Below are 70293 nucleotides of genomic sequence, written 5' to 3'. Positions count from 1 at the left end.
GATACTTCAATCAGCAGAACTGAATCAACTCATAACTAACCCTCCCTGTAACTAACTCTGCAACAACTCTAACAAAACTGTTATTCACTGTTCTAAGTTCTAACTAACTACCTGTGCCGATTAATCTAATTTTATTTTAATTTTTTTTATTTATGTTATTGTTAACGTGTGATTAGTAACTAATTACTATTGAAAGAGTTCAGTGCTCAAAATCTACAGAGGGAAGTGGAGAATACAACAATATCTTAAGGGTTGATTAAAGCAGTTAACAAATGCCAAAGTTTTCATGCCATGACATCATTATTTCCACTTAAGCACAGAAACATCAAAGGTGGTGTATATATTCATAAAACCCTAAAATAATTAGTGGTCAACTTTCAATTGCACCAATAAGAATGACCATGATGCATAGTAATCTCTCTATTCATACCCAAATTCCATATAGTTTCAGACAATATCAACTATCAACATTAATTGATGCACCTACGTGTTAATATGTAGCAGACTCAACTATCAACTATCACAGCAACAGAAGAATTATTTATATATATATATGCTACGACTTTAAACCTTAAAGCAGGAATAATTATGACTGCTACATACACCTAAGAATGCAGTATAATGTGCATAAGCTTTGTGAAAAGTAGTTGAAACTATAGCTTTGTCAACAATGTATATAAATAAATCAATCAAATAGTTGGTTATGGTCAATTGAGGCGAAGTGGAAGATTTGTTCCTTTCAGTTCTATACTATGCTAAAACAATGCAGATACCTTGAGAAATGAGAAAATAGTATCACTAAGACTAATGGCAATGATAAATTAGACAAATAGGGAATAAAATCTTGGTGGGTGTATGTTTTGTTTCATGTAGGAATTTTAGAACTTGAATCTCTCCATGTTTTTTTTTTCCCTAGTAATAGCAATACTATAGTCTATCAAAAATAAATTTTATTAACCTAGTTTATCTAAATTAAGTCCAAAGATCCTCTCTTTTTCTGACCTTTAAGGTGCACAATATTGTTTAGTGCTTATTATTTGAATATTTAGTGATATTGAACATGCCTAATTCCATCCACTAAAATGCTTAGGAAGTAGGAACATACCGGCTGTGTACAAAGCTAAAGTAATCAAAGAAACTAAGAAAATAAATATTGTGTGTAGAGGGAGAGTTGACTGAGAACACTTTGCAATCAGTTGAGTGGAAGCTTTAGAAACATTGGTATGATTAGGGAAGTAGGCATTGAATTTGGCACCCCATGACATCCTACATTCATGAATCAAAATTCATATTTTTTTGTAAAATGTGCCAAGCACTTAACAAGTTTGTTATCATGAGATGCAAGAATTTGATCCTCCATATATATTAAGAAAATGAATATTTTAGCAGCCAAACAAAAATGACATGGCTTTTTCAAATAAACAAAGTGGGTATCCACTATCCACAAAGCCCCTAAGTAAGGCCACAAATCCTAATGATTCTTAAGAAGTGGTTGGCTACCCCTCTCTTTTTGGTAATGTGACTTTTCTTGTTATTATTATTATTACTATTATCTTTTTTTTTTTATCAATATTGTTCAAAGTTTGAAGGAGAGTCTTAAAACAACAGTTGAGTTGTCTCCGTGTAATTTTAAGATTATATGTTTAAATCATGGAATCAACCACCGAGATAATTATTAGGGTAGGCTGCCTACATTACACCCTTTGAAGTGTGGTCATTTTCCATATCCTATGTTAACGCAAGATGCTTGTACATCGAACAACCTTTTAAACTCAAAATCACAAGAATGAAATCTAATGTGACCTTATACTAACTCTATACAATACTTTTTTACTTCTTTCTTTTGAGGGCAATGGACTTTGCTTACTTCTAACATTGGACATCATTCCAAGGGAACCAATAATGTTGTAGGAAAGAATATTCTATTTCACTGGCCAATGATGTCTTGGCAGAAATGTTTGATACTATGAGTATGAGATAAGAATCCTTGGCATCTAAAAGGACCAAGGGGAAGTTCCTTTTGACAACACAGCTTAGAACAGCAACTTTTCCTTCTACCATTGATGCTGCCTTGTGCAAATGGTTCTAACATATAATCATGAATAGCTTATCCTTAAGTTATGCATAGTTGCATATCTTACTATTTTTCAGATATTACCATAATCTTGGACTTATTATGTTTATGATAAGGGATTAGAAGCAAACAAAACAAGGCTTATTAGATATTAACATCAGTCAAGTCATAATCAGAATCAGGAACTGATAAACTAGAATCACGGCAACACAAAAACCAAAATCTTAAAGCTCATTTAAGTCTTTTCCTATGTCCTTTCTCAGCTTTTTATAACTTTAAATGGTTGAAGGAAAGAGACATGGTAAAAAAGCTATACCCTATTACCCTCCAAACATAACCTCCAGCCAACCAACTAAAGATAGCAGATCCCCCTTTGGGAGAAAATCTAGTAATTTTTTTTTAATATTTACCTATGTATCATTGTCCTTCCTCATTGATTTGAGAATATATTCACAGAACAACTATGAATGACTACCACTCTTGTCATCTTCTCACCCCGGACTATCAATACTAGTTGATGATCTTATTCAAATCAATTATGAAGTTCAACTTGGCTCTTTAAAAAAAACAAAATATCTACATGGCCTCCATTTTAAGGACTTGTGCATGCTTCATAATTATATCTTTCTATCTTACCATTAAGCAAAATACAAATAAATTACTTCATTCCCTAATGATAATTGTTTTTTACTTTTTCTTTATACATCTATAAAGAAAAAAAAGTATTTACATACATTAATTTATAAATAGACCCAAAAAAAAAACGAACATCACTAGGGAATTGAGATTGTAATTATTAGAATTTGATATTGATACCAATAAGTGTGGTAGACCCTAGATAATGGTTGTAAACATGGTGGGGAGGCATTCTATTGTAGATAATGTAAATCTTTTACGCCAAAACTCTGTCCCTTTTCTTGTTTCCTCATTCAAGATTTACCAATTATGTCTATTGTTGTGTATTATGTTCTGACAAAACATGACTGATGAGACTGAGAAGGAAACGTAAGATTTCCATGCTGCTATATCTTATTTTCACTTCATTCTGCAGCTACTATAAATAGCCTATCTGATTTTAATTTAGAGGAGGGGGCGGGGCAGGGCGGGGCGAAGAAAAACAAAATGAATTTAAAATCTTAACTCATGTCAGATAACTGCAACATGTTACTGCTTTTTAAAACCATGATTTCTGTCCATCCACTATGTATTACTTTGGCAGGTTTGAGCCTCATGGCAATCACTGTCACTGGGGGAACTTGTGTGTGTCTCCTCAACTTGACAAGCTGACATACAGAGAAGCTCCATAAAAATGTTATGCCTGCTAGTTTTTAGTGATTTCAGCTTTGCCACTTCATCCCATAAACCTTTCTTAATTACTTTACACTGCTGTCTTCAGACAGTAGTGCTTTAAAGACTTTATGCTTCTAGTGCTTATTGGTGAATATGGACCTTAAAAACCTACCATTATGTGAAGGAAAAAAAAGCCTAGAATAACGGCAACTGATAATCAACATGACATATGTCAAGCCGAGGTACATGATAACCACTACTGTATAAATTCTCTGAAAACAGTATCAAATTCTATCGAGGTACAATGTGAAATTAGTCCAGGTGATACGTGCTTTAGTCTTTTAACCGAAAGTTTCAACTTCAAGTCATAGGAATTGAAAGAAATTCCTCATATGGAGACCACTTAACCATTTATGTGACCACATTTAGGTCAGGTAGGGTTAACTGGATGTAAATATATATAACAAGAACCTTGATGTCAGTAGTTCAATCGAAAAAAGGTTGGTTTTTCCCAAGGTTAACCGGTAAATGGCCAAGGGGGCCTCTTTTCTTGTTTGAAAGGTCATGTTGACAAGCCCATTTGTGTCTGCTTCTCTCCATGACTCCATTGACTAGACTCACTAACACAGCCACTGATTGGTGGATTAATATTATTATGGATTACTCTACCTTTTAATTGGTTTCTAAAGACCCTTTTTTGTGACTTGTATACAGATAAACTAATAGGGTTCAAGACAAGACTTATTTATACAGAAAGGATCATTATCATGGATATCTATCTTCCAATTTTGTGTTAATCAATCAAGTACTGGTGAGTGATTGTAAGACAGCATTCACATGTGTGAACTGTTACTGTATATGACCAAATGGTATATCTAATATCACCCATCCATTGCTGTCCCCACACAGCACAATTTTTCTTCTTCGTACATTAAGCAAATCGATTCCAAGCCCATCAATCACTTATGTGTAAGACTGTGTGTGTGTGTCTATATATATATTTGAATATGCAAGGGGTCAACTAGTCCCAAAGACCCAAACTAGCACTAGCATATAAGTAAAGCTACTTGTATCAGTCACTTGTTTGACAATGTTAACAACTTCTGCAGGGAACTTTTAAGCTAGAGTTTTTAGCAAAGCGCAAAACATAAAATAAAATGGAAGCAGTCAAGGTCTCAATTGATCAAGATGAGAGAAGAGACACATGCAGAGTTGCTTACATAATCCATTTCTTGCTTGGTGCTGGCAACTTGCTTCCTTGGAATGCTTTAATCACTGCAGTGGATTATTTTGCGTACCTCTATCCAACCAAACACATAGAGAAGGTTTTCTCAGTGGCTTACATGATTTCATCAGTTCTAGTACTTCTCATGATGATGAGCTGGGGAGGTTGGAGCAGAACAACGTTGAGGTTGCGAATGAACGTCGGGTATTCAATGTTTGTTATGTCTCTCATGGTACCTCCTGTCATTGACTGGGCCTCCAGCAGCACCAAGTTAGAAGACAGACCAAGCGGCGCCTATGGTTTGACCGTTGCAGCAGTGGTGATTTGTGGTTTAGCAGATGGCTTGGTGGGTGGAAGCTTGATAGGATCGGCCGGCAAGCTCCCAAAACAGTATATGCAAGCTGTTTTCGCCGGAACTGCATCATCAGGTGTTTTTCTATATCTGAATGTTAAGTGATCTAATGAGATTAAGAGATCCTCTTGTCTATAAAAATTCTACATAATATGAAGCATAAATGAAGTAAAGCAACTCTGAATAAAACCATAGTGCGTACTTTATTCTTTTAGGGATATACAAGCTTTTGAATTTAAAGGTATTAAAAACTAGTAGATTCCAGAGTCTAGTTTTCTTGGTTTTTAATTGTGCAGTGTATGTGTATCCTAGTTATGCGACAACATATTGTTTGTGTGTGTGCATGCATAACACTGCCTAGCATATTCCTTCATATCTAGGTAACCATTTCCTTCTACAAAAAACCATGCTACAACTAAGGACACAACCATTTTTCTTATATATATATATAGATAGAGCAACAACTAAAGCTGTAGCTAAGGTACAAATGAATCTCAAATATGATATCTATATAGGGAAAATCCAGTTACATAGTTGACGCTTAAACAACTAATCAGAGTCTTTTCTTGGGGGACAGGTATTATAATTTCAGTGTTGAGGATAATAACAAAAGCATCACTTCCACAAACACCAAAGGGACTACAAATAAGTGCTCACTTGTACTTTATGGTTGCTACTGTTTTCCTACTATGCTGCATAATCTTCAGCAATTTGCAGTACAAGTTACCAGTCATGCAGGAGTATTATCAGAGCCTTCAACACGACAACACCTTATGCTCTGGGACAAGATTTTGGGCAGTTGCGGGGAAAATCAAGGGGCCAGCTTTTGCAATTCTCATAATCTACGTAGTGACTCTGTCTATCTTCCCAGGATTCATTGCAGAGGATCTGGAATCCAAGCTTCTAATGGATTGGTATCCTATTTTACTGATAACAGTTTATAATCTTGCTGATCTTATTGGGAAGTCATTAACTGCCTTCTATGTCATACAATCTATCACAAGGGCAATATGGACCTCCATAATAAGGCTACTATTCTATCCACTCTTTATCCTTTGTCTTCATGGACCAAAGTGGCTGAAATCAGAAGTGCCAATGATAGCTCTTACCTTTCTGCTTGGTGTTACTAATGGTTACCTCACCAGTGTCCTTATGATTCAAACACCCAAGTCAGTGCCCTTCTCAGAATCAGAGTTATCTGCTATTGTGATGATAGTGTTCCTTGGATTTGGTTTGGTTGGTGGTTCAGTCCTAGGCTGGTTCTGGATCTTATAAAGGTCTTTGTTCCATTGTGTAATAAAATGATCCTAAAGGTGTGTTTGTGAGTTGTGTCTTGGAAGGAAAGGGAGGGAAGGGAGCTCTATGAGTAAATGGACTCTACTTTTCTCATCAAGCCGTTCACATTCCTCCCTTCTATTCCAAGATCTAAACTTGCAAATACACCTTAGGGCAATGCACACTGGGCAATAAAGGAATAGCTCTGCAGCATCAAGCATCAAACTTCACCATTCCAGAATATGAGAAACCGTAGAGACCATTAGGAGATATCTAGGCAAGTAATATGTAATATATGGTATCCGCAGACAGTAAATGACATTAAAAATCTGTGTTTGGCTATTTACTAGAGCAAAATGCATCTTAGTCTCCGAAATTATTGGTCGTTAAAAGATTAATCTCTCACAGGAAAATCTCATAAGCATTAGTCCCTAAAGTAGCTTTAGGTTTTAAAAAACTACTCCGTACTCAAAGTTTTTTGAATTATTAAGATGTGAACCATTCAGTTATTAAAAGGTAGTTTCACTTCGTATTTGGCTAGTTGCAAACATATCTTTATATACCTACGGATTTTGATTTCTGTTTACAAATAAATGACCGCCAATAGGTGCACGTGTGAATGATATAACTCCAAAAATGTTTTGCTACCATTATTACAATATTTCCACCATACAAGGTTGCTAGAAGAGAGATCTGAAATGCACATGAATCAAATGGGAGAAAGAGATATCCCTCTCTTCTAACTTTCTCTCTCTTGTCTCTCATCTTTCATTCTCCTATACATGAATGTACATTTGAATAATGGCAACTATTTTCATGGACCAAAATTTTACAAGGTAAAAGGTAACATAAGCAAATGTTAGAAACTTGTATGAAAGCCAGCACCAGAACATGAAGCTTAAGCAGCTGTGGCTAGAGGAGAAGGAGGGTGGAATACCTCCATGGAAGAAACTAGGAGAATTTTGAGAGGAATCTTCTTCCCCTAGCTCACCCGCTTCCGTGGCATCCCAAAGAAAATTAGCATAGGATGCTAGAACATAACTAAAATAACAAGTTAAACAATAATTAGTTTATTATAGTTTCTACAATTACATTTTACAGAAAACAGAATTTCTGATCTAGACCTACCCCATCCCAACTAAAATCTTCTAATCTGGCTAAAGCATACCAGCGTGTTCTCGAAATTAAGTTAATTGCAATTTGCACCCTTGAACTTTACAATCAAATGATGTAAGGTTTGATTATTTGAAGAAAGTAAATCAAGATACATACCAGAAGAATCTCAAACAAAATTATAATCCAAGAATAAAATTGTGAATGGTTCTTACCAATCATCTGGAGCAGCTTTAACGGCTTGATCATAGTAACACTCAGCACGAGGAGCATCCTTGTGGCTCTCCCATATCAAATCTGCATACATGGATAACACCTTCCCATCATTCTGGTCAGCCAAAATTGCTCTTGCACAATACTCTTCTGCTCTAACATAATCTCCACAAACCTGCCATCACCATAAATTAGATCAATGCACAATCGTAACTGAACATGTTTCAATCTTTTGAGCATAGACTTAAAAGAAAAAAAATAATAATAACATCAATGGAAGATCTTCATTGACGTACCTCTTTCAAGTACCTTGCGTAGTTGCTAAGAAAAAGTGGATTCCCGGGATTAGCTGCGATCATGGCTCGGTAATATTCGTCAGTCGGATCATTGTCGTAATTGGAATCCCAGAATCCCCAACCACCGCGACCGCCACCAATGCCAATACCACCTCCTCCAACACCACCACCACAACCTGCACCGTCGCCTTCTGTCAACTCGGAGAACGAAAACAATGCGGGGCCCAACGACGTCGTTCTGGAAGGAGGACGAACCCAAGGCATGTGTACGGAGGAGGAGAGATCAGAATCAGAGAGAACACGCGGCAATGCGACTCCTTTGGGCGAGGACGATGCGGACAATGTGATGGATCGAGTTATTCGTGGAATCTGGTGAATGATTTCGGGTTCGGCAGAAGAGTGATTGGAATGGGGAAGCCATGAATTGAGCGTGGACGAAGATGATGAGCTTCGAAGAAGCATAGTTGTTGTGCTTGTCATGAAAGAAGAACAAGAAAGAACGAACGGAAGGAAGGAAGAAACGAAGAAAGAATGAAAAGTTCGTTGTGTTTTTCTCTCTCTGGAGCCCTAAAAATCGCGGCTTTGTTCGGAGCAGAATGAAAAAAGGCGCGAGTTTGAACCACACTCTTCGGTTCACCTGACTCGGTCACCTTCGTATTTGGTACACCCGTTAATTTGGTTTTTTTGAGTTTTCTTTATTTTTTATTTTTATTTTTAAGAGTTAAATTTCAAAGCGGTCTCTTTTAGATTCACGGATTGTACCGATTTAATTCCTAACTTATATATACTGTTTATGTCCCAAGTTTGTAAAAACTGCACTAAATTAGTCCCTCACAGCCAATTTATCTGTGCCAACAATAACATAGCATTGAGATGACAAATTTTGTCCAAAAGCTTTTTAGTTTTTTTCATATCTACTACTAACTAGAAAATTGCTGAGCTCCAATTTTCAAGAGACTGTGCAGAAAAAATAAATGGTATGTCGAGGTTTGGCAAGTCCATCTTCGCAGTCTTACCTACTTGAATTTGGAGAAGTGCTGGTTCTTTTAGCTTGTCATTCTCTTTCTCAAGAAGGAGAATCTTGGTGACAGGGTTGCAGAACAAGTAGACAAACTGGATAGAAGGATTGGCGGGATCAGGATAAAATGAATGGAGGGGCATGGAGGAGTCGACAATGGCGACGACGGGGATGTGAAGATTGTGAGCCTCGTTGATGACGGAGGATTTGGAATCGGTGTCGAGGATGAAGATGCCGTGGGGGGCTGAGTGGGGCTGAAGAGCTTCTTGTTGCAAGAGCCGAAGAGCGGAACTTCTTGGGGCTGTAGCGGTTGGTGAGGAAGCCGCCGGTGTGTCAGAGGGAGTTGGTGGATGGGGAGTAGGAGCCGACACGGGTGGTTATAAGGTGGATGATATCGTCGAAGAGAAGGTTAGTGAAACGCCATCGTTTTAGGGAGGTTTCATTTTAGCCCAAAAGTGAAACCACAGCGTGGGACTATCGGTGGTAGATAAATTGGCTGGAGATATAGTGAGGGACTAATTTTCATTCTTTACAAATTCGGAGGGATAAAACAGTGTAATTGGTAAGTTATGAACTAAATCAGTGTTATTTATAATTTTTAAAGACTACTTTAAAATTTAACTCTTACTTTTATATCATCTCAAATTACGACATTATCCTTCATATTTTAATACCACTTTACTTACTATTCGACAATATTTTTTAGCAACATTAGGTTAATATTTCTTTAACCATATATATTATATCAAACAAACTAATTCAAATTTTGGGATAGAAAATACAATAATTATACTCAAAATGAATTGTACATAGCATTTCACTATACTAGAGTAATAAAATTTTAATAGACACAGTAATTAAAATGAAAACAACATGCATATTAATTAATTGTTGATCAAATATTGCCAGACAAACATTTTGAAGGTAAATGAGTTTCTGTGTCCTTTAAAATAGACTTAAACTTTCAGTTTAGTGGTGGCGAAGATGAGTTAGATCGAAGTAGTACAAATGAATACTGTGACACATCTTTTTCGAGTGGAGATGACGACCAAAATACCGTTGGAAATGGCTCCGAAACAGGTGAATTAAGTGACGAAGTCCACAGAGATTTTGTTGGGGGCATAAAGAAGTTTGGCAACTGAAATTGATCAACTGATTTTTAATGGTATTCTTATAAGTAGTGAAAAATTTCATAATTATGGTGTCGAAAGATTCAGCAGTGATATGGGTGTTTTATTTAAACTTTAAAGTATTTGGGGTATAGTGTTTGAGACCAGAAGATTTTTTTTCCAAAATCAAATGTCTTGCCCGGGAAAGAGATGGTTGAAGAAAAATGGGATCAGGCATCTGATTGTAACCAAGGCAGAAAAGGTTGTAAAGAATAGAATGTTCTCAAATTGAAACTTTTTTACTTTGCTTTATGATGATTTATAATTTTTGAAAAAAAATTCTCATACTTTTTATATGTTAAGATATTTTTTTATTGATTATTTGAACCACTATTTCATATAAATTATGTGTCTTATCAATTATATTTTATTTAAAATAATTAATTTATATAAATTATAACACTTTTAAATAAAAATATAAAAAAATTATATCATATAGTAATATGTGTATAACTAAATTCTTTAAACAATATAAAAAAATAAAACAAAAAATAGTTTTATAGAATTAGGGTGGTTCGATTTATAATGTAGACTCATCTTAAAAAATCAAATTGAGGTAATTCGATTTATTATTATAAATCGAATTGGATTGTTTCGATTTTAATTTCTATGACCAAAATTTTAAATTTTTAAAAGCCAAGTACTATCTCTTCTATACTACTAAATTAAATTGACTTAATTCATTTTACACAAATTTAAACTTTTGAGCATAAACAGAATTTGTATAATTCGATTTATGTATATATGTGCAAATTGAGCTTAGCTTATTCAATTTATAAAAAATCAAATAGGACAGACGTGTAATCAAACTCCAATAAAAAATATGTGTAATTTTATTTGAATTCCAATCATTTATTAAGAATTAAGATAAATTACCTTTTATATTTCATATGCACGTAATTTTTTTTAAAACATGTTATTTTTATGATGGATTTAGAATTTTGCTTCAAAGTTATTAAAAAATTCTTAATAAAATTAAAATAAACTTCATAACAAAAAAAAATCTGAAGAAAGATACAATGCTAGATATATTATTTTATCTTTATCAAGTATCAATGTCTCATTTTATTTCTGTTCATACCATGACCCAATGATAAGGATCAGGTCTAAACGAAAGACCCAATCTAAAGGATTGAGTCTCGCCCTACACCGACCTTCACCCTACGAAGTCGGTTCTTACCACGACTTGCTCTAAAGAAGTCCGGGACGAAGATTAGCTGACAGATAAACACTCATTCAAATGAGTAACTGCTCATAAAATCTCTCTACCCACTTCTAGGAGCCATATCTCAACTTCCCTAAGATAAAATGACGGTTATCCACCTTAAATGGCGGAACTACTTCAATGGTGGTTATAGGTTCACCACTATAAATACACTGACACTTCTCAGGTATCACTAAGCCCAATACTCTCTAGACCTGTTTTGCTCCCTTGCTGACTTTGGCATCGGAGTGTCTTTGCAGGTACCACCCCTCATTCTCTTCCACACAAGTCGGACGGAGGCCTTGGATCATAAACCCACTCGAAGGCTTCCTCTTTCAGACGATTGGGCCAACCAAACTAATCCAATCCGATAATCTCCGGTTACCCATCGTAACATTGGCGCCGTTGCCGGGGACCCGAGAGATCAACCAGTAATGACAGACGTATCACCTGAAGATGGTCATGTAGCGTCAGATTCCGAACTAATGGGGCTAGTCCATGGCCACCAAGGTCGCTTGGAACAGCTGGAACAAGAGCGAGAGCGACAAAGGGAGACAGAGAAGAACCTAAGAGAGGAGATGGAATGACGAAAAGAGTTAGGGGAAAAACTCTTAAGGTTAGAATCCTCCCTCAAAGGTCGGAACTCCCGTGGCGATCGAGAAGAGTCACCCCTAGGAGGGGAGGACCCATTTAGTGAGGACATAATACGGGCAAAAGTTCCAAGAAACTTCAAAAGCCCTGATATGGACCTCTATGATGGAACCACAGATCCGAAGCATCATTTAAGCAATTTCAAAAGTCGGATGTATCTGGCTGATGCTTCTGATGCGACGCGCTGCAAAGCCTTCCCGACCACCCTATCGAAAGCGGCAATGAAGTGGTTCGATAGCCTCCCTCCAAGATCAGTCACCAGCTTTGAGGACCTCTCGAGAAAGTTTTTAATGAGGTTCTCCATTCAGAAGGATAAAGTAAAACATGCACCGAGCCTCCTGGGAATAAAGCAGGAGGTCGGAGAACCTCTACGGGACTATATGGAAAGGTTCAACAAAGCATGCTTAGAGATTCAAGACCTGCCCACCGAGGCGGTCATTATGGGGCTAGTCAATGGGCTTAGAGAAGGTCCTTTCTCGCAGTCCATATCAAAAAGGCACCCCATCTCCTTAAGTGATGTACAAGAAAGAGTTGAAAAGTACATCAACATGGAGGAAAATGTCAGACTGAGAGAGTCGAGTTGGCGACCTGGGCACCTTCCCTCAATAAAAGAGAGGGAGAGGGAGCCCAAGAAGAAAGAAGACCTCAGTCTCGACAGACCAAGGAAATATCACTCTTGTACTCCTCTAAAGGTTTTCATAGTGGATGTATACAGAGAAATTTGCAATACTGAAAGGCTGCCGCTCCCCAGGCCCATTAAAAATAAAAGAGGGGGGAGCCGCAGCGATTACTGTGAGTACCATAAAATATATGATCACTCGATGAACGATTGTTACGACCTAAAAAATGTGATAGAAAAGCTAGCCAGAGAAGGCCGACTTGATAGATATCTCATGGAAAGGTCGGACAATCATGGGAAGAGAAAGCGAGATGACACGGATAGAAGAGACCCACCACCGCAGACTCCGGAGAGACATATACATATGATCTCAGGCAGATTCGCGGGAGGGGGACTCACCAAGTCCTCTCGCAAGAGACACCTCAAGCGAGTCTACCAGGTCGGTGTAGAACCTATGCACAATTACTCAAGAGGGGGAGGGGTGAATTGAGTATTGCAACAACAATGAATCCTTTTGCAAAAGTTAAAGAGAATATACAAAAGTGTTATTGTACTAGTATTTTTCCAAGAGCTTAACTCAATTGCTAAGCATTTATAAGGAGCTTTTACTTTCCAATAGACACCAACTCAAATAAATTGATCAAGCTTTTCACCAATCGGACTTAAGCTATTCCTTAAGTACTTACGAAGCTACTTTTCGATCACAATTTATTTGCTCAAAGGTAAAAGGCAATAATATTGAAGAGATGAGTTTGAAGAGATGCAAACGCTATTTAGAGTGGTTCGGCACAATCCTTGTCCTACGTCCACTTTCTTTCTCAATCGCTATTGAGAAGTTCCACTATTGCCAAGCTTCAAGGTGCTCGCGCAAAATCTTTTACAATCCGAGTCCTTAGTTTCTAACACCTCACGGTATATGATCACCACTCGTATACTAACCCACTCCACTTAGAGATACCTTCTCTAAGATTTGCCTTGAGTACTTAGTATACTTCTTTGGTATCCTCACCGACTATAGTGTTTATAACTCTTGACTCAACCTTGGAGATCACACTCCAATTTACAAAGTGTTACAAGAAAACAATTCTCAAAGAATTGTTGAGATGAAATGAGTACTCTCTAGAAGAGTGTATGATTACAAGTTTAGCACTATTGAACCAATTGATATTGCTCTCTCAAATTGTGTATTATAACACCTTAAAAATGTGTAGAATGAAAGAATATGAACAAGATAGTTTGCAAATACTCACATGTGTGAAATAAGGCTTCAATCCATCTATTTATAGACTTCCCAAACCTTAGAAACGTTGGGGAGTTAATGGGATGGAGCCGTTTTGTCAAAACTAGCCGTTTTTTATGTTTTTGAATCATTTGCATCGATGCATAACACTTTGCATCGATGCAAATGTGTCTTTGAAGCTGAAATTTGAATTTTCAGCTAGGTTGCATCGATGCAAACATCTTTGCATCGATGCAACAAGTCGTCGCATGCTTTGCATCGATGCAAGATGAGTGTGCATCGATGCAAACCTTAAAGAATGGCTTAAAATCACTTCAAAATGCTTAGGATTGATCTCAAACTTGTTGGAGTCAATTCCTATGCTTTTGTACCTTTGAAAACAAGTTTTTAAACCATTTGGCTAGCATCGAATTGCAAGATGTGCATCAAAACATTTTGTGAGTGTGTGTTGAGAGATTTAGCAATTGGTTCTTAACAAGAAGTTACCTAAGTCCTAAGACACTATACTTGTCTTCAAATGTTGTGGACTTGAGTTTCTTGTTGTTGTTGTGTTGCTTTCAACTCTTCATTCCTCAACGTTGAATGTTGGTTGATCTTTCAACATGCTTGTTCATTCAAGTTGTTTGTTGGTTTGTCTTTCATGTCTTTTGTTGGTTTGTCATTCATGTCTTTTGTTGGTTTGTCATTCATCAAAACCTACGAATACAAACTTCGCATACAAGCAACATGATTTACAATTTCCCCCTTTTTGATAATGACAAACCAATTTTGAGGCTATGCATTTATAAATGATTTTGAAAGCAACAATAATGCACTTTGTTTTATAGAAAACTTTGGAGAAGACTTCTTTCAAAAATTTTGCAGGAGTTCCCCCTAAATATGTGCATTTGTTCCCTTAAAGGGCGTTTTTCAAAGAAAACGATTTAGATATCAAAAGTTTTTTTTGCTTAGCGGAAGTCTTTTTGAAATAATTGTTTCGCAAACTTATTTTTTTTTTAAATCCTCAAACTTCTTCTTTTTCAAAAGTTCAAAACTTCAAATATCCTCAAACTTTTCTTCCCCCTTTTGACATTATCAAAAAGAAAGGAGTTTGAAATGTGTCATAGAAGCATGCATAAAACAATGAATTTTTTAAGTTCAATATCTCTATTAATCTCAAGGATGAGATATTCCCCCTTTCAAAAAGAATTTGATTTCCTCTTTTTATATATAACAAGCATGCATAATTCCCCCTAAAGAAGTGAAATATATTAAAGCATGCACATTAACTTAAAATAGGGGTACCAAGCCTATTTTGAGTTATTCACCAAATAAGCATACAAGCATTAATCATTAAACAAAATTATGAAGGAAATATCAATTAAACCATTATAAACTTCAATTTGTTGATCCTCCATTGTTTATAATCTTCAAATTTTTCAATCTACCTCAAGATCAACTCATAAACCTACAAAACAATGGCTAATTGGATATCTCCAATGCTTAAGTTAGTAAGAGATACAAAAATAGTAATATCAATGCAATGAATTCAAACAAATCATATTAGATTAGAATCCAAGATACCAAGTTCATTTCGGATGTTAAAAAAACTTTCTTTACATAAAGGTTTAGTGAAGATGTCCGCTAGTTGTTTACTAGTTTCGACAAATTCAATAACCACATCACCCTTTTCAACATGGTCTCTTATGAAGTGATGTCTAATCTCAATATGCTTGGTTCTTGAATGTTGAACCGGATTCTTGGTTAAATTTATTGCACTAGTATTATCACATTTGATAGGAATGTGATCAAGCATGAGTCCATAGTCCACAAGTTGTTGTTTCATCCATAAAATTTGGGCGCAACAACTACCGGCGGCTACATACTCGGCTTCGGCGGTAGACAAGGCTACACTTACTTGTTTCTTACTATGCCATGAAACAAGAGAGTTTCCTAGCAAGTGACAAGTGCCGCTAGTGCTTTTCCTATCCAATTTGCAACCGGCAAAATCGGAATCGGAATAACCAATCAAATCACAAGTGGATCCTTTCGGATACCACAATCCAACATTTAATGTTCCTATGAGATACTTCATAATCCTTTTCACCACACTTAAGTGAGATTCCTTAGGATTAGCTTGGTATCTCGCACACATGCATACACTAAACATGATATCTGGCCTACTTGCCGTTAGATAAAGCAATGATCCTATCATGCCTCTATACTTCTTTACATCTATGTTTTTACCTTGTTCATCTTTGTCAAGGTAGCAAGTAGTTCTCATTGGTGTGTCCATTGCCTTAGCATTGTCCATTCCAAATCTTTTGAGCAATTCCTTGCAATATTTGGTTTGGCCAACGAAAGTTCCTTCTTTTCCTTGTTTGATTTGAAGACTAAGGAAGAAGTTGAGTTCGCCCATCATGGACATTTCAAATTCACTTTGCATGAGGTTTGAGAAAAACTTGCAAAGTGATTCGTTAGTTGAACCAAATATTATGTCATCGACGTAAACTTGTACCAAAAGGATATTTTTGTTTTCAATCATGATAAATAAAGTTGTATCAACCTTCCCTCTTCTAAAACCCTTTTCTATTAAAAACTTGCTCAAACGTTCATACCAAGCTCTTGGAGCTTGTTTAAGACCATAAAGAGCTTTCTTGAGTTTAAAAACATGATTAGGATTTTCATAATCCTCAAAACCGGGAGGTTGTTCAACATATACTTCTTCTTGAATGAAACCATTAAGAAAGGCACTCTTAACATCCATTTGATAAAGTTTGAAGTTATAAGAGGATGCAAAAGCAAGTAACATCCTAATAGCTTCTAATCTAGCTACGGGAGCATAAGTTTCGTCATAATCAATGCCTTCCTCTTGATTATAACCTTTAGCTACCAATTTAGCTTTGTTTCTAACAATTGTACCATTTTCATCGAGTTTATTTCTAAAAACCCATTTTGTTCCTACAATTGTTTGATTACTTGGTTTAGGCACCAATTCCCAAACGTCATTTCGTTTGAATTGGTTAAGCTCCTCTTGCATTGGCATAGCCCAATGTTCATCATCAATTGCGGACTCAATGGTAGATGGTTCAATTTGAGAAACAAAAGCACTATATGTAAATAAATTTCTAAAAGTAGATCGAGTTGTTACCCCTTTCGAAACATTACCAATGACGTTGTCTAGAGGATGATCCTTTGAAGTACGCCAGTCCTTTGGAAGTGCATTTATTTGTGCGTGTGATGGTTCAATTTCTTCAACTTGAACACTATCCTTTGTTGAGCTTGTAGAGGCTTCATTTAAATCTTTTTCTTTGTCTTCACCATTCAAATTTAGTGAATCAAAGTTTTCTACATTTTCATCAAAATCTTTTCTAGCACAACAATGGTTAGTTTCATCAAAAGCGACATGAATACTTTCTTCCATAGTCATGATGCGTTTATTATATACTCTAAAAGCTTTGCTAGTTAAAGAGTAGCCTAAGAAGATTCCTTCATCAGCCTTAGCATCAAATTTGCCTAAGTTATCTTTTCCATTATTTAGAATAAAGCATTTACAACCAAAGACGTGAAGGTGGGAAATATTTGGCTTTCTTCCTTTGTACAATTCGTACGGTGTTTTCTTAAGAATAGGTCGAATGATAATCCTATTCATAACATAACACGCGGTACTAACCGCATCCGCCCAAAAGTACTTAGGAATATTAGCCTCATTGAGCATAGTTCTCGCCATTTCTTCTAAATGGCGATTTTTCCTTTCAACCACATCATTTTGTTGTGGTGTTCTAGGAGAGGAAAAATTATGCTCAATGCCATTTTCTTCACAAAAAGTTTCAAAAAGATTGTTTTCAAATTCTCCACCATGATCACTTCTAATAGATGATATATGTAAATTCTTTTCATTTTGAATAACTTTGGCTAATCTTTTGAATGCTCGAAATGCATCACTCTTGTTTGCTAGGAACAAGGTCCATGTAAATCGAGAGTAATCATCAACAATAACTAAAGCATAGTAATTGCCACCAAAGCTCATAGTCCTAGAAGGACCAAATAAATCCATGTGCAAAAGTTGTAATGGTCTTGTTGTTGAAACAATGTTTTTGGATTTAAAAGAGGCCTTTACTTGTTTTCCCTTTTGACATGCGTCGCAAAGGATGTCTTTTTCAAAACGTAGCTTTGGTAAGCCAATTACTAACTCTTTAGAGACCAACTTGCTAAGATGGTCCATGTTAGCATGAGCTACTCTACGATGCCATAACCAAGTTTCATCATTTTTACTAACAAGGCATTTCACATCATTTGAGGAAACTTCATCTAGATTAATCATGTATACATTGTCAACACGGTGTCCAATTAGCACAATTTCATTAGTGTCTTGCCTTTTTATCAAACAACATTTTGAATCAAAGGTGACTAAGTTTCCTTTGTCACAAAGTTGGCTAACACTAATGAGATTATGTTTGAGACCTTTGACAAGTATAACATTATCTATGGAGGTAGAAGAATTTTTACCAACTTTTCCAACGCCGATTACTTTGCCGGTGTTGTTGTCTCCATAGATCACGTTTCCTCCGTTTGTAGGCTCTATTGCGGTGAACTTTGATTCATCGCCGGTCATGTGTTTGGAGCATCCACTATCAACATACCAATTTGTATCCTTAGCTCCAACACGTACCTACAAAAACAATTAAAATTGGGATTTAGGTACCCAAGTGAATTTGGGTCCTTGATGGTTAGTATGAGCATAATGCCCATAAGGTGCCCATCTCGTATCTTGACTACGAAAGTTTATATGTTTAATTTTAGTAAAGCATACGGGTGCTATATGACCTACTTTATTACAATAATGACATATGACATTTGGATTATGCATCCTATGCATGTTTCTGAATGGTTGCCTAGGTTGTTTCCTAAATGCAACATCTTTTGATCTATATGTATTGTGATTATAATTTCTAAATGAAGCATGTTGAGGAGGATGTTTAAAGGCTTCATTCCTTTTAGGCATGCTTGCCTTTTGGGCTTGCGGTTGCCTAATAGGAGTTTTAGTATTTTTAAATTTTCCTTTTTCAAAACCTAAACCTTCCTTATTATGAACATGCTTTTGGTTTTTCAACATTTTATCTAAGTTCTTTGAAGATTCATTGAACTTAGCTAAAGTGTTCTTAAGATTTGTAATTTCATTTTCATGCATTTTACAAGATTTGTATGGATCACTACTTGTGCTACACTTATCTTTTCCAAGATTGATATTCTCGTTTTTCAACATCTCATTTTGTTTTAAAAGATCCATATTCTTTTTCTTTAGGAGAGAATAATCTTGGGTAAGTTTTGTGTACACCTCAAGTAAGGCATCATATTCATCTTGTAAATTAAAAGAAGTGGAGTTGTCATCACTAACCTTTTCTTCGCTTGCCATTAAGCAAAGATTTGCAACCTCGTCGTCATCGGAGTCGGATTCATCCTCGTTCTCCCATGATATGTATGCTTTCTCCTTCTTCTTAAATTTCTTGTTTTTGTCCTCCTTTTGAAGTTTTGGACAATTGGGTTTAATGTGTCCAACTTCTCCACACTCATAGCATTTTGGTACCTTTGTTTTGCTCTTGAAGTTTTTCTTCATTGCAAACTTATTGAATCTTTTTAATAAGAGTGCAAATTCTTCATCTCCTTCTTCTTCATTATCATCGCTCTCTTCTTGTAGTGATGTTGTTTTAAGGGCGAGACTTTTCTTCTTGCTTTCTTCACCTTTTTGTCTATTTAGCATAGTCATTTCATAGGTGAGAAGATTACCTCGTAGTTGATCAAATGTAAGTTGATCATAGAGCCTTCCTTCCACAATGGCGTTCACTTTGGAGTTCCATTTTGGTGTAAGGCTTGTAAGCACCTTGGTCACAATTTGTTTATCATTGTATTTTGTGCCAAGCATGCTTAGGTTGTTGAAGATCTTGGAGAGTCTTTCAAGAGCTTCTTCAATGCTCTCTTCATCTTTCATTTTAAAATTTTCCCATTCATGAACCAACATAAATACCTTTGATTCTTTAACGTGGTCGGTTCCTTCGTAAGTGATTTGGAGTTTATCCCAAATCTCTTTAGCGGTTTCACATGTAGAGATCTTCATATAAATGAACTTCTGGACTGGAATAATGCACAACAATCTCAAGATCGAGGATTCTCAAGGACGGGATTTCTTCACATAAATAGAAAGAAAAAAGGTAGGTTCTCAATCTCAGGTCGTTGTGCTCATCCTGATCTAAGGACGGCCCCGTAGTAACACTAAATAGAACTCATCCGGCTTACGGCCAAGGAAGAATCAAAAAATAAGAAAGGTTATCGAGATTCTCAATCGCTCTTTTAGTAGATAGTGGGAAATGGGGCTCCCAGGCCCCCCATGCTGCCAGACTTGAATGAGCCCTTGCTCCCCGATTTGAACCGACCGCTCGAACCACCAGAGGAACCCTATCAACCAATCTTTCCTCTGGTTGGACCATTTTTTTACACCTGAATCAAAGATTCAAAGAAAAGGAGTCCTTGGACCCCAAAATTGGATAGGGGATAAAGGTTGGAATTTCACCTAATGCTCGTTAAGTGCACAATGAATGAAGTTGATGGCTTTATCATTCATTGCCACTTTCTTCCAATCATCGTCACTATATTCATCTTCTCCTTTCGGTACTTGCTTTGAGACGGAGACTTCTCCTTCTTTAGCGCTTGTTGTCTTTGTTGGAATGTGATTTCTATTTTCAATCACTTTCCAAATTCTCACATCTTGAGAACGGATCCAAATTCTCATCTTATTTTTCCAATAAGAGTAATTTGTTCCGCTAAAAAGAGGAGGTCTAGCGGTTGAGTTACCTTCACTAGTGTTGTTGTTGTTAAAGCTTGTGCTTGCCATGATCTTTTCCCTTAAACGGTTAAGTCTTTCAAAGGGTTAAGCTCTGATGCCACTTGTAGAACCTATGCACAATTACTCAAGAGGGGGGGTGAATTGAGTATTGCAACAACAATGAATCTTTTTGCAAAAGTTAAAGAGAATATACAAAAGTGTTATTGTACTAGTATTTTTCCAAGAGCTTAACTCAATTGCTAAGCATTTATAAGGAGCTTTTACTTTCCAATAGACACCAACTCAAATAAATTGATCAAGCTTTTCACCAATCGGACTTAAGCTATTCCTTAAGTACTTACGAAGCTACTTTTCGATCACAATTTATTTGCTCAAAGGTAAAAGACAATAATATTGAAGAGATGAGTTTGAAGAGATGCAAACGCTATTTAGAGTGGTTCGGCACAATCCTTGTCCTACGTCCACTTTCTTTCTCAATCGCTATTGAGAAGTTCCACTATTGCCAAGCTTCAAGGTGCTCGCGCAAAACCTTTTACAATCCGAGTCCTTAGTTTCTAACACCTCACGGTATATGATCACCACTCGTATACTAACCCACTCCACTTAGAGATACCTTCTCTAAGATTTGCCTTGAGTACTTAGTATACTTCTTTGGTATCCTCACCGACTATAGTGTTTATAACTCTTGACTCAACCTTGGAGATCACACTCCAATTTACAAAGTGTTACAAGAAAACAATTCTCAAAGAATTGTTGAGATGAAATGAGTACTCTCTAGAAGAGTGTATGATTACAAGTTTAGCACTATTGAACCAATTGATATTGCTCTCTCAAATTGTGTATTATAACACCTTAAAAATGTGTAGAATGAAAGAATATGAACAAGATAGTTTGCAAATACTCACATGTGTGAAATAAGGCTTCAATCCATCTATTTATAGACTTCCCAAACCTTAGAAACGTTGGGGAGTTAATGGGATGGAGCCGTTTTGTCAAAACTAGCCGTTTTTTATGTTTTTGAATCATTTGCATCGATGCATAACACTTTGCATCGATGCAAATGTGTCTTTGAAGCTGAAATTTGAATTTTCAGCTAGGTTGCATCGATGCAAACATCTTTGCATCGATGCAACAAGTCGTCGCATGCTTTGCATCGATGCAAGATGAGTGTGCATCGATGCAAACCTTAAAGAATGGCTTAAAATCACTTCAAAATGCTTAGGATTGATCTCAAACTTGTTGGAGTCAATTCCTATGCTTTTGTACCTTTGAAAACGAGTTTTTAAACCATTTGGCTAGCATCGAATTGCAAGATGTGCATCAAAACATTTTGTGAGTGTGTGTTGAGAGATTTAGCAATTGGTTCTTAACAAGAAGTTACCTAAGTCCTAAGACACTATACTTGTCTTCAAATGTTGTGGACTTGAGTTTCTTGTTGTTGTTGTGTTGCTTTCAACTCTTCATTCCTCAACGTTGAATGTTGGTTGATCTTTCAACATGCTTGTTCATTCAAGTTGTTTGTTGGTTTGTCTTTCATGTCTTTTGTTGGTTTGTCATTCATGTCTTTTGTTGGTTTGTCATTCATCAAAACCTACGAATACAAACTTCGCATACAAGCAACATGATTTACAGTCGGGAGCAAATCACCCGACCTTCCTACCATCTCATTTACAAAGGAGGATGGGCAAGGAGTAATCCCTGGACACGACGATCCAGTGGTGATAACCATGATCCTAGCCAATGCCCATCTCCACAGAACTCTAGTAGATCAAGGAAGTTCAGTAGACATCCTTTTCAAACCCGCATTTGACAAACTAGGGTTGGATGAAAGGGAGTTAAGAGCCTACCCCGACACCTTATACGGACTAGGCGACACGCTGATAAAGCCACTGGGATTCCTACCCCTCCACACTACCTTTGGAAAGGGGAAAAAATCCAAAACTCTGAGCATAGACTTTATAGTCATCGATGTGGGGTCAGCATATAATGCCCTAATCGGCAGAGCTACACTAAATCAACTCGGAGCGGTGGTGTCCACTCCTATCTCTGCATGAAATTCCCGACACCAGCGGGGATAGTAACGGTGCGGGGGGATCAGAAATTGACAAGAAAATGCTACAATGAAAGCCTGAACCTGAGGGGAAAAGGCAAAGAAGTCCACACCATCGAGCTCGGTGGTGCGAGGGCCAAGGAAGAGTTGCGACCACAGCCAGGAGGAAAAACTGAGGAAATACAGGTCGGCAAAGAGGAAGGAAAAAATACCAACATAGGGGCCAACCTCGGGGAAACCTTGAAGCAAGGGTTGACTAAGCTCCTAAGAGACAATTCTGACATCTTTGCCTGGAAAGCTTCCGACATGCCTGGGATAGACCCCGAGCTTATGGCCCACAAGCTCTCGGTATATCCAGGATCCCGACCTGTACAACAGCGAAGGCGCAAGCTCGGCCCGGAACGAGCTCAGGCGGTGGAGAAGCAAGTACAGGCACTACTAGAGCTGGCTTCATCAGAGAAGTTAAATATCCAACATGGCTAGCGAATGTAGTGCTAGTCAAGAAGCAAAACGGCAAGTGGAGGATGTGTGTCGACTACACCGACCTAAATAAGGCCTGTCCCAAAGACCCTTATCCACTCCCAAGTATTGATACTCTAGTAGACTCTAGTTCGGGGTATCAATACTTGTCGTTCATGGATGCCTACTTGGGATATAACCAAATCCTGATGTATAAGCTGGACCAGGAGAAAACATCGTTCATCACGCCCAGAGCAAATTTCTGCTACGTGGACATGCCATTTGGATTAAAAAATGCAGGGGCCACATATCAAAGGCTGATGAACAAGGTGTTCGCTCCCCACCTCGGGAGCTTAATGGAATTCTACGTAGACGACATGTAAGTAAAAACCAAGGAAGAAGCCGACCTCTTGACAGACCTCTCGCAAGTATTCGACACCAAAAGGTTACACGGGATGAGGCTAAATCCCGCAAAGTGTACCTTCGCAGTGGAGGCCAGAAAATTCCTAGGGTTTATGCTGACGCAAAGAGGGATTGAAGCAAATCCCGATAAGTGTAAAGCTATCTTGGAAATAAAGAGCCCGACTTGCTTAAGAGAGGTTCAACAACTAAATGGCCGACTTGCAGCCCTCTCCAGGTTCTTGGCAGGATCAGCATTAAAATCCCTTCCACTGTTCTCTTTATTAAGAAAGGGATGTCAGTTCGAATGGACTCCGAAATGCGAAGGAGCATTCCAGGAGTTCAAAAGGTTCTTGAGCCAACCTCCAATCCTAACCCGACCTCTAGTTGGGGAAGATCTCGTCCTATATTTGTCCGTAGCAGACAAAGCGGTCACATCAGCCCTGATAAGGGAGGACGAGGTCGGACAGCATCCAGTTTACTTCATCAGCAAAGTTCTACAGGGCCCCAAGCTAAGGTATCACAAACTAGAGAAGTTTGCCTACTCCTTAGTAATAGCCTCACGGAGGCTACGACCTTACTTTCAAGCCCATACAATAAGAGTCCGAACGAACCAACCCATGAAGCAAATCCTCCAAAAGACGGATGTTGCAGGGAGAATGGTTCAATGGGCAATAGAGCTCTCCGAGTTCGACTTGAAGTATGAAACTCGGACAACAATCAAAGCCCAATGCCTCACCAACTTCATAGCAGAATACGCGGGAGACCAAGAGGAAAAGACAACTACATGGGAGCTTTATGTAGATGGATCCTCAAACAAGACAGGAAGCGGTGCAGGCATAATACTGGTTGATGAAAGGGGAACCCAAATAGAGGTGTCCCTCAAGTTTGAATTCCCAGCTTCAAATAATCAGGCGGAATATGAAGCCCTGATTGCAGGATTGAAGCTGGCAGAAGAAGTTGGTGCAACAAAAGTGATGATATACAATGACTCTCAAGTGGTGACCTCCCAGATAAATGGAGAGTATCAGGCCAAAGACCCAAACATGAAGAGGTATTTGGAAAAAACTCTGGAGTATCTAAGGCACTTTGCGGAAACCGAGGTTAAGCATATAACTCGGGATCTTAATAGCAGAGCAGACGCCCTCTCCAATTTAGCAAGTACTAAACCAGGAGGGAATAATAGAAGCCTGATCCAGGAAACTCTCTAAGAACCCTTTGTGGTGAAAGCAGAGGACAAACAAGATGTCCTTGAGGTAACCGGGTTAAACCTCGGGTGGATGAACCCCTTGGTCGAATACCTAAAATTCGACATCCTCCCCAAAGAGGAAAAAGAGGCCAAGAAAATTCGGAGGGAAGCATAATACTACACTCTGGTGAAAAATATCCTCTATAAAAGAGGAATATCAACGCCATTGCTGAAGTGCGTACCGACCTTAAGGACCACTAAAGTACTAGAGGAGATTCATAATGGGATCTGCGGGAACCATCTCGGAGCCAGGTCGCTAGCCAAAAAAGTAATCTGAGCTGGATTTTACTAGCCGACCTTACAGAAAGATGCCACAGAGTTTGTGAAAAAGTGCCAACCATGCCAAATGCACGCAAATTTCCACGTGGCTCCCCCCGAAGAGCTTATTAGTATAACTTTTCCATGGCCCTTCGCAAAATGGGGAATGGATTTGTTAGGTCCTTTTTCCCAGGTCCCAGGACAAGTCAAATACTTAATTGTGGGAATAGACTACTTCACAAAGTGGATAGAAGCAGAACCATTAGCCACCATCACAGCCCAAAGAAGTCGGAGGTTCCTCTACAAAAATATCATCACAAGGTATGGGATACCTTATTCCATTACTACAAATAATGGAACCTAGTTCACCGACTCTACCTTTAGAAGCCTAGTGGCCAGTATGAAAATCAAACACCAGTTCACCTCGGTGGAACATCCACAAGCAAATGGACAAGGCAAGACAGCCAACAAAGTCATACTGGCAGGGCTGAAGAAAAGACTACAAGATGCAAAAGGAGTCTGGACAGAAGAGCTCCCACAAGTATTATGGGCTTACCGGACGACGCCACAATCTGCCATTGGAGAAACACCCTTCCGACTTGTCTATGGTATAGAAGCTATGATACCAGTAGAGATCAGCGAGCAAAGTCCAAGGGTGATTTTTCATAATGAAATCGGGAACATACAGGGGCACAAAGAGGAACTTGAATTGCTCCCCGAAGTCCGAGAGCAAGCCCAGATAAGAGAAGCAGCATTGAAACAAAGGATGACTACCAGGTACAACGAAAAAGTCATTCGAAGGAGTTTCACCCCAAACGATTTGGTCTTGATCAGAAATGACATTGGAGTCAACAAATCGGGGGAAGGAAAGCTCATCGCTAATTGGAAAGGACCATACAAAGTTAATGAGGTCTTAGGAAAAGGTTATTATAAGGTGACCGACCTAAACGGCACCGAGTTACCAAGGTCGTGGCATGCTTGTAATATGAAAATGTACTATAGTTAAAAGCGAACTCTACTCCCTGGTGTACTCTTTTCCCAACTTCACGATTTTTCCCAAAAATCAAAGGGTTTTTTTCTGAAGAAGGGTTTTTAACGAGGCATCAAAGTAGAGACTAAAGGAGGATAGACTATCAAAAACCCTTAGTAGCAGTAAAGTACCTTCCCAAATAAATAAAGATCTTTTACAATATCTCTTATAAATTTCTTATCATTTGTTTTTCTACGAAACGCGCCGACTTAAGCTCGACAAAGCGTGAAAATCCCATGAACCGACCTAAATGGTCGTCAGGATAAAACGACGAGGTACAAGTCGGTGTAAAGAGGTTATAAAAGTTGATCGTGAGAAACTCGGAAACATTCCGACTCATAAGTCGAAGTTAAAAACTGAGTAGCAAAGAAAACGCATCGCAAAAATAACCTAAGTCATAGGAACTCAATGGATCAAAAAATTGAGTATAAGGAATACCAAAAAGGAGATCGAAAAACCTATTAAAGCCAAAAGGCTGTCCTAAGTCCTTAAAGCAAAAAGGCTCAAAAAGGACAGACAGCCTAGAAAAAGGTTCTCAAAAGATCAAAAGGGATTTCAAAAAACCAAAATCAGAAAAGCATGCACACAAAAAGGTAACTTAAAACCCTTATCCAAAAAAGGGTATTTCTAACTATTTTGTTTACGGCCTTAAAAGGCCAAGAAAATGTCAAACAAAGTCACCACCACAACATAGAAACAAAGAGTTTAAAAAAGAGGGGATCCACAGGCCGGGCCCCCTTATAGCCACAATCATTTTAAAGAGTATCACCACCAGAGCCGAAGGGAGTATTTGGATCACCACCCGAGTCAGGAAGAGCAGTCGGAGCGCCATCAGGACCAGGAAGAGAAGTATCCATAGGAGACGGAGAGGAGGTTCTATGAGCTTTCGAGGAACTCGGAGCATCCTTGGAACGAGGAGGAGACCCAATTATCCTCTGCCCTCGAGTCTTTAAATCTGACTCGGTGACATACTTGGGAGAGGGAGGAGAGACTATAGCCCCATCAATGACGACCTTGTCAGGATCTAAGGGAGATAGATCCAGGTCGGGAGCAAGAACTCCGACCTGCTCCTTAAAAATCCTCCAGGCTTCCTCGGCCCCGTCAGTAATGGAGTCCTCCAACTCGGCATAGGCAGTCCGAGCTTTCAATAAGTCCTTCCTCACCTCCACAAGATCCTCGAACAAGCTTGAATAGCTCTCCTGTGCCTTCAACCTCAAGCCCTCCTCCATATTGCATTGGGCTTGTAGCTTACTCTCCTTTTCCCGAAGGTCATCCCTTTCCTCCCTCAACTTGGCGACCTCCCCCCTCAGCTCCTTCTCCTGCTCCTGATACAAGAGAAGCATCCCCTCCAACTCTTCAACCCTCGAGGTTGAACCCAGAGAGTTAAGAGGAGTCTTCTCAAAAATATCAAGGAACTTTGTGCACACCCCCACCACCCTGATACTCTCCTGAGCCAGAATAGTGAGGTGGTTCCGAATAGAAACATCATCCATACCTATACGGGTATGAGGATAGATGTATTTCCGGACAAATTGAGGTAGACTCTAAAGTCTTGCGCTTCTTCTTCTCTGGCTCAGGGGAAGATCGGGGGGAGGGGACGGCTGAGAAGAAGCCGAGGAGGAAATAACAATAGGTCGAGAAGGGGTCCCCAAAATTTGGGAAGAAGGAGGAGGAGGAGGAAGAGAGGAGCTAGTTACCCTGGCGCCGCCAGTCCTGGCACGGGACCTTGCCTTGGCCTCCTGGACTCTCTGGTAAGACTCCCTAGAATTCTTCTTCGCCCTCTCTGTAAAAAATAATTAGTAGTCAGCAAAACAAGTCGGAAGAATCAAAGTCGGAAAATATAAATAAATAAAAAACTACCTAATTATGCCTGCACAAAGGTCGGAGCCCCCTGGAGAAATTTCTTAGTATCCAGATATAGGGCCCTCTCCCACACTTCTCGGAGGAACCCCATAATGGCTGCCTCCACCTCATCCAGGTCATCCAAACCATATTTTTCACAGGGAGAGGCCTCTAACCAGTACAGAGGAAAGCGAGGAGAAGAACTCTCATCCAAGAAAAAGGGGTGGTGACCCTCTACGGCTTGAACTTTGAAAAAATAATTTTTGAAGTCATGAAAAGATTCATCAAAAAGGGTGAAGACCCTCCGACCTTGTATAGCTCAGAAAGACACCCATTGTTGCTTGTTATTTTGCCCACTGAAGGGCTTAGTCATATGAAAGAGAAAAAAGAAAACCTTCCAGGACGTCGGAAAGTCTAAAGCATGGCTAATAAACTGGTAGATTTTCAGAAAAATCCAAGAGTTGGGGTGAAGTTGGGTAGGAGCAACTCGGCAGTGACGTAGGACAGTCATTTCGAAATCAGAAAAAGGAAGAAAAACACCCAAACGGGTAATCATGCTCTCATACATGTAGAAGAAATGAGGGGCTGCCTCAGTAGCCCTCCCGAAGCAAACCCGGTCTTCCGGACCCAGGACAACCAATTCATACTTCGGCTCATCCTCTTCGGAAGTACAAATTCTATGATGAGTACGGAGATTGGTAATGAACTCAGTATCTACAAAGGGTTCCTCCCCCAGAACGGTAACATCCATCCATTGAGCAAGGGTTTCTACAGAAGACATTCTTTCCTAGAAGGGTATGACGAAAACCTACAAAGGAAAAAGAAAAAGATTAAGAACAGGTCTCTAAGGGGGCATGGAATCAAACAGAAGCCTACAAGTCAACTTCTCTCTCTAAAAAATAAAAAGCATGCAAACAGAAGCACTTCATAAAAGAGAAGAGGAGAAAAAACTAACCTTTGCCTGGAAAAAAGGTAGAGGAAGATGAAAGCCTTCAAACGAGAATTCCCCACGAACAGATGAGAAGGAAATTTGAAAAATCGCAGAAACGAAACAACGAAGGAGAGGGAAAGTATTTATAAACACGTTAGGGGCATAATGGTAAAAACGGAAGCAGTCATTAATGGGTGCACCGTTACCAAGGTAATTAATCCCTACGCGAACCTCTAACGGACGCGACGTTTGATTAGACGTAACTGTGAAAATCAAAAGTCACGAGAAGTCATGTCGGTTCCAAATAATCACGTCGGTTCCCTCACAGGTCAGCTACGACCCCGAGTAGAATACTCGAACCCAAGTCTTGAAAGAAATTGGGCTCGAGTAGGGGCACTGTTCATACCCTGGCCCAATGATAAGGCCCAGGTCCAAACGAAAGGCCCAATCCAAAGGATTGAGCCTCACCCTACACCGACCTTCACCCTACGAAGTCGGTTCTTACCACGACTTGCTCTAAAGAAGTCGGGGACGAAGATTAGCTGGCAGATAAACACTCATTCAAATGAGTAACTGCCCCTAAAATCTCTCTACCCACTTCCAGGAGCCATATCTTAACTTCCCTAAGATAAAGGGACGGTTATCCACCTTAAATGGCGGAACTACTTCAACGGTGGTTATGGGTTCACCACTATAAATACACTGACACTTCTTAGGTATCACTAAGCCCAATACTCTCTAGACCTGTTTTGCTCCCTTGCTGACTTTGGCATCGGAGTGTCTTTGCAGGTACCACCCCCCATTCTCTTCCACACAAGTCGGACGGAGGCCTTGGATCATAAACCCACTCGAAGGCTTCCTCTTTCAGACGATTGGGCCAACCAAACTAATCCAATCCGATAATCTCTGATTACCCATCGTAACAATTTCATTATAAAATTAATATCTTAAAAATTATTAAATTAAAAGACTCATCTCCTGCGACGAAAAGTATATAGTTCCATTCCAACTGAATTCAAAAACTAAATTATCGATATTTTTTTCTTGAAGTATATGTAAATTCAATTGTATTACACATATAATAAAATAAAAACAATCACATATAAGAGTATATTTAACATTTTTTTATAAAAAAATAGATCTTAAAAAATATTTTTGTCCGATACTTGTGTAACTGAAAAAAAATAAAAAAAACCCATAAAATGAAAATAAAAAATTACCTTTCTCCAATTTTAACTTAAAATTGTAATTCACTTCAATATATTCTAAAAGAGTTAAAATGACCAAATTAACCTAAATATGCTTTTACTACTACAAACCCCTTTTTGTCTTTTTTTTGGTGAAAATCCTTCATCTTTAAGATTTTATTTCTCCACCTAATTTTATTAACAAAGAATTCTTTCATTGCAAGCCCACATACATAAATACTAAGAAAAAGTCAAATCTCCTAAGCTAGTTCGAACCTGTTCCACTCCTTTAAAAGGAATACATCACTGACAGTGCAAAAAGAGAAGCCCAACCCAATAGCATTAAGGGACCTATGCATATAGTACTGCGTTGTCAACAACACAATAAGAGAAGCCCAACCCAATAGCATTAAGGGGCCTATGCACATCGTACCACGTTGACAACAACACGGCTCAGCTAGAAATAAAAAATGATGCATGCCTCCGTTACAGCAGAGCTCGCTCCTTCATGGGAGACACCAGGGCATGTGTCATCCTCAGAACCATCTCTGTATATTTATTCATTGCTGCATCTTTAAAGTAGACTCAAATCAAATTTTTAATATATTAATATGACTCAAATCAAATTTTTAATATATTTATCCTTAGAACCCTCGCTCCATTCACTATATTAATATGACTCAAATCAAATTGTTAAGCTACATTTTTTAAACAAGAATCATTCTAACTTTATGTGAAACGTCAAAATGTTTCTTTTGACATAATATGTGTGGACTACTAGTTGAATTAATTATTTAAAATGCATCATGTACTTTGAAATAGAAAGCAGCGAGTTGGAGTTAAGCCCCACTTTGGTCCCTGAGATTGGCGAATTGCATTGAATTAGTCCTCGAGATTCCAATTGCACTAAATTAGTCCCTCAGATTCGAAAAAATGCACCACGTTAGTCCTTCTTCCAATTTCCGTCACCGGAGCACTGACGCCGTCAGTGACGTGGCCAGTTCTTGCCACGCTGGACAGAATGAGACGAGGTGGTTTCTAATTTGGCGAGATAGTGATGAGAGGAAGTACACGTTTAGGGCATAAGGGTTTTGATGAAGAAAAATGACGTTTTTGAAATTTAAAAAACAAACATTACGCATGACCCGGTCCACGTTATGTCACTGATTTTGATAATAACTGGACGGGTCAAATTGCTTTTTACCATATTCAATGTTTAGACGGTACGGCTCAACCTGGCCAAGTGACCGGGTGATTGAGTTTTCGGTAGAACTGATTGGGTTGAGTCGAGTCTGATAATTATGTTTTGTAGCATCACAAGAGATTCACAGAGAGAGCTCCTCCAATGTCTACCTTATCGCACCAGAGTCGGTCATTCTTTAAGATGAGTGTAATGTATTGATATGAATAGTTTGATTTTGTTGTACATCTAATAATTCAAATAATAAAAATAGTTTGTCATTCTTTGTCTTTACAATTTGTCTTCAATTTATTTATTTATTTATTACATTTACCAATCAATATAAAAAAAAGACATGTCCTTTATAAGTATGTGATTTTTAATTTTCATATTGACTCAACAGTGGTGTTTTTCGCTATTATTGGAGCTGTGTGAGTGTGAAAGAAGAGTTAGAGAAGAAATCGGGAAATTAAATGAGTTTTTCTAATTTGATTTTTTTTTAATTCACAAAATCTACTCACCAATTTGGATTTTCAAATTTATTTAATATAAAACCAATTCACCGAACTTGTACAAAATAAAAAAATTTCAGCCAACACACAAATTAGAGACTCCAATTTGTGATAGCGCAAAATTCGAATTCTTCAAACCCAAAATCAGAGTCTCCGTTTTCTTCTCACCCAAAAATCGACCTTTTAATTTGCACTTTCAAAAAAAAAATCGAAATCTATAAAAAAAAATTCGCAATCAATCCATAACAATGAATTACACAATTCTTCAATTCATAACAAAAAAAAGCCATAAGTATAAGCTTTTTAATCTGTTCATAGTGTACTATTACTAGGACAGTTGTTTATGTTAACGAGTGTCATACTTTACTTAGAATCACATATTTCAAAACCAAAATTTTATATTAAACATTGGAACTAATACAATTACCATTTTTTTCAAACTAAATTAAAAAGAAAGAAAGAAGGAGAGTAATGTTCCATACTATTTTATAATTTTGGAGTTAGAGTAAAGATATTTCAGTGTTCTTTTTTAGATTTTTATATTGTTTTATATTTGAGATAATTATTCAATTCATTGAATGTGTAATGTTTTTTTTTAGAAAAATTCAATATTTTACTGCTTCGTGTGATTGAACTTTTTATGTCAATTTTAAATCATTTTGGTGTTATCAATATGATCTTTAGTATTCAATTTATTTTCTACATATTGTATCATTGTATTTTGATACTATTTGTTTTGTTCAATTCACATCATAGTTTTTATTTTTTTTTTTAATTCAATATTTGAACTCAATTAATTGACTAAGAAAATAAAAGTTTATATTTTGATACTTTTATTCATGCTAATTTATAAATGAACAATTTAGTACTTTCTATTTTAAAATACACGATGTATTTTAAATAAGGATAAAATATATTTTTTGTCCTTAAAATTTGTTAAAAATTTAAAAAATATCTCTAAGTTTTATTTTAATTTAATTTTATTCTAAGTTTTAAATTTGCATCATATATACTTCAGGTAAGTGGTGACTAATTTTTCAAAAACTTTTAAATTAATTTGACAATAATTTCACAAGAACAACCTTTAACATAAGCAAATCAGACATAGTTGTCATGCATTATTACTGATTTGTTCTAAACTTTTCAAAAATTTACTATAGATATACTTGATGCAAATTGAAAATTTTAGGAACAAAATTGAAACAAAATAAAACTTAAAGAGTATTTTTAAAATTTTTGCTAAAATTAAAGAAAAAAAATTTATATTTTATATTTTTCCCTTTAAATAATTAATTGAACTTTTCTCCTATAATTTTCCTCTTTCTCGTTTATATTGTCTTCAACCAATTAATAGGTTAGATAAGGTTGTAGTAGTTGGTACTTTACTTACTATAAGTATCACATCTTTCCATTCATTTCAACTTCATATCAACATCACCGGATCTTAAAAGAACTTTGATTTGACAAGAATGATAGTTCACATTGCACCATGCTATTAATTCTCTTAAATTCCGAGAGACCGAAAGAAATTATAGGCAACCCAAATTCAAAAAATGCGTTGATGTATTTCAACGGCATCTGATACATCAGATGAACATCATCAAGAATTTTCTCGGAGATGCGCATACAATGAAACAAATGGGACAGAAAAATGGATTATACCTTCTTGCTTTAAAACTTTGATAAGTACACATAGAGTACCAGAGTAAAAGATTCATATACTCGTATTTTCCCTCATGTAAAATTATAAATTTGCTCATAGTCAATTTATCTAAAGCCTCTATCGATGTTTATTTTGCATTTGCAAATGAACAAAGAGCATATGCCCATATATGATAATGGAAAGACTGAAATATAAAGGGCAAAACAAAAGGATAAACAAAGACAAGATACAAGTACTTTGCCACTTGCCATCCTGTTTACCGCACAGGCTGCTGATTGTAGTGAATCGCCTTATCTTTTCTCTTTGCCACGGCAAGCCTTGCACTCCTAGCAGCAGCATCCATCTCCTTGATTTTTTCTTCTTCACAGATGCAACTTTCTTATGCCACTCTTTCACGTCAGTTGCAGGTGCAAAATCAACAAAATTATTCTAAAAAATTTAACAAAAGTACCAGCAACAATTAACAAAAATACTCCGGAAGTCATAAAACAAAAGAGGCAGCAACAAGATTTTCTTCATCAGTTAATCAACAGAGTTAAATAGTTAATCCAATTGATTTTTTTTTTTTTACAGTTACAACCATCAGAATTTAATCTATCCAACCATCAGAAATCCAGAATATAAAAAACAGCAAATCATAATCATTATAATTAACAAAATAAAAAAAATAAATTGAACTACCAAAGAACTCGAGAAACAGGGAGAGCAACGTAATCAAACTCTGTAATTTTCTACGGCGGCAGAGTGAGCGAAGAGTCCCCGGCGGCAGAGTGAGCGAAGAGTCCACGGCGGCAGAGAGTAACGTTCGAACTTCGCCGTGAGCTCGACAGAGAAAGGGATCGAAGACAAAGACGGGGAAAGACGACGAGGACAGAGAAGTTCATGGAGGCCGACGACGACAAGGACAGAAGTGGCTTGACGACACCAACAACAGCTCCGAGCAGACCCGGCGATGCGAGGAGAAGGGATCCAGGAGGAGAAGAGGGGCACGACGATGAGGACAGAGGCGGGTTTGACGACACCACGATAACAGAGAAGCTGAGAAAGTGACACTACTGTTGATGGTGACGGCGCTGGAACTCAGAGGGGTGGTGGCGGCGCTGAAACTCAGAGAGGGAGAGAGAGGGGTATTAGGGTTTTCTTCTGAGAGAGTGGGGGTAACTGGGTAGTGGGAGCCTTTATATGGGGTTTTTTACTTTTTTACTTTTTTTTTTTTTTTTTTTTTTTACTTTTGAAAACCATCAAAAAACCAACTTTTGTTAAACGGTTTTTTTGCATCATCCGAACCGGGCAAAGGACCGTTAACTCGGTTGAATTAGCACAATGGATAAAACCTAAAATTGGCACAGAAAAATTTAGCCCTAAGCAACAGAATCATAAATCAGAGTATACCTCTTTATAGCCGTGGTGCGTTGTCCGGGGGAGCCTGGTGGTTGCTCCGAGGAGAATCTCGCGGATGACAATGTTGGTCATGATGGCGAAGAGTTGGAAGAAAAATGCCGATGGTGGCCAAAGGAGGAGGAGAAGCGCGTGGGGATGAGGGGGAGGCTCTGGGAGCGAAGATGTATGAAGCGAAGGGGTAGGAAAAGGAGCGCGAGGAGGACAGCGTCTGATTTCTAGAGGAAGGTGAAGCCACGGCGGCCATTGTTGAATTGATTCGAATTGGATGTAACTGAAACTCGTGCCTCACTAGCAGCAGCATCCATCTTCTTGATTTTTTCTTCTTCACAGATGCAACTTTCTTATGCCACTCTTTCACGTCAGTTACAGGTGCGTCCTCTGCCTTCCCCGTTCCAGCAGTTTCCATAGTTGTCTTTCCATCAACCACAGAATCAGGCAGGTCTTGCGATTCTTTCTGCTCCTTTGAAGATTTGTCCTTCTTCTTCTTCTTTGCATTTTTGTTTTCACTGGTGGCATTCTCCTTCTTTTCTAACTCACCATTGCGATCCTCGACCTTCTTCTCAGCACCTGAATTTTCCAGGACAGGTAAAAGATTCCAAGTAAGAAATTTCTATATAATAAGTCATCTTAGCAGGGCTTGCAAATGTATTGGCAAACGTTTGCATGAGCAAGTTCAAGCCTCAACTTAATACTTTAGATATTTAAATAGCATTCTTGTAGCCAACATGGTTAAATCAATAACAAATTCTGAAAGGATAGATACCTCCTTGAAAGAACTAAGATAATTATAATATCTTTTTTCTTTTTTTCTTTCACAAGATCAAAAACATCATATTACCATGGGAGTCAGCCTGGCTTCCGGGTTCTTTTTGCAATCCTAGCTCTGCTAAAACAGCTTCAAGCTCCTCAAGCTCTTTTTTCTTCAATTCCTTCTTTGAAAGTTGCTCTTCAGTTTCCTTGGTAGACAACGAAGGTTCACGAGGCTTCTTAACAACAGTTTCAGGTTCTACTGGCGCTTCTAATTCATTTTCATGTTCATCCTCGGCATCATCAAGGCCTTCTATCTCACTATCGCTTTCCTGCTATTAAATCATTCACATGTCTTGTAGTTAGTCAATGTGAAGCTCAATGTCTCAATGAAAAAATAATAACCATCTTCTATGTTATTAATTTGCCATTAAGGCCAAAACAAATTAACAATTAAGTGCCCAGTTATGCAGCTTTCAGCTTTCACTACTCCAAATGGGAGGTGAAGGGCAAGTCCATGAAGAATAAAGGCTACATTATATCATCTACGTTAAAAATTATAGTTATGGGTGAAGACACAATCATTTTAACTATGCAAGATTGAACACGTGGAAACTTGAGCTTGAAGAACCAAATTGCAAATCCGGAAATGAGAATAACAAATCGGCAAACCGACAAATAGCCATCAAATGCATATTAATCAGATTCCAAATCATTAAACCGAATAATTGACAACTCAACAAGAACATAGAAATTCGAATTAGCAAACCGACAAGCACAACGTCATCAAATCCAAGCATACCAGATTACAGATCGTTAGACCGTTAACACAAATCACATAAATTACAATTCAACAAGGACCATAAATACCTTCCCAGAGCTAGATATCCAGAACAAGACCAGAATCCAGGATCCTCATTATCAAACAGAATATCCAACATTATATCTTTAAGATATAAAAAGAACACCCAGCTTTCTTTCCAATCATGCATGCAATAACATTCAACGCAACTCTTTCTCCTCAAAGACACCATTAAACCCATCCAATCCAACCTTCAAAACAGCATTGCCTAACACATCCAACTAACAGAACACAGACAACGCAATCAAATCACCTACTGAATAACATCCATTCCAGTTCGGTTCACCTCTTGGCAAATAAATGTGAGAACATGAACAGCTCAACTAATCCACCTTTTCCAAGTCTAGTCACTATCCATGCCACAGGACTAACGGATTCAAAAATAAAAAACACAATAATAAAAGAAAAAAATTACACTCTCTGCATCAAGGCAACGATCATCACCATCCATAGTTAAAAAATAAACGATTCAAGCCATTGCATATCAAGTTTCAGCAGTAGTGATCCAACACACATAAATAGAAAAAAGAAATAATGCTCAAAGTTTTATGTTCACCTCAGCATGGGCCTCGGATTCAGCTGCAGCAGCAACAGGAGCGCCCCAAATGGATTGAGGTGGAGCGGTGATGGCGTAGTAGTCGTCAATCGTCATCATCCTCGTCGTCAACGTCAGCCCATGACTTCGACGTGAGTGGCGCCGGGGCCAGAAAAACCTCCTTTTTCTCCTGCTGTTGTGCGGCGGAGGAAGCGGCGGTGGAAGAGGACGAGGAGGCTCTCCCCTTGGATGAAGCCTGTTCCTTCTCAGAATCTCAGGCTTCTTCTTCTTCTTGAGGCTTCCGAGCGCTGCGAACACGAAGGGGCTGTTTATGACCGGCGCCTCCTCCCTCTTGCTCCCTCCTCCCACCATTTCCAATCTCAAACTCAGCAGCGATGGCCCCGAAACGACCGCGTTTCAACAGCTCCAGTGAAGGGACAAGATCGGAAATAAAATCAAACAAATAAAAGAAAAAGAGAGAAACTCTAGTGTTTGTTTTTGTTTGTTCCTTGTCCGAGAGAATGGTGATCTGAGAAGTGAGGAATGTAATGTGGATGATGGAGTTATAAAAGGGTGCGTTAATTTGAGTATAGAGATTGAAGGGTGAGGCCATGAGGGGCGGGGGATCAGAAACGATGATTATGTGTGTCTTTCTTTCACTCTACCATTTACATTACAACAGTGTCATCCTTTTGTTAATTTATAGGGCTTATTTGAAAAAAAAAAACAAATAGGCCTTCATTTTAACCTTACGCTAATAAGCTTTTCAAACAAAAACATACTAATTAAAAGTTGGTGAATTCTACCGTAAGGATATACATGTACAGATGGCTCTTCCACACACACCACCGCAACCATATACATGGCTCTGGCCACCTGCCTCACCTCTATCCTCCTCCAGGATGACCACGATCACCACCTCCGGTACTCCCACCCTGACCACCATCACCTCTACCTTAGTGGCCCCCGTAACCACCTCCACCACCTCCCTGACCTCCCGTCACCACCGTTGTACCCTCCTCCACCACCACCACTTCCCTGACCCCGTCGTCACCTCCATCGTCTCCGTCATCACCACCTTCGTCCTCACCGCTACCCTCATCCTCTCCGCCTCTGCCTCCACGTCGGCCTCTACCTCACCACCACCTCTAGCTCCTCTACGGCCGCGACCCCTCCCCCCTCGCCGTCCAACCATTCCCAACCCTTCCCACCAAACCCCATTTCCGATTCCCGTCCTCAAAATTTAAAGTTTTCATCTTTTCTTCATTTCATGTTTCCCATTTTGTATTATCTAGCTTTGCTTTTCTTTCTGCTCTTGTTGGGTTAAATTTGTCTTTTGGTATGTGGGTAATTTTGTTGAAGTGTTGTTCATGAGTGTGTATCCCTCATTTTAATCTTAGAAAACAAAATAATGCAGAAGAATCAAAAGACGTTTGCTACTATAGTCTTTAGTATTCACCCTGTGGTTCAGTTTCTGGAAGGAGAACTTCTCATAGTGTGTTTGTATTCCAATCCAGGTGGACGCTTTGCCTCAAGGGAAAAAGTATGCTTCTTTCCTTCAAAACCTTAACATTTGTTTCAGTGTCATTGTTGATGGCTGTGTTACTTGTCTCTAATTCTAATGATCTACCATAAGAAAAAATAATAGTTATAAACTTAGATGTAATTTCTTCGGGTTTTGAAATATCATTTGTTGATCTATTGGCATTTGCTTTGGATTTTGGCTTTATATGTAACCAGATGAGCCTTCTAAAGAACTGCCGAAGTTTTCTGTCAAACTTTTTCTTCATTCCAGTGGGCATGTTGCAGCGAAATTCCAATATGACCAGGTTTCACATGCTAACTTCATCAAGAGTATTGAACTTTATATTTCTATTGAAAATTTTGAATTTTCCATAATTAGGGGCTATGTCTTTGACCTTGAACAAGTTCCTGCATACTCATGCTTTATAGGCTATGTTTCATGGCAGGTAATAATTTCTGCTTTTCGGGATTGGCTGTTTTGAGGGCTTAGTTATTTGAAAATTTGAGTCTGGGTTATGGATGTTCCCGCTTTCTTCCTTGTCCGAAGCAGAGAAGGTTCTAGGAGAAATATCTAATTATAAAGTTCAGGTAATAATTCTTCTATTTTCATTTTCTCTATAGTTGGGAAACTGATGGTATTTTCTATCTTAATAAGAGTCGAGCTTGGCTTATATAATTTCTTTGGGGGGAAGCTGGTCAAGTGTTTGGGATTCCATCCATATAGTAGCTGTTATAGCAAAGTAAATTTTTGTTTCGCAATACATATTTTTCCATGTTGATGGTCGTTGTGCCTTTGTCACTTTGGCATTATTCCATCCATATTTTTGTTTTGCATCTATATCTCGAGACTAGTATAGCATCATGCAGTTTTGGTTATTTATGTTTGACCTAGTTATGGAACAGAATTCTTGTATGTCTTGACAATATGCTTATTTTGGGCATAAAAAATTATTTTCTATTTACATTTTATAGGGTTATTGATATTCAAAAAAGTGGACTGTGGATTTCATTTATTTGAACTATGTGATTGTTGTTTAGATTATGAGTATTTTACTAAAACTTCCACTTTAAAAATGGTTCAAAAATTTGCTCACCCATTTTTATTGGTAAGATTGTGGTAAGTTTTCTTTTTAAAATTAGGTTATTTGACTTGGAGATGGTAATATGTGCTCTCCATCTTTGGTTTGCGTCTGAGGTGGTAAAATCTAATCAATATTGGTTGCTTTTTTTTTTATTCTGCAGTTGGAGGCGGTAAAAGCCAAAATCAAATCTGCTAAATCAAAAGATGAGTCTGAATCTCTTAAATTTACTCAAAAGAAACTGATTAACAAGGTTTGCATGGAAGAAGCCCTGAACATTATTTTGACTTGTACAAGTTGTTTGGAAGTTTTTCTGATTACCTAGAACTATGATAGGTCTATAATTTTTATCTTCAAGAGAAAAAATATTCCCCAAATTAGCAATCACTTCACTAATCATCATTTATTTTTGCGATTAAAACTTTACCGACTTTTTCTTTGATTTTTATCTTTTCTTCAACATTTTATCTTTCTTTTATATTTGCCTTTTCTCAGGCCTTGGCCAATATTGGAGTAGTTTAAATCATTTTGACTGGTATATGATCAAAACTGAATCATGATATATTCGATTCCAGATATATACTAATTCGGAACTTTCATTGAGGTATTGCTCCCCTCCACTGTTTCAAAGCAATAAAATGTCAATAAAGAATTTAGTGACTGCATCTGTATGTACTACAAGAAAGTCAAGTTAGGTTCTCAACTTCTCTAGTTTCTCACCCATCTCCTTTGATTGGTGTGCTTGCATGATGCATGGTTAAATTGGTCTTTTCTAATTGCTTTTGTTGCAATCGGTACCCCTTAGTGTAGGACCCTAAGTTGAACGAATTAAATTGGCTGACCAGGGTAGTGAAAATGTCAGCATATGACATGTTAATTCGTATGCCACAACTATTATTGGTGTCAACGTTGGCTGGTCTGAGTGGTTTAGATTATGTGTTAATTCTTATATTTCATCCATCTTCCAGCGCCCCAAACGTTGTGTATGCTTAATTTGAAAGTTTGATTGCTTCAATTTTTTTTCTCTCTTGCTTCCACCTTTCTATTTCATTTGGGCTATCGGTGGTTATCACGGTAATATGTTGTGATCACTGCAGGCAGGTTGCAAGTTTCTTATATTTGCGCACCATCAGCCAATGATAGATGCAATACATGAGTGCCTTCTTGTAAGACCAGTTCAATTTTACTCTTTATATTGGAAATTATAGCACTTACAAAAACTGTTGAAAATTTCCAGAAGAAAAAAGTGGGTTGCATCTGGATTGATGGAGGTACACCCGCTGCATCAAGGCAACAATTGGTTACAGATTTCCAGGAAAAGGATTATATCAAGGCAGCTGTAGTATGGTGGTATTTTTGGTTGTGCATTTCTTCCATGTGTTTCCGTTATAAGCATCTTTTCTGTTGTCTTGGTTAGTATTTGTGCTTGAGATAATGATTTCATGTGACACGTTATCATGCGGCTATCCATTAAAGCGGGAGGAGTTGGATTAACTTTAACTGCTGCAAGCACAGTTATCTTTACAGAACAATCCTGGACTCCAGGTGACCTAATTCAGGCCAAAGATCGTGCATATAGAATTGGTCAGGTATTCTCACACTCATTAAGTAGAAAGGAGAGAGTTGTTACTAGTTGCATGACAACATTAAGAAAACAGATAATCTCAAATGAAAAGAACTCTCATATCTAAATTTTTTAGTAGCAAAGACAACATGTGCTCTTCTGTTTTTTGACTCGTTAGTTCTTGTTTACAGGTCTCATCAGTAAATATATACTAGTTGGTAAATGATACATTTGGTAGGTTCTGTTATCTCTGCAGTCTTTCGCCGCTTGGTATAGCATTGACTTAACATTTATTATGCATTGATGATCTAAACTTTTACGACTTAGGGATGTGGTGCAATTCAAACCGGATAATTTGGGGGCAGGTACATTTCTACATCTTCTTGAACTATCATATGTAATGCAAAATGTACATACTGCTTAGTTTCAAGGTTTTTATTCTGGTTTATATTTATATTTTGTCAAGATCTATACTCAAGCAGTATTTGAGAGTTACTTTTTGATGTTTTTGAGAAACCATTCTAAGTTTTAGTTATTGAAAAATCAGGTGTTAGATGGCCATGAGAACACCTTAGCTGTGTCAAATAATCAGCCATTGAGTAGCCCTGCAAAGCATACTACTATTGGGCATAGGCCTTCAAAGCAGAGAACTCTTGACCAGTTTGTCAGAAGATGTGATAACGTGGATAGGTCGGAAGTGGGAACATCAGCCTGACCGGAAACGGCCCTCTCGGTCATGACTTGCGAGATATGCAAAATGGATTTCCACTTTCACAGATACATGGCCACTGGCAAGTGAATAGGAACTTAAATGTTGATGTCTACATGCAGAAGTTTCCCTGTAGTATTAACCAGATGTGCTTACATGGGGAATTCACCTGTGATGACACAAATGCCGTTTTGAAGCTGAAATCCATTGTACAACAAATAATAGATTGAGTAGAACTGGCTACACTAAACTATGTTGCTTGTATTGGAGATAATGGTTTGGTTATGTGAAATATGTATTGGAAGAAAATATTGATAAAGTCACCCATTAGATTTTAGGTTTCCACTTTTTGTTTTTAACTTTTTGCTCCCCTATGTTTTGTTTTAGTTTGGGGCTCTGTACAGAGTATGACATTATCATATATGAACGAGACTTGTAAATTTCTTTACTCCATATGCATGTATCATTATATTTTGTAGAAATAATCATCTCTTGAAAGAATAGACTCATAGAACCCCTTTATAGCACTTCACTTAAAACTGATCATCACATTAGGTTATTTTGTTTAGGAACATGACCTATTCTGATAATGTTACTTTTCTCTCTAAACTCATACAGAATGACATTATAAAAATAACATCATTATTTTTCTTTAGTCATTTAGAAACTTAGATTTGAATTTTTGTAACCCAGTTTCCCTTCGTCATCATTCTTATTATTTTCTTATTTTCTTAATCTAATGAATAAAGCAATCAATCGATAATATTATAAATATGACTCAAATCAAATTTTTAAACAATTTTTCAAACAAGAATCATTCTAACTTTATGTGAAACTTCAAAATGTTTCTTTTGACATAATATGTGCGGGCTATCAGTTGAATTAATTATTTAAAATGCATCATGTATTTTGAAATAGAAAGCAGTGAGTTGATCATTTAATATAACCAGCAGCAATAATGCAAATATCTCAAAATGCACAGATAATTTTGTACGAGTTGAAGAGAATATAGACACAACTCAAAGCAAGATCATATTCCTGAAAGACATTAATATTTAATTCATTGTTCATTCATAATCCTATTGAAAACGACTAGGGAGGATAATAAGCCACAAGAAATAACAAGAAATGTTACTAAAATAGAGTTGTCCTGTGCTGAAATCTTCCTCCCTTAGTAGGTGGCCAAACAAACGCATGGCGCATACAATTAGTAATCCCAGTAATCCCACCGTTCTCCATGGTGAAGACACTCTTCCTATGGACAGTAACTTGTAAGAAATCTCGCTCCATGGGAGGAGCCCCACTGTCAAGTTGCAATGCTGCAAAGTCCTTCAACACGGACAGTGTGAAAATGGAGAAGCAGTGCGCGGATGAACGGGGAACGGAACCCAATAACTGGCTAGAGCATATTGCACACAGCTTCCCGTTGCCAAGGTCAACAAAATTGAATCTGCCGGGTCCTTCCATCGGTGGTAGAATACCCTCAAAAGCCACATCAAGGTATTGATATAATGCGACTAGGCCATTCAGGTGGTTAACGAGAATGGCAAGGACCTTGTCCAAAGGTGTATGAGGAGGTTCCTCCACATACTCATGTGTAAGGCAAACGGTGTAGTTGCTGCTTCCAAGACCGGGAAGGGACACAGAAATGTGTGGGAAATAAGTATTACGACATTGGTCACTGCGGCTAAAGAGTCTACCGCCGCTAATGAGTCTACCCGTTATGAAGTTCGAAAGATTGTTATCAGCGGCAGACATATCCATCCAAGTCTCTTTGATGGGGTCGAAGCGGGCCAAATAGGAGTCTCTCTCCAACTCCCTGGACGATGAAAAAAAGAGGTTGTTGTCGAGGACGAACATGGTATTCTCGACATGTGGCTCGCTAATGATGGCGGCCCCAGGAGCCATCAAGGGTTTCCAAACTCTAGAATCAGAACAAAGAACGTAAAATCTAGATTCATCTTTGACCCGTTGCCTCACATTTATATAGAAGTAAACATCGCCTGAGCCTGGCGTGTTTGCGATGTATGATTTGTAAAAAGGAAAGGGTGCACCATCCAGCGTAGGGGCAATTCTGCACTCCTCAAATTTGATTTCGTAGATTGGCCAGGCGACCAGATTCCCCATGGAAACGGCTTTGGCTCTGCCAATTTCACGCGGCAGGCTCAACTTGTCGGACGGCGCCATATAGATCTTGGAGTCGAACTCGAAGGGACACATATCATGACCTGGAAGATCCAAAAACATCTCGAACGGTGGTGGAGGCAAACAAGTCCAATCTTTGACATCAACTTCTTCCTTTAAATTGCTCAGTTTGATCACGATCAACTTTCCATACGTCATAAGGCAAAGGCACGCTTCCTTCGCCATTTCAACCTGCTCCGTTTTTCGTATTTTTGACTCAGCAGCATCCAATTCCGCCATCACTCCCTGCGATCGAACGAGATCGGTGGTGCTGCGGCAGCAAAAAGCTAGGATTAGGGTACGGATTGGCCATGATATCTGCGCTCTTGAGTTGGGGATTGGATATCGGATATATCCATAAAATTGAACATTCTCTTTTTAATTATATTTTTATATAAAAAATATAATAAAAATATTTTTTTTATATTTTTAATTTATTTATTTTTAAAATATTTTTAATCAAATTATTCTTAAATAACAAAAATAAAATAATACTATATATGAATAATAATTAATAACTAAAATATACAAACAAATAAATATAATACTAAATATATATATTTATTTATTTTTTAATTATTATTGTGTGGATGTGCAGATCTGCAAATCAGATACGCGGATGTAAAATAGATATTTACAATCCGATTCAATCAATCTACGAATTAGATAATATCCGCAATTTTTGAATCGAATGTGATTATTTATCGCAGATCTACAGATACAATCCAATCTATGAACACCCCTAGTTAAAAGATGAAAGATGGGGCTGTTGACCAGGGACCAGGTTTCAAATATAAACTTATTCTCTCTATATATATTAGCTTAATTTTTATATTTTTATTTTTAAAATTATAAATTTGATGAAATAATTTAAAAATTTAAAATAAAAAATATTTAAAAGCATATAAAAATTTTAATATTTATTTAAATTTAAAATGTATAAAATTTATAAATTTAAATTAAATAATATCTTAAAAAAATTATGTGTAACAAAATAAAAATAAATATTTATAAACGTTAATTACAAATTAATTATTTATAAGTATTATTAAATTTATTTTTTTAATAATATTTAATTTGAAACAAAACATTTGTTATTCTCATACATAATTTTAATAGATAAAAAATATTTTATTTTTTTAATTTTATATTCAATTTTTTAAATTATTTTTAATTTTATTATTATTTTTAAAATTATTAATTTATATTGTCTTTTTTTGCTTTTTCGTTTTCTTCTTTCACTTTTTTTTTCATCAGATCATAATAAATTATTATTATTATTATTATTATAGCAACTTTTAATATTTTCTATTATTTTAAATTATGATCTTTCATTCGGTCAATTTTTATGAGTTATTGAAATTTTACTAAAATTTTTTTTTTTTTGTGTATTTTGAGACTTTAAATTATTTGTATATTTTAGTATGTTATTGAGTAATGTATTGTATGTAAATTTTTACATCAATTTTCAATGAAATTAAATTATAAATCAAATAATTTTGTGTGTATTTTTTAAGGTTCTAAAAATTGGACTTGATTGACCGATTCAATTGGATTAATCGAAAACCTAAAATACTAAAATTATATGAACTTGAAAAATATTCTTGTACTAATATTTCTCTCCAGTTGCTGAAGTAAAAAATAATTTAAAATTTCATTAAATAAACAACAATAATACTATACGTAAAGATAACATTATTCTTAATTATTTATTTATTTTTTCTTTTTTGTTTACATTTACTTCATATGTTGGCTTGATCTAAGTAAAAATTTTAAGTGGTATGGACATTGGACAAGTAACAATTGGTTTGCAGATCTTAAAATTTACCAAAAAGATTTATGTTAGAAGGCTCAACATTCACGTCACATACACTCACCCTGTGACGGTGCGCCTAATAGAATAATTCTTGTTACAAAACTAAAAGAAAATCATCGTGCCAACACGTTACTTATGTTTAAACACCTTCCAACATTTAACAAAAACAAACCGTGATATGTTTGTTCGTTATTAGTATACAATCATGATTCTATATTTTCAAACATAAATTTAAGCATAGTAATTATTAGTCTTTGTTTTTTTGGTGACTTTTATTAGTCTTTGTTTGCTACATTACTTTACCCAACTCATCTATTCAAGGGAAGTATAATTCCAATTCAATTTTATACAATAAATACGACAAAAAAAATAATTAAAAAAAAACATATGATAGAGACATAATCCAAGAAAATACGCATTCTATAAACAATGATATCTCATCTCATGCTAGGTACCACGTGTCTTTATCCAATTATGATTTATGAAACTTACTTGCAAAATTTGCTCATGATATAAGAAACAATTATATTGTGGAAAAAATTAAGTTAATGAACCATCCGAACTTGAGACACAAGAAGAGATCAATCCACCACAACAGTAAAAATATATCTATCACAACTCAATTTTTCTTTGCTCGTATTGTATAATTTATTTCTGTAAATGACAATCAAAAGAGTTGTTTGTAATATTTTAACGTTCATATCCAAATTAATGAACGTGAACATGTTATAAATGACTTCCAATATTGTGACAACTTTCTGTAACATGAGAAATATAAAAGTATATATGTATTTGTATATAAAGTTATAAACAAAATCATACTACTTGGTATATTGACGCCCCTTGAGCAGATCTTATCACCTTAACACGAAATGAAGCCTACAAAATTTGAAGCATGGACAATGTAACCAAAATCAAGTGTGTATGAGCATATTATTAAGAGAAAGTATAGGGAGCCAATAAAATTATTATTTGTATTCATAAAAAATAAATTTTTGCAGATAAAATTATCTAAATCCTAAAAAATTAAATAAAATTTTTAATATTATTCTCTCCACCACTACAACCATCATCTCCCTCCCTCTCTCTCTCAATGTTCTCAGCCACTCTAATTCTAACATTGACCACATTGCCACTCAGTATCACCTCCTTGCCCTCCTCCTCAACCGTCACGCTAATCCCTTCGCCACACACTCCCTCATTAGTGTCAGTCGCAATTCAACAATACCGGCCCCACCATCACCAGCATAATCATCTAACACAAGTTCAGCCTCTGTCTATGTCGGAAAGAAACCCTAGATCTAAGGATGTTGTGAGCAGTATGAGTGATTCGTTGGGATCTAAGGATGCGCGTCATAACGGTCGATACCGGTAGGTTGCTCGTCAAGACCTCGAGAACAATGGTGAAGACGACTCCCCCGCCGCCAAAAAGTCCAAATCGGAGAAGTTCTCTCTCAACAGCTGCGAATTTGCCATAGCCGTCGCTATATTCTTCCTCTTCACCACCGGCTTTATCTGCATCTACCTCACCATGTCCGCCCCAAGTTCAGCCGTATCAAGCTCCCACCCACCCTCTCCGATCTTCTCCTCTTCAAGTAAATAAAGATCCCTCTTTTTATTATTATGTTATCATCTTCATAGATTTATTTGAATCAAATTAGTATTAGATGAATGTAGCATCAAATTAGTTGGAACATTAGTAATTTAGACAGGTGGGAGAAAGCATCTTTTTTTGTGAAAAAAAAAAAATTTTGGAATTTGTTGTATTGTTTTCATGATAAGGGTGTGTTTGAATCTTTTTATATAGTTTATTGTGCTTGTTTCTTTATATGCAGAGAGAATCTTTCAGCATATGGCGAAGAGGTGGAAGAAGAGGAGGAAGAAGGAAGGAAGGGTGGGGATGGCGATGGTAGTGGTAGTGATGGTAATGGAGGTAGTGATCGTGATAGTTGGGAAGGAGAGTAGTGGTAAAGTTTGGAACTGGAGTCGCTAAAGAGAGAGAGTAGTTTAAGAATTTAATTTATTTATTTAGAGTTTGAATAATTTTGTCTACAAAAATCTATTTTTTATAAGTACAAATAGTAATTTTTATCTTTTATGAATAAAAATATATCAGTGTTTTCAACTTTTGTGAATAAAAATAATAGTTTACTCTTATTTTAATATGTGAATTGATGAATTATCTTATTTGAAGGTGATAATTTAAAAATATTAAATAATAATTTAATTAAATATATCAACTTATTTAATAGTATTTAATTATTAATTTTACAGGAAGAAAATTAGGCATAAGACTTCACTATGTGAATAGTAATATTTTAATTCAAAAGTAACTAAATTTTTATTTTTTATTGATATTGGTTTTTTATTTTTTTTCAATAAAGTTCAATTTAAAAAAGCATTTTGAAAAAGTGGTGCTAATCATATACATATACTTCTAGTTTTGAGAAGTTAAGGTTGTTTTTGAAAATATTTATAAAATTTTTTTTTTAAAAATTCAATACAATTCTATATTAATAAATTTTATATTTATTATATTTATATCTATTAAAAATATTTTAAATACTAAAAATAACTCCTTCAAACATAATTTTTGTAATTTATGCTTATTAACAACTAATTTTAATTTTATTTATCAAATCAATTTAAAATATTAATTTTAAAAATTAATTTTAATAAATTATTTTAAAAAATTAAAATTTTATCGTATCGAACCAAACCTAAAATGATAGACTCTACTCATAACAATATATATATATATATATATATATATATATATATATATATATATATTTGATTTTTACCATGACCCGCAGATCCAGTGCAGAGTAACCTGTTTCCCTTCAGAGGGCAAGCGAATGAAAGGGGGCACCGGATCCGTTGTTCGTTCACCTTCCAGTATCCGTTCTGTGCTTGAGGACGGGCAGGCAGCCCGCATACATGAAGAGAAGAAGAGGTTCTTGGTTTTTTGGGGCTTTCGGGCTCCTCTTTTTGTTTGTGTATTGAACTTTGTTGATGCCTTTTTTTCGTCGAGAAATCTTCGTTCCCAGTCATATATATATTGAGAAATCTATCCTAATTTCTAACTATAAAACTTTAATATAATGAAAAATTATTCATATTTAGTTTTTTACCCATAAAAATAGTTTTGATGTCACAAAAATACATGTATTAATTTTATTCATGTATAGTTTTATTAATATTTTAAAATTTTATAAATAAAAATAATAACTTTTTATCTTTTATGAGTATAAAATTAATTTCTTTTATCAATGGATATATTTGTTAATATTTTAAATTTTTATAAATAGAAATAATAATTTATTATATATATTTTTGGTCTCGTAATATATTTAAATATTTTTGTCAACCAAGTCCTATTAAGTTGGCACAAACCTAATAAAAATCATTCACACATCCTTTGCATGAATCACACAATTCTTCTTCATGTTCTTTTTTTTTTCTTTGCGTGTTTTATCCTCATTATCGTTCTTTTATTGTTGTTGTTGTTGCCGTATTTTTTTCTTATTTTTTTTCTCCTCCTCCTCCGAGTGGTTATTGCAACATTTTTTTTTATTTTTTTTCTTTTTTGTTCTTATTAGGAGGGTGAAATCAGAGGAAGGAAAGGAAAAAAACTTTTAAGTTGTGCAAAATTTATTAAAAAAATAGTACCAAAAAAGTTTTTTAATTTTGACACCGGAATTTTTTAGTTGTGATACTGATTCTTGCTAGAAGCATAAAATAAGAAGAATTATGAAAATTTTTGAAAGAAGAAGATGATGATAATAAAGACGATTAAAAGGAGTTTTAAATTATACATAATTTATTAAAAAAATAGCACCAATTAATTTATTCACTTACTTTGGTTAACATTAGATATAGAAGTTATTATAAAATTGTGTGTATTATCTTTGTTGTATGTTCAACATGATACAGTATAACTGTGAAAGTCATTGGCCGACTATAGGATATACATTTCCTAAAAGGAGGATCACATATTCATCCTTATTGAACTATATATCATGTTATCAACCATATAGACAAGAAGTATTAAAGAATTACTCAATAAAATGAAATTGATGTTAATATTGAGTTCTTTGTTGCTAATTCGAACTTGGCCTGTGATTTAGCTGACAATTTAAATGGGTTAAAATCAACATATGGCTTAATTGTGTGCTAATTTGAAAATGTATATGTTATTTGAAATAAGATAGTGGCTTGGGAGTGCCAATATATGCTTTAATTCTGTTATTGAAGCTCTTAAGGTTCCTAACAATTGTTCTAATGGAATCTTATTCTTATTTGCAGTATGTAAGCATGCATACTCATTGTCCCAAAATTTGGAACCTATCAGTGAGGGACTAGGTGTTTTACAATTTAAGACCGGTTTGATATCTGTCATTAAGGTATATAGTTATTATCTAATTTTCTATCTGGAATGCAAATTTTACTTAATATACTTGTGTTGCACATCGTAGTATGTATGTACATGGTTTCTCAAAGACTGTCTCATCTCATCCTTTTGTATTTCAGGACTGGATGCATCTTTGATTTCAGTTTATTGCATAAAATTTCCTGTTGTCAACTATTTCCTATGGCAATTGCTGCTGCTGCTTAATGAAATACTATCATGATCATTTTACTCAAAAAATTTTCTTCAATCTGTAATTCTTTTTAAAAATTGAAAGTGAGATTTACAGCTAAAACTACCAGAGGAATCAAGAGACAATATCCTATTGTCAGTGGTTAGAAGACAGAAAAATCATCAAGGATACCTAAGAGAGCCAAAGGTTGAAAGGATTCCCTATCATTAAGGTTACGAAAGAAATGGAAGTCCCAAGAGAAAGACAAACCCAGGATTGAATCCGCAATGATAAAGACAAGGAAAGGCTAGGTTTAAAGAGGTATCTCCTATCAAATGATCTGCTCAAAACCCACAAAAATTATGATAATACTACAACATAGAATAGCTAGACAATTCCCAACTAGACACAACACTTTAAACATAAAAATGATAAGAAAGGGAGACAGTGATACCACCATAAATTATCATCGAATTATAGCTAGACTTAACATACATCATTCCCTTTTTAGCTCCACCGATATAGGAGTGGACAGATCGTTCTAAAATAGTTGCCAAATAATATGCCAGGCATTTCTCAAAAAAAATTAACCACTCTAGTGCATAAGTACTGTTGGTATTATCTGCTCCACCAAGAGCGCACACATGAAACATCTTTGTCATAAGTAATATATAGTAAGCTTTGAAAATTAAGCCTTTGCAAAATTTAGAGAGCTTAGTAGATAGCTGTTTACAGAGTTACTTTCATACACAGTAAATTTTCATGTAATGGTAAAGCTCATCTTACTAAATAAATACTTAAGCTATTTGGCGACACAGGCACATATAAACACCAAGTTTGCTAACTAAGCCCTAAACTCACATGGGACATCCTCCTGCATACCTATAGTTGAGAGAGAAATACCAAGCATTTTATCCCCAAAAAAAAAAATAATAATAATTGACATACCATAAAAACACCAGCCCTCAATAAAGCATCCTGCAACTCAGATGAAACAGAAACATTGGCAATAGACTGTAGAGCAGCATCAACAGCTCCTGGTAGAAGCTCAAACTCAGTGCCGTGCACAATGTCTGGAACTAGCCCAGAAAACTCGAGTATTTCAGATCCGGCAGCCTCAAATTGACTAAGAACTGAAAATGTTCGCATGATGTTTGTGGTTCATTTCCAGGAGTAGATGGTTGAACAACATACATGCAACGGGAAAGAAGAGTTGCAAGAAGTTGCACTCCTCCATCTCTCACCAGCTCTTCTCCATTCAATGAAGATGCACATCTGGCCACAATAAAAGTCAACGAGCAGCATGAGCTAGAATGGAATTTTACGCCAGGCAAACAAGCTCTGATGCTGCAACAAGGAGAGGTGCTCCATCTGAAAGAAAGAAAATTCTTATCATCCTTGTCCACAGTAACAGCATTTAACAACATGGGATAGCCAGCATATTTGAATAGCTCCAATATGTCTCTATATCTTCTGTATAAAATGCATTGTCCCCTTCAGCAAAAGAAGCAATCTCCAAGGCTGAGGACCTTGCAATCCTTGCATGGTAGCCTAAGATACAGTTCGCAAAAGGTAAATATTCAGTGAATTAGGATATAAAAACCTACTGTTGCAAGCAAATGATATTATATCACATAAATTCCCCCAAGAAGCAAAAAGAAATTTTAACATACATCATGATTTTGCTACCCCAAATCTGTGCATGCATATAACAGCCTGTCTATAGCTGGCTTGCAAAAGGAGAAAAGAACAAAACAGTTTATGCATCTACAAAACTCTCCCAATCTGGGTGACAGGGGCTATCACACCATTTCTCATTTCTCACACTAAAGAAAGTACATGGACTTGTTTGCATGATATACTTACATATCAAAAATTAAGAAGTTAAGACAACAAAACATGTCCCCATGGGCATTTGAAGACTTCAAAATAACAAGCAGTTAACTTCAACATGAGGATAGTTGTGCTGAATATCACGCTATCCTAGTAACTTCTATTGATATATGAATCCAAATAAGCTTGTAACATGCAAACTATGTTTACCTGGAGGCGTTCATAAGCCTTCTGTATAGCAAGAAACTTCTCCCTTCCTTCAGGGTTTTTGACAGGATGATATTTCATAGCAAGTTTTCGATATCGTCGCTTTAACTTTTCCTCGTCGATATTTTCAATTTGCTTTGATTAGCTAGATGTTTCATCTGATACCTCCGAATAGTGCTTTTTATTTACATCATCACTGGATACATCATCCAAGGATATTTCAAGGATCTTGCAAGCTGCTCAACAATAGGCCAATTTGGAAAGCGGATTTCATCACACAGATTCCTCTAGTAATAATGATGACACCACATTTCATCTCTAAGTTCAGGGTATGTAACTGGAGGCATTGGGGCATAGTCATACAAAACATGGCAATACTGTGACAATTTCTGTGGAAAATCACCAAGGTGTTGCAAAACCTGATAAATACAGTGAACAGGGATAAATCGAACCGCATGAACAATACCGGAAAGGTAGTTTGGGAAGTACACTTGTATTCTAAAAAAAACCATACACATCAGACCTTAATTTGCAATACCTGACGTATTAAATTTTCTGCCCTCATTTTATGAGTCCATATTATCTCAGGAGTGCCAGAATCTGATACCATTGCAGCAGCAAATGCTGCTGGACCACTGCGCTTCAATACATACAACAAAGATTCAGGAAGAAGTCCACCAAGAACACTGCGTTTTGCCAAAGGCAATGAAGCTGAAACCGCAGCCTCTTCGCCACCATGAAATCCTTGGTGGACAAGGGTGACGGTAAAGAGTTGCCCAATTGAAAGTAGATTAGATCCTGGATAGGCCAGTGCAAAATAAAATGCACTGGTGCTGTATAGACGTATCATGGCCTTGGGATTCCTGGTAACAATAGCCTTCAACAATGCAGCAGCTGCCTCAACAATACTTGGTTCCCCAGAGAGAATGGCCTGAATTCATAAAACAACCCACTCCCCAACACACACAACAAAAGAGGGAAAACAATGAAAAGAAAAATAAAAACTAGATTTAAATTTGATTAGTATAATAAATCAACTTTGAAATGGTATACCTAGATAGTGGTGTAAGTTATCTTTCTTTGACCATAGTCAATATTTTATATTTATATTTTTTGGGCATAACACCCAGTTGCTAAACCCAAAAGGATATCAAGGCATAGTTCAATTATTAAGCTTTTTTTGTGCAAAGTTCAAAACAAATATTTAGTATTCTCCTTTTTTTCTCAATTGTTAAGCATTCTCCTTTCTTTTTCCAACTGTTAAGCTATTTGGACTGCTGTCTAACATTAAAAGCAAGTAATATGAAGCAGTAATTAAAGTTCTCCATCTTCAGGATTGAATGCTTGATTTTGTAGGTCCTCGGATTGATCGTCGTTGTCGCTCTCTGTCTTGTTACCACCCTCCGTTTGCTCATAGTCGCTGGCGACAGAAGCAGTAGGTTCCGGGGCTGGTCGTCTTTGTCGTCTCCTTGTCTCACCATCAACTTCCTTCACGCAACCAAATGTTGGTCCCCGATTTGGTGAGTTTCAACAAATTCCGCTGTTCTTTCTTTCTCAGTTTTGTTACTGTAATACATGACTACATTTTGATTTTGTTGTTGAAAATATCACTGAACTAGTATTTTTGCTGCTGAAAATAATCACTGGTATGAGTTTGTTACTAACGCTGCACTTGCTTCAACTATGATTATTAGTATCAATGAAAAACCATCAATTGTATACTAACAATGATGAAGTTAAAAGAGTAGAAGAGAGTCGCATTATTATTTCAGATGCAATATCGGGCACTACTGGAAGAAAAGTTAAAGTTTTAGAAGTATCAAATAATCACAGAGAAGAAGTTCAGAGACAGATACGGTGTTTTGATAATTCTTTGAAACTCTCATCCGAACATTTTTTACGAGGGCTTGTTTATTTTCGCGAGGGGGAGACATGAGTTTTTATTTACCAGCATTATGACAAGGACTTAGCTGATGTCTGGGTTGAGGATTGGGACAAATTCAAGTTTTATCTAAAGCAATTTTTACAAGCTCTCGCAATATTATATGAAGGGAAGAATATGTATCATGGGAACTTAAGACTACAACTTGATAACAAGTGAGGATAGAGCCTTTGTTACAGGAAGATGATTTCCTCAACTCCACTAATAAAGGCTCTATCCCCACTTAGGGGTGTCAAAAATCCCCAGGAAGCGGGGATCCCCGCGGGGACCGCCCCGAATGGGGCCCCGATGACGGGGAATTTTCCCTGCGGGGACGGGGATGGGGGACAAAATTCCCCCGAAGCAAATGCGGGGACCCGAGCGGGGATCCCCGTCCCCGTCCCCGTATTCCCCACAATCCCCGAATATATTAAATTACTTAAATATCCTTATGAATTTAATTTTTATTTTGGTTTTTAAGTAATTTCACTTTGCATATATATATATAGAAAAGTTAACCCTAAATCCCTTACTCCTCTTCTCAGTTCCCAATTCCCACTTCAAACAGAGAGCGCCGCAACCTCCTACCTTCGAGTTCCCAGCCCTAACTCTTCTTCGTCTCTGCATTCTCTCCGTCGTCCCAGGCTCCCAGCCAGCAACCTCCGACCACCATCGTCACGGCCTCGTCACTGTCCGTTTCAGCCGGCCCAGACTGCATCATCACCGCACCGCCCCGTGCGCCCTGTTCCGTTTTCTCTCTTCCCGTCGTTCGCCGCTCTTCTCGTCACCAGCGTTTCTGACATCTTCAGCCATTTCTCTCTTATCCCTGGTAAGATTCACTACTCTCTCCTTTTCTTGTATTTTGGGATTTCAGTTTAGGTTTTTGCTTTTTTCATGAATTTGATGGTGATTTTGATTTTTTGAAGTTGGTGGCTGTTGTTTTTATTAATGGATGTTTTGTTCTATGAATTTCTGATAATTGGTGGCTGTTTTTTCATTTTTTCATACTTTAATTTTTTTATATTCCATTAATTCTGAATTCTGATTTTAGTAGCTGTTGCCTGTTGATGAATTTATGCTATGCTATTCTGTATTAATAATTTATATTTTGTAGAATGAAAAATTCTGATTTGCTGCACCATTTATATGTTAAATTATAACTCAAAACGGTGATACATGAATTAAGTGTGTTTCAGGCCTCAAGTTTCAGGTTCTCTGTTTGTTGTGCTGTAATTTCTGACTTTAATATGTGTGTACACGGATTTGAGAAAACTCCCCTTGCAGTGCAAAATGTGATTGATTGCATGTGGTTGGAAGAAAGTAATACACAGGTTTCAATCCTTGAGAGTGATGTAATTAGTAATTTGAAATTTTGTTTTAATCCAAGTTAGAGCACAGATCTTTTTTTTTTGGGCGTTTTGTCTTTAATTATTTTTTCTATAGGTTTTTTTTTCTTGTAATTCTGAAATTGGAATATATTGTTCCTAGTGGTTCCTCCAAATTAAGCTATCTTGGCATTTGGATATTAGCTGAAGTTGGAAATGGTTAAAAGATTAGCTTGCTAAAATGAGATGATAAAAAACAAAAAATATCAAGTGAGATCCTTAGAATATTAATTACTTAAGGGATGTAAAATAAGCAATCTGACTTTACCTTTGGCACCTCTTGGTTGATGAATTGTGTGCCTACACCCTGGTGATCCCCTTGTGTTGGTGTTATTCCTTTTTTTGGCTTTCGTTTTTGTCTGAATTTGGCTTGGCTTGCCTGTTTATTGTATCTTTCTTGCTTTGGTACTTTTTGGTTTGTGTTTGCTTTGTTTGAGGGCTGCCACTTGTGTGGTGGTTTGCCTAGTATGCTGTTACTGCATGTGACATATATACATATAGAATTCCTTTCTCCCCTTGTTTAATTAAGGAGCTCCATATATACATATAGAATTCTTTTCTCCCCTACTAACACAGAAACTTCCCAACAAGCTGTGACATAATTAGAAGCAAGGTATTATTATACTATTGAAGAACTTTTTATGAATTGATTCCTTATTTGTATAAAAAGGTAATTAAAAGTTCTAAACTCTAAATTCAGAATCATAAAAAATTTCAACAAAGACTTCTAATCAAGTATTCAACAATAAAAACTCAACATTCAAAAACAGAAAACTCAGCCTCCAAAGTAAAAAAATCCAAAAACAGAAAAACTAAAAGAATCCATACTCAAAAACAAAGAATCCATACTTAGCATCAAAGTAAATTCAGAATCACATCACCAACAACCCCCAACTCAGAACACACAATTAACAAAATTAACAACCACCATTAAAATCAACCATCAACCCCAACTCAGAATGCCAGCAATCCAGAATCTAGACCAATATATCAATTCATAGTTCATATTTCATACAATTCATATGGCATTCAATAGAGCAGAATTGAAAAAATAAAAAAATTGAAAAGAGCAGAAGAATTTCATAAAAGAATTGAAGAACAGAGCAAAACAGAATTCTCAAATTCAACACACATCAAATTTATTCTCAAATTCAACATACATCAAATTTATTCAATATTTGATTAATCATATAATAAACAAGATTAAAAAATTAAAAAACACAAGAACAGAATAACAGAAGCCCAGAACAAAAAAATGAAAACAGAAAGAACAGAAGAAGAGAACAGAACGACCCGCGACGAGAAGAGAAGGACCCGCAAGAGAACTAACCGCAGAATAGAAGAGCCAGAAGCCCAGAACTAACCGCAAGAGAAGTAGAGAACAGAACGACCCGCGACGCTGAGGCGACGACCCGCGACAGTGGTGCTTGCTCCGGCGTCTGCTTCGAATCACGGCGGCGGTTGTCCTTCTTAGGCAGAAGCTCGAGCCTGGAAGAGCTTAGGGTTGGGAGTGGGGTGTTCTTCACTTCTTCGAAGAGATTAGCTGATTAGGGATTTAGGGTAAGCCTGCAACACGTAGGGTGAACGCGGATCAGATCAGATATGGCCAAAATTTCTATCCGATCCGCACTAAAATCATCGGATCGGATCTAATATCCGCAGGTTTTAAGGGTGGATCCGATCCGCACATTTGCGGATCGGATCGAATCGGATATAGGATATATCGGCAAAAAAAATAAAAATATTTTTAAAGCTTATTTTTATTAAAAAAATATCAATAAATTTATTTTTCTCTTCTTTTAAATATGTTTATTCTTAAAATAATATTAAACATACTTTACTTGAATAATAAATTAAAATAATACAACATATATAATAATTATTAGTTGAAATAAAACATAAAAAGAATATTTATTTATTTATTTCTTTATTTTTGCGGATACCAACACAAAATCTGCAATCCGATCCGACTAGTGTGCGGATCCGATCCGAATGCCTTACGGATCGGATCTATATCCGCAATTTTTGGATCGGATTCGGATAAACACCGCGGATATACAGATCAGATCCGATCCATGAACACCCCTAGCAACATGCGTTCTTCACTCTCCAGCCTTCATTTTCCTTTTTTTTAAGCCAAACGATGCCATTTCGCTAGCTGGCGGGAAGAACCGGTACTTTATGAAACCTGGCCGGTTTGACCGGGTCGCCGGTTAATCATCGGTTTAGCCAGTTTTTTGCAGCACGGTTTTGTAGGTGGACCGAACCGACTAGGTGACCGATTTTCGATTAATCCGGTTGAACTGGCTGGTCCGGTCTGATTTTCAGAACATTGCGAGAGAGTGGCATAGAATTAGGTTTAACCTAATATTTTTCGACAGAATATTTTAAATTAGATGAAATTTGTCTTTGATAATTTAATAAAACACCGTATTTTTTATCATTTAAATATAGATGATTTGTTTCAGTAATTATTTTTCACAAAAAAAAATTTCTGACGGAATTATCGACATATTCTTTTTCCTGTCTGTAATTTATGCTAATTTATTTTTCTTCCTTTTCGACAAAAATTTTCTCACAAAATCTGTCTATATTTCTGTGGGATAAAATTTGTTGGAAATATCTGTCTGTAATAAATATTTTTGTAGTAGTGATAATACTCAATGTTATACCATATTTTTACTTTTGATATAGAAATATAATAGTATGGGTTTAATTTTGATGCACTGATAGTGTAAAATATTTTATACAATCGTGCAATCACACTCGTTTTTTTGGATGACCATTCATGCGATCAATGAAAATAGTAATTATTTTTCATGATGTGACATTACGTCATTAGATGCACGTATAAAACTGTTTTATAATAAGAGTGCATCAAAATTAAATTCATAAGAGTATATATATACTAAATAATAATGCTCTACAATCAATTCCAAGTGAATTACATACCCAAGTTCAACTAAGTTGTTATAATCGTTTTTCACATCACGCGCCACTTACCGTGAATGCACTTTTTTTCATCGTGGTTCTTCTTCATCTCACATACACACTCTTGCTACTTCTTCTTTTTGTTCTCTTCCTTCTTTTTCCTAATATTTCTCTTTTTTTTTATTGTTATTGTCATTTCCACCACCTCCTCCTCCGTCTTCTTCTTTTTTCATTTAATTTCTTCTTTTCTCCTCCTCCTCCTCCTCCTCCTCCATCATCATCACGTCATTGTCATCGTCATCGTTGACTTCTTCTTATACGTAAATAACACTGTTCATTCTCTTTCGAATTTTTGGACTTGCTCAACTTAATGTCGCTGTGTTATCTACTTATTTTTTCACTTATTTTTTATTAAAATTCGTAAATATGCAACTCATTTTTTCATGAAATAAATTCTTAGTACCATCACATCATTAAGTTAAAAATTTTGGTGTTAAAGTGACGACATTTCGTTATTCTTTAGAAATTTATGTGTTGTTTTATCAGATATGTCGTCTTCTTTTTATACATAAATGGCACAGTTTATTCTTTTTCAAATTTTTGCACTTGTTCTACTTAATTTCGCTACATTATATATATAATTTTCCACTTATTCTCTTTTCTATTAAAATTTGTGAATCTGAACTCAAATCTTCATGAAATAAGTTTTTAGTTTTATCATATCATTTAATTATAAATTTTGGAGTTAGAGTGAAGACATTTCACTATTTTTTTTAGATTTTTAGATTTTGTTTTATATATAAGATAATTATTCAATTCATTGAATGTGTAATGTTATTTTAGAAAGATTCAATATTTTATTGCGTCGTGTTATTGAACTTCTTATGTCAATTTAAAATTATTTTGATGCTATCAATATGATCTTTAGTATTCAATTTATTTTTTACATATTGTATCATTGTATTTTGATACTATTTGTTTTGTTCAATTCACATCATAGTTTTTATTTTTTTAATTCAATATTTGAACTCAATTAATTGACTAGGAAAATAAAAGTTTATATTTTGATACTTTTATTCATGCTAATTTATAAATGAACAATTTAGTGCTTTCTATTTTAAAATACACAATGTATTTCAAATAAGGATAAAATATAATTTTTCCTTAAAATTTGTTAAAAATTTAAAAAATATCTCTAAGTTTTATTTTATTTTAATTTCATTCTAAAAGTTTTCAATTTGCATCATATATACTCGAGGTGAGTGGTGACTAATTTTTCAAAAACTTTTAAATTAATTTAGCAATAATTTTACAAGAACAACCTTTAACATAAGCAAATCAACATAGTTGAGTCACAAAAAAAGAATCAGACATAGTTGTCATGTATTATTACTGATTTGTTCTAAACTTTCCAAAAATTTACTAGAGATATACTTAATGCAAATTGACAATTTTAGGAACAAAATTGAAATAAAATAAAATTTAAGAGTATTTTTAAAATTTTTGCCAAAATTTAGGAGAAAAAATTATATTTTATATTTTTCCCTTTAAACAATGAATTGAACTTTTCTCTTATAATTTTCCTCTTTCTCGTTTATACTGTCTTCAACCAATTAATAGGTTAGATAAGGTTGTAATATTTGGTACTTTACTTACTATAAGTATCACATCTTGCCCATTCATTTCAACTCCATATCAACGTCACCGGATCTTAAAAGAAGTTTGATTTGACAAGAATGATACGCTCACATTGTACCATGCTACTAATTTTCTTAAATTCCGAGAGACCGAAGGGAATTATAGGCAAACTAAATTCAAAAAATGCGTTGATGTATTCTAACGGCATCTGATATATTAGATGAACATCATCAAGAATTTTCTCGGAGATGGGCATACCATGAAACAAATGGGACAGAAAAATGGATTATACCTTCTTGCTTCAAAACTTTGATAAGTACACAGAGTACCAGAGTAAAAGATTCATATACTCCTATTTTCCCTCATGTAAAATTATATATTTGCTCATAGTCAATTTATCTAAAGCCGCTATCGATGTTTATTTTGCATTTGCAAATGAACAAAGAGCATATGCCCATATATGATAATGGAAAGACTGGAAATATAAAGGGCAAAACAAAAGGATAAACAAAGAGAAGATACAAGTACTTTGCCACTTGCCAGCCTATTTACCGCACAGGCTGCTGATTGTAGTGAGTCGCCTTATCATTTCTCTTTGCCACGGCATCTCCTTGATTTTTTCTTCTTCACAGATGCAACTTTCTTATGCCACTCTTTCACGTCAGTTACAGGTGCATCCTCTGCCTTCCCCGTTCCAGCAGTTTCCGTAGTTGTCTTTCTTGCTCAGCCACAGAATCAGGCAGTTCTTGTGATTCTTTCTGCTCCTTTGAAGATTTGTCCTTCTTCTTCTTCTGTGCATTTTTGCTTTCACCGGTGGCATTCTCCTTTTCTAACTCACCATTGTCATCTTAGCAGGGCTTGCAAATGTATTGGCGAACGTTTGCATGAGCAAGTTCAAGCCTCAACTAAATACTTTAGATATTTAAATAACATTCTTGTAGCCAGCATGGTTAAATCAATAAAAAATTCCGAAAAGAAAGATACCTCCTTAAAAGAACTAAGATAATTATAATATCTTTTTTCTTTTTTTCTTTCACAAGATCAAAAACATCATATTACCATGGGAGTCAGCCTGGCTTTCGGGTTCTTTTTGCAATCCTTGCTCTGCTAAAACAGCTTCAAGCTCCTCAAGCTCTTTTTTCTTCAATTCCTTCTTTGAAAGTTGCTCTTCAGTTTCCTTGGTAGACAACGAAGGTTCACGAGGCTTCTTAACAACAGTTTCAGGATCTACTGGCGCTTCTAAATCATTTTCATGTTCATCCTCAGCATCATCAAGACATCATCAAGGCCTTCTATCTCACTATCGCTTTCCTGCTATTAAATCATTCACATGTCTTGCAGTTAGTCAATGTGAAGCTCAATGTCGCAATGAAACAATAATAACCATCTTCTATGTTATTAATTTGCCATTAAGGCCAAAACAAATTAACAATTAAGTGCCCAGTTATGCAGCTTTCAGCTTTCACTACTCCAAATGGGACGTGAAGGGCAAGTCCATGAAGAATAAAAGCTACATTATATCATCTACGTTAAACATTATAGTTATGGGTGAAGACACAATCATTTTAACTATGCAAGATTGAACACGTGGAAACTTGAGCTTGAAGAACCAAATTCCAAATCCGGAAATGAGAATAACAAATCGGCAAACCGACAAATAGTCATCAAATGCATATTAATCAGATTCCAAATCATTAAACCGAATAAATGACAACTCGACAAGAACATAGATATTTGAATTAGCAAAACGACAAGCACAACGTCATCAAATCCAAGCATACCAGATTACAGATCGTTAGACCGTTAACACAAATCTCATAAATGACAATTCAACAAGGATCATAAATACCTTCCCAAAGCTAGATATCCAGAACAAGACCAGAATCCAGGATCCTCATTATCAAACAGAATATCCAACATTATATCTTTAAGATATAAAAAGAACACCAGCTTTCTTTCCAATCATGCATGCAATAACATTCAACGCAACTCTTTCTCCTCAAAGACACCATTAAACCCATCCAATCCAACCTTCAAAACAGCATTGCCTAACACATCCAACTAACAGAACACAGACAACGCAATCAAATCACCTACTGAATAACATCCATTCCAGTTCGGTTCACCTCATGGCAAATAAATGTGAGAACATGAACAGCTCAACTAATCCACCTTTTCCAAGTCTAGTCACTATCCATGCCACAGGACTAACGGATTCAAAAATAAAAAACACAATAATAAAAGAAAGAAATTACACTCTCTGCATCAAGGCAACGATCATCACCATCCATAGTTAAAAAATAAACGATTCAAGCCATTGCATATCAAGTTTCAGCAGTAGTGATCCAACACACATGAATAGAATAATCCAATTAAAAAAGAAATAATGCTCAAAGTTTTATGTTCACCTCAGCATGGGCCTCGGATTCAGCTGCAGCAGCAACAGGAGCGCCCCAAACGGATTGAGGTGGAGCGGTGATGGCGTAGTAATCATCATCATCCTCGTCGTCAACGTTGTTATAGTTACAGACTTACAGAAAATAGTCAAGAGCATGGTTCAATGATTAAAAAACTGCCAACAAACCATAACATAAAACTGCAACAGTGGTGTATACTGAGTTAATAGAAATCACAGTACAAAATAAAAAATGGAAAATTACATTCATCATGCAGGTATAGCAGAAGAAAAAGAAAATTAAAGCAGATAATTTACCAACTATTATTAGTATTATTGCTGCATATTCACAAAATACTGCATGTAATACATGACTTTAACCGTTTGCATTATCTATGTGCCCTTGAGTTTTCAATATTTATATATGGTATGAAACTCATTTTTAAAGAAAACTCAGAAACAAATATACAGAAGTTAGTTATGGAAGGAAAAGGAAGATCAAAATTATTTAAATACATATAAACTTAGTTAAATTTTAAAGAGTGTCATCCAAGAATTAAACTGAACAAATTAAAGAAGAGAAAAAAAGATCCAATTTAAACAAAAAAAGGGTAAAAAAATAGCGATTAAGGCAGATGAATCATTCATACCGCTTTGGCAGGTGCAACTTCAGCCGGAGCACGTTGCAGCAGATTTCACACCTTGAGCTTTGTCGGAGAAGTTGTTCCTTAAAAAAGAAATCAAGTTTTCAAATTACTTAGCAAAACCAAAAGCAAATCAAAATTTGTAGTAACAAAAAAATCTATAAAAGTCAAAGCTACTAAATTACATAAGATGTCAACAGACAACAATGACTGCTTATTTTAAGTGTGATGCTGTTTTACTCCAGCATTTTATGAAACAACTCCTGAACTTAAGATATGCATACACCTTTGAACAACATTTTATGTTTAGGAAAGAAAAAAACTATAGCCTCTAAGAAAAACCATTGTTGTTATAAATAGCTTTTACTAAATTTCTTTAAATTATAGAAAAAACACCCAACTTCAAGAGGGGTAGCATTTTCAAGAGAAGCAACTCCAACTTCAAGAGCAGTAGCACCTCCAACTTTCTGCTATTGCTGTTGGACTCCTAATAGTCCAAGAAACTGCTCCATGGTTTGGTTTGTTTTAAACCATCTCATCAAAGTATCACATGATTAAGTTTCAGATAAAAAACAAAATGCTCCATATTCGTTAAAATTTTTACAAAAATCCCATAAACCTTCAAGATATGATAATCAAATACTTTAACATTGTAATTTGCATTAGTATATACCCAAACAAAAAGAACAAAGAATTTATTTTGCATTACTTGATGATCTTCATTGCTTCAAAATTATCTCTTGTAGAATTTCCAAAAGCAGATCTTTTTTACTGAAATCAATTCTAGCTGATAAATTAAGAACTCGAAACATCTTTCGAGAAAATTTATATTGGCATATGTGATGTGTTAGTATGAGAGGATTGACATACCAAATGAAAGAATCCCTAACAATGAGATGGTGGGTGCAAATTCAGAACACATAAATATATTTTAGTGTTGGATCCAATTAATTAAAATGAAATGGATATAACACACAAATGTTTATTCTTTTTTCTCTATATGTTATAGATTAAGGGTTGCCGAGTACAGGCATCAAACCTAAATAAATATTATTGAACTTCCTCATGAACTCTATGATGATGAGGATGAAAGTACCGGTAAAATTGAAAAGGTCTATATAACATTAAATATATTATTGAACTGGATAAAAATGTTATCAATCATGTCAAATGAGGCATAAAATGTAGAAATTTAATGTCAATTTCATTATATAGAATCAATATCCACCATCCTAGGCAGCAATCTTTTCATTCCTCTAATATCAACATAAATGCAAATGGCAACAAAAGGAAATTTTAAAGGATAGTATTACTTGGAGGACATTGTTGGCATAATCAAAGACTCCATCAGAGACCACAACAAAGAATTATAGAGACTAAAAATTTTACTTGCAATTGCAGGTCAATCACCACCTCAGATGTTCTTTAAGAAATGACATAAGATACGAAAACAGAAAAAAAAAAAAATCAGCAATATAGTTAATAGAAGACAAACACGGTTAGCTATCCAACAACAAAAAGGAAACAGATTATTATAGATTAACCGAAATGTACATGCAATCATTCGAAAGCAAAAAAAAATATATTTTATTGCAGATTAACCAAAATTTTAGAACTTGAAGCTGTCGTTCACCGAAGAATGGATTATAAAGGATTCTTCTCTGGTTATAATGAAATCAAACAACAAAATAAAGAGAGAACTAACCATCCTTCATTCGCATCATCCATTGGCAAAGGAACGGCTGTGACAGCGTTCTGCGGTAGATGCAGTTCTATGGATCCAACAGCGTCGGTAACCTCCATCACCGCCGTCGCCGCCTCATTCCTCTTCTTTTCTCTGTCGATCTAGCATCCTTCTCTGTGACCGTCGTTGTCATCGCCACCCACTTCTTCCGTCGTGCTTTATTTCTTCACCGACCTTTTCTTCTTCTCTTCTCTGCGACATTGAAAGAGGAAGTCTGGTGCCAACTACTCCCCCTATCAGAACTGGCAACTCTCTCTCTCATATTCTCTTCTTGAAAGTCCTGAAACAAAATCATTTTCAATTTGAATTTGAATCAAATCCCACCCAGTTACTTCTTTGGATTGAGAACAGCAAAGTGCCCAACATTAAAAACATAGTAACATACACTTGTCAATCATACACAGCTCCACGTGTCAAACACAGAACACTCCACTTGTCGAGCAAATACCACAACTATATTCTTATTATATATTAATAGATAGATATATTAATAAATATTTGGCCTATGTTTTGCCAATATTTTCAGTCTTTTGTTATTAATTCATTAAATTACATAGAATGGAGGGGGAATCACGACGGATCTAAATGCTAGTTAATCTCCAAGTGAGCCTTTCACGCTATTCAAAGCTGCTTGCCTGTGTTGCAGCAATGGACGTGAGCAAGCAAATAAATTTCAACCTGAAAAATGTAAAGGAAGCAATAAATTATATAGAGCCCAGCTCTTTATATAAGTATTGACAATATTATGCAAAAATGGTTCGAATTTAGAAACTATCAAATGTTCAAATGTGATGGATTAGATGAATATGCCATATTGCCATGCACTATATTTTTAATTGATGATTATCATAACACTTTTCACTTTCTTATTTTATCACAAATGTGACTAGTGAACTTGCAAAGTCTAACCGGAATGTTAGTAGACTTCAACTTTCTCCAGTGTTCCTCCTCAAAGAAACAAGCATGTCCGATTATGGGGAACAAAATCGAGCATATCTTGTATCTCCTTTGAATTAGGAACCTAAAAGCACGAAACAAGCAAAACAGACCAGTCAGGTAATCACCACAGGTAACAGGTACAATAAAAGATTGGCGCACCTCTCCACAATGAAGGGTTACAAAAAGACCTTGTTCTCTGGCGAATTTCAATGCTGGCAAGTATCTTTTCCAAAAAAAGATAACGGGAGACTTTGATCTAAAGCATCATTACGAATTACTACGCTAGAGTCCTTGATAGATTGACATACCATTCGCCAACCTTTGGATTCCCAGATAGGTCAATTCCAACCACCCCCAAATGCCTCATTTCCAGTGTCAGTTTGACCTGCAACATAGAAATGGAGTGTTGAAGGTATTAAGTAGCAAGCATCAAACTTAAGGATGCTGAAATTACTCATCTTACAGTTTCCATAGTTGCTTCTGTTGTCTCCCTACGATCAACACTCAAGAGAAGCCTAACAAAGATTTTCTTCCTACTATTTCCATTACATTTATCATTTGTTGCTGCGTGCAGAGGATCTAAAAGATTTCTAGGATCCTCAATATAAGGAATTAAAGCCACATCAACTGAGCTGACAGATCTTATCCCTTCCAATACAGCTTCAACATAAGAACGTTTGCTCATTCCTTGGGAATCGTTTTTCTGTAAGGAATTAAGCCGAAAAATTCACTGTCGAATCAATAGAAAAAACCAAAAAGATAAAAAAAGAGTCCGCATCAAGAACCAAGCTCTTCTAGTTACCTTTGGGGTGGTTCTCAATTCGAGATAGACAACCTTTTCTGATGCGAAATCTTCAACAACCTGCATTCAGAAATTGCTTCTATAAATGCAAAGGCTGAAGGCATCGGATTTAGAAACACAGAAATTTAGATAGTAAGCAACCATACTTTATTCGCAATTCTTGTAACAGTCATGTGATCAGTAGTAAGAATGCGGATCACATCAAACAACTTGAACACCTCAGTCAATGAACGATCATCTGTATTTACAAAACCATAACCACCACCATTATAAGCCTTAAACACTATAATAGTAACGATTACTAACACTAAAAGTGACAATCAAACAGTCCCTCATATCACAAACACTAGCAGAGTGCGTAATTTTTACAATCAAACAGCTGTTAAGGGTCAAAATCAGTCCCAAAATGAACATGAAGCTGAACAACAGTGAAGGGGCACACTGAAAATAAAACAAGAAAATAGGAAAGGAAAAAAGGGAAAAGGAGCATACTTTTAAGGATAACATGCTCCACTTGGGAAAAATCTATTAGACCCTTGTCCCACAAAGCTCTAGCGAGTTCTCTGTGCAACAAAAAAAAAAGGATAAGAGGAAAGAGAATGAGATGAAGAAACAAAACAAGAGAGAGAGGAAAGGAGAAAAGGAGTACAGGAGAGTGGAGCCTCTGATGGATCCATTGAGGTGAGCATGGAGTTCCACCTTTGGCATTGACATCCACCACTCCATCTTTTCTTCTTCCTCAACACTGAAACTGAAACTGCAAGTGCTTCGTTGGGTGTTGGGTAAGAGTAAGAGTACACTCTGGTTGGTTCAGAAGAGACTGGCCAATGGCCATTCACTGAACTCATCCAAGGGCGTGTATCAGACAAAAAAAAACAGCACTCAAACATGTTGAGGATTTAGGGTTCACGCCACGATCATTGTGATAAGATCCCAATCAATGTTATACTTGCTGTTAATTTTGAATATTCAAATATTATTTCCTATCTTTGAAATACCGAGTGTTGGTATTTGACTATTTGTACGTTTTAAAAAAAAAGGGGGCGGGGGGTTTGTGACTTTGTGTGTGTCTGTTTAAAAGTACGCTTTAATCAATTTTAAATTTATAATTCTTTTAAGAATAAACTATTATTTTTATCTACAAAAGATGAAAATACCATTATATCTATTCATAAAAAATTGAAATTATCATTTATATTCATAAAAAATAAATTTTTAGAGATAAAATTATCTAAACCCTAAAAAATTAAATAAAATTTTCAATATCATTCTCTCTACCACTATAACCATCATCTTCCCTCTTCCCCCTCTCTCTCTCAATGTTCTCAGTCACTCCAATCCTAACATTGACCAATCCTAACATTGACCACATCGCTGCTTAGTAGCACCGCCTTGCCCTCCTCCTCAACCGTCACCCTAACCCCTTCGCCACACACTCCCTCATCATTGTCGGTCGCAACTCAACAATACCAGCACCACCATCACCAGCATAATCATCTAGCGCAAGCTCAGCCTCTGTCTATGCCGGAAAGAAACCCTAGATCTAAGGTTGACGCAGAGCGTCATAGCGGTCGATACCAATAGGTTGCTCGTCAGGACCTCGAGAACAATGGTGAGGACGACTCCCCCGCCACCAAAAAATCTAAATCTGAGAAGTTCTCTCTCAACAGTTGCGAATTTGCCACCGCCGTCGCCGTATTCTTCCTCTTCACCATCAGCCTTTTTTGCATCTACCTCACCATGTTCGCCACCGAGTTCGGCCGTATCAAGCTCCCACACACCCTCTCTGATCTTCTCCTCCTCAAGTAAATAATCCTCTTTTCATTATTATGTTATCATCTTTATAGATTTATTTGAATCAAATTAGCATTAGATGAACGTAGCATCAGATTAATTAGAACATTAGTGATTTAGACAGGTGGGAGAAAACATTTTTTTTGTGAAAAAAAAAATTGAAATTTGTTGTATTGTTTTCAGGATAAGGGTGTGTTTGAATCTTTTTATGTATTTTATTGTGCTTGTTTTGTATGCAGAGAGAATCTTTCGGCATATGGCGAAGAGGTGGAAGAAGAGGAGGAAGAAGGAAGGAAAGGTGGGGATGGCGATGGCGATGGCTGTGGTGGTGATGGTAATGGAGGCAGTGATGGTGATAGTTGAGGAGGAGAGTGGTGGTAGAGTTTGGAAGTGGAGTCGCTAAGAATATTGAGAGAGAGAGAGATAAGAGAGAAAAATGATGGTAATAGTAGTGGAAAAAATGGTAGTTTAAGAATTTAATTTAATTTTTTAGAGTTTGAATAATTTTGTCTACAAAAATCTATTTTTTATAAGTGCAAATAGTAATTTCTGCCTTTTATGAACAGATATATTAGCGTTTTCAATTTTTGTGGATAGAAATAATAGTTTATTCTTATTTTAATATGTGAATTGGTGAATTATCTTGTTTGAAGGTAGGGCTGGCAATTCATATCCTACTCGTGGGTATCCAACCCGGTCCAACCCGTTCGGGTATGGTAGGATACCCGACCCGCTGCGGATAGGGTAGGGTACGGTCCGGGTATTCTTGCGGGTAGGGTAGAGTAATATAGTGAAAGAAGTGAGAAGAAGTGAGAATTGAACTAACAACCTCCCTTATGTAATGACTTACAATAAGTGAATAACCACTAAACTAGTTACTTAATTTAGTAATTTAAAGCATTAATTTTTTTTTTTTATGTTATTAACATATATAAAATCAAAATGATTGAATTTTATATTTACTTTAAAAAAATTTGATATTTCTGCGGGTTAAGTAGGATAGGATAGGGTTTAGAATTTTAAGGTGCAGGTAAGGTTAGGGTTGAGAGATTCTCAACCCGCGGGGTAGGATAAGGTAGAAATTTAATAAAATTTTTAACCCGTAGATAGATTAGGGTAGGGTCCAAACCCTACCGTACCCTACCCATTGCCAATCTTATTTAAAAGTGAAAATTTAAAAATATTAAACAATAATTTAATTAAATATATCAAATTATTCAATAATATTTAATTATTAATTTTACAGGAAGAAAATTACCCATAAGACTTCACTATGTGCATAGCAATATTTTAATTCAAAAGTAACTAAATTTTTATTTTTTATTGATATTGGTTAATTTTCTTTTCTTTTTTTTTTCCCAATAAAGTTCAATTTAAAAAAGCATTTTGAAAAAGTGGTGCTAATCATATACATATACTTCTAGTTTTGAGAAGTTAAGGTTGTTTTTGAAAATATATATAAAAATATTGTTTTGAAAATTAAAAATTCAATACAATTCTCTATTAATAAATTTTATATCTATTAAAAATATTTTAAATACTAAAAATAACTTCTTCAAACATAATTTTAGTAATTTATGCTTATTAATAACTAATTTTAATTTTATTTATCAAATCAATTTAAAATATTAATTTTAAAAAATAAATTTAATAAACTATTTTAAAAAATTAAAATTTTATCGTACCGAACCAAACCTAAAAAGATAGACTCTGCTCATAACATTTCTTATATATATA

At 36.1% G+C, this 70293-nt stretch overlaps 6 protein-coding genes and 2 long non-coding RNA genes across 29 annotated transcripts; 4 read left to right on the top strand and 4 right to left on the bottom strand.

Annotated features, from left to right (window-relative positions):
• Positions 1-4332: 4332 nt before the first annotated feature.
• LOC112722114 (uncharacterized) lies at positions 4333-9332 on the bottom strand. Its single transcript, XM_029290334.2, has 3 exons — positions 7839-9332; positions 7545-7717; positions 4333-5031 (listed from the first exon to the last, which is right to left on the bottom strand). Coding segments are annotated over exons 1-3 (654 nt in total). The 5' UTR covers positions 8319-9332; the 3' UTR covers positions 4333-5030.
• Positions 4522-6558, top strand: LOC112723284 (equilibrative nucleotide transporter 8). Its single transcript, XM_025774596.3, has 2 exons — positions 4522-5017; positions 5519-6558. The coding sequence occupies exons 1-2, from the start codon at positions 4522-4524 to the stop codon at positions 6214-6216; spliced, it is 1194 nt and encodes a 397-aa protein (XP_025630381.1). The 3' UTR covers positions 6217-6558.
• Positions 9333-34180: 24848 nt separating the features above from the next.
• Positions 34181-37274, bottom strand: LOC112723267 (uncharacterized). Of its 2 annotated transcripts, none has more exons than XM_025774561.3 (3): positions 36886-37274; positions 35559-35802; positions 34181-35287 (listed from the first exon to the last, which is right to left on the bottom strand). In XM_025774561.3, exons 1-3 carry the CDS (start codon positions 37234-37236, stop codon positions 34716-34718), a joined length of 1167 nt encoding a protein of 388 aa, XP_025630346.1. In that variant the 5' UTR covers positions 37237-37274; the 3' UTR covers positions 34181-34715. The 2 variants fall into 2 exon arrangements, with proteins under 2 accessions (XP_025630346.1, XP_025630347.1); XM_025774562.3 differs by having other exon boundaries at positions 34670-35287; positions 35559-35799.
• Positions 36757-42193, top strand: LOC112723272 (uncharacterized). Of its 4 annotated transcripts, XR_011867971.1 has the most exons (10): positions 36757-38407; positions 38605-38693; positions 38835-38976; positions 39631-39720; positions 39963-40071; positions 40565-40633; positions 40705-41056; positions 41223-41265; positions 41359-41396; positions 41579-42193. XR_011867971.1 is itself a non-coding variant. In XM_072207726.1 (9 exons), the coding sequence occupies exons 3-6, from the start codon at positions 38908-38910 to the stop codon at positions 40882-40884; spliced, it is 408 nt and encodes a 135-aa protein (XP_072063827.1). In that variant the 5' UTR covers positions 36757-38407; positions 38605-38693; positions 38835-38907; the 3' UTR covers positions 40885-41051; positions 41223-41265; positions 41359-41396; positions 41579-42193. The 4 variants fall into 4 exon arrangements, 2 of the variants coding, with proteins under 2 accessions (XP_072063827.1, XP_072063826.1); XM_072207726.1 differs by lacking the exon at positions 39963-40071 and having other exon boundaries at positions 40705-41051; XM_072207725.1 differs by lacking the exon at positions 39963-40071.
• Positions 42194-46348: 4155 nt separating this feature from the next.
• Positions 46349-48778, bottom strand: LOC140176435 (uncharacterized). Its single transcript, XR_011867970.1, has 2 exons — positions 48545-48778; positions 46349-46619 (listed from the first exon to the last, which is right to left on the bottom strand). It is a non-coding gene; the product is annotated as an uncharacterized lncRNA (long non-coding RNA).
• LOC112723282 (uncharacterized) lies at positions 48557-51011 on the top strand. The gene is made up of 3 exons (XR_003163058.3): positions 48557-48696; positions 50049-50146; positions 50274-51011. It is a non-coding gene; the product is annotated as an uncharacterized lncRNA (long non-coding RNA).
• LOC112723271 (N6-mAMP deaminase) lies at positions 50999-68011 on the bottom strand. 18 transcript variants are annotated; one of them, XM_072207719.1, is made up of 14 exons: positions 67462-68011; positions 67255-67325; positions 66909-67000; positions 66763-66822; positions 66424-66663; positions 65931-66345; positions 65407-65699; positions 64983-65301; positions 63284-63360; positions 62647-62768; positions 61298-61552; positions 52902-61150; positions 52367-52782; positions 50999-51874 (listed from the first exon to the last, which is right to left on the bottom strand). In XM_072207719.1, exons 1-6 carry the CDS (start codon positions 67650-67652, stop codon positions 66238-66240), a joined length of 762 nt encoding a protein of 253 aa, XP_072063820.1. In that variant the 5' UTR covers positions 67653-68011; the 3' UTR covers positions 50999-51874; positions 52367-52782; positions 52902-61150; positions 61298-61552; positions 62647-62768; positions 63284-63360; positions 64983-65301; positions 65407-65699; positions 65931-66237. The 18 variants fall into 18 exon arrangements, with proteins under 18 accessions (XP_072063820.1, XP_072063825.1, XP_072063816.1 ...); XM_072207724.1 differs by having other exon boundaries at positions 52902-61552; positions 65931-66042; positions 66120-66345; positions 67412-67984; XM_072207715.1 differs by having other exon boundaries at positions 62647-63360.
• LOC112722113 (uncharacterized) lies at positions 54063-69121 on the top strand. Its single transcript, XM_025773085.2, has 3 exons — positions 54063-54220; positions 54794-55113; positions 68796-69121. The coding sequence occupies exons 1-3, from the start codon at positions 54063-54065 to the stop codon at positions 68957-68959; spliced, it is 642 nt and encodes a 213-aa protein (XP_025628870.1). The 3' UTR covers positions 68960-69121.
• Positions 69122-70293: the final 1172 nt, after the last annotated feature.

This window comes from Arachis hypogaea, chromosome 11 (assembly GCF_003086295.3).
Source record: "Arachis hypogaea cultivar Tifrunner chromosome 11, arahy.Tifrunner.gnm2.J5K5, whole genome shotgun sequence".
NCBI classification, from domain to species: domain Eukaryota; kingdom Viridiplantae; phylum Streptophyta; class Magnoliopsida; order Fabales; family Fabaceae; genus Arachis; species Arachis hypogaea.
This window is presented reverse-complemented; position numbering and strand designations above follow the sequence as displayed.

What these genes read in the sequence shown, in the direction of transcription:
- LOC112723284 (XM_025774596.3), top strand. Translation starts at nt 4,522, where the DNA reads ATGGAAGCAGTCAAGGTCTCAATTGATCAAGATGAGAGAAGAGACACA. An exon ending in CGCCGGAACTGCATCATCAG is followed by an intron (nt 5,018 to 5,518) that starts GTGTTTTTCTAT and finishes CTTGGGGGACAG; the next exon opens with GTATTATAATTTCAGTGTTG.
- LOC112722114 (XM_029290334.2), bottom strand. Translation starts at nt 8,318, where the DNA reads ATGACAAGCACAACAACTATGCTTCTTCGAAGCTCATCATCTTCGTCC. An exon ending in ACGCAAGGTACTTGAAAGAG is followed by an intron (nt 7,718 to 7,838) that starts GTACGTCAATGA and finishes TGGTGATGGCAG; the next exon opens with GTTTGTGGAGATTATGTTAG.
- LOC112723267 (XM_025774561.3), bottom strand. Translation starts at nt 37,236, where the DNA reads ATGGTGGGAGGAGGGAGCAAGAGGGAGGAGGCGCCGGTCATAAACAGC. An exon ending in AATCCGAGGCCCATGCTGAG is followed by an intron (nt 35,803 to 36,885) that starts GTGAACATAAAA and finishes ATGATTTAATAG; the next exon opens with CAGGAAAGCGATAGTGAGAT. An exon ending in AAGCCAGGCTGACTCCCATG is followed by an intron (nt 35,288 to 35,558) that starts GTAATATGATGT and finishes TGGAAAATTCAG; the next exon opens with GTGCTGAGAAGAAGGTCGAG.
- LOC112723272 (XM_072207726.1), top strand. Translation starts at nt 38,908, where the DNA reads ATGTTCCCGCTTTCTTCCTTGTCCGAAGCAGAGAAGGTTCTAGGAGAA. An exon ending in AAAAGAAACTGATTAACAAG is followed by an intron (nt 39,721 to 40,564) that starts GTTTGCATGGAA and finishes TGATCACTGCAG; the next exon opens with GCAGGTTGCAAGTTTCTTAT. An exon ending in CAATACATGAGTGCCTTCTT is followed by an intron (nt 40,634 to 40,704) that starts GTAAGACCAGTT and finishes GAAAATTTCCAG; the next exon opens with AAGAAAAAAGTGGGTTGCAT.
- LOC112722113 (XM_025773085.2), top strand. Translation starts at nt 54,063, where the DNA reads ATGAAAAACCATCAATTGTATACTAACAATGATGAAGTTAAAAGAGTA. An exon ending in GAAGTTCAGAGACAGATACG is followed by an intron (nt 54,221 to 54,793) that starts GTGTTTTGATAA and finishes ATATATATATAG; the next exon opens with AAAAGTTAACCCTAAATCCC. An exon ending in CCATTTCTCTCTTATCCCTG is followed by an intron (nt 55,114 to 68,795) that starts GTAAGATTCACT and finishes TTTTGTATGCAG; the next exon opens with AGAGAATCTTTCGGCATATG.
- LOC112723271 (XM_072207720.1), bottom strand. Translation starts at nt 67,652, where the DNA reads ATGTTTGAGTGCTGTTTTTTTTTGTCTGATACACGCCCTTGGATGAGT. An exon ending in TTACAAGAATTGCGAATAAA is followed by an intron (nt 66,823 to 66,908) that starts GTATGGTTGCTT and finishes TTCTGAATGCAG; the next exon opens with GTTGTTGAAGATTTCGCATC. An exon ending in CAGAAGCAACTATGGAAACT is followed by an intron (nt 66,346 to 66,423) that starts GTAAGATGAGTA and finishes TCTATGTTGCAG; the next exon opens with GTCAAACTGACACTGGAAAT.